This window comes from Zingiber officinale, chromosome 3A, assembly GCF_018446385.1.
Source record: "Zingiber officinale cultivar Zhangliang chromosome 3A, Zo_v1.1, whole genome shotgun sequence".
Lineage (NCBI taxonomy): Eukaryota > Viridiplantae > Streptophyta > Magnoliopsida > Zingiberales > Zingiberaceae > Zingiber > Zingiber officinale.
This window is the reverse complement of record NC_055990.1, coordinates 94,923,675-94,995,763: the sequence shown is the minus strand read 5'-3', so window position 1 is coordinate 94,995,763 and position 72,089 is coordinate 94,923,675. Positions and strand designations below refer to the sequence as shown.

At 40.9% G+C, this 72,089-nt stretch overlaps 3 protein-coding genes and 1 non-coding gene across 4 annotated transcripts; 2 read left to right on the top strand and 2 right to left on the bottom strand.

The window, feature by feature from the left end:
• The first annotated feature begins 34,630 nt into the window (after positions 1-34,630).
• On the top strand, positions 34,631-35,362 carry LOC122052079 (rubredoxin-like). The gene has a single exon (XM_042613468.1). The coding sequence runs from the start codon at positions 34,700-34,702 to the stop codon at positions 35,285-35,287; it is 588 nt and encodes a 195-aa protein (XP_042469402.1). The 5' UTR covers positions 34,631-34,699; the 3' UTR covers positions 35,288-35,362.
• Positions 35,363-35,521: 159 nt separating this feature from the next.
• TRNAS-UGA lies at positions 35,522-35,603 on the bottom strand. Its single transcript has one exon. It is a non-coding gene; the product is annotated as a tRNA-Ser (tRNA).
• Positions 35,604-35,634: 31 nt separating this feature from the next.
• Positions 35,635-38,449, bottom strand: LOC122052078 (WEB family protein At2g38370-like). The gene is made up of 2 exons (XM_042613467.1): positions 37,817-38,449; positions 35,635-37,293 (listed from the first exon to the last, which is right to left on the bottom strand). Exons 1-2 carry the CDS (start codon positions 38,240-38,242, stop codon positions 35,770-35,772), a joined length of 1,950 nt encoding a protein of 649 aa, XP_042469401.1. The 5' UTR covers positions 38,243-38,449; the 3' UTR covers positions 35,635-35,769.
• A 5,941-nt stretch (positions 38,450-44,390) lies between these two features.
• On the top strand, positions 44,391-46,277 carry LOC122052077. The gene is made up of 2 exons (XM_042613466.1): positions 44,391-44,657; positions 44,744-46,277. The coding sequence occupies exon 2, from the start codon at positions 44,750-44,752 to the stop codon at positions 46,184-46,186; it is 1,437 nt and encodes a 478-aa protein (XP_042469400.1). The 5' UTR covers positions 44,391-44,657; positions 44,744-44,749; the 3' UTR covers positions 46,187-46,277.
• The last annotated feature ends 25,812 nt before the right edge of the window (positions 46,278-72,089 follow it).

The window sequence follows — 72,089 nt, the reverse complement described above, 5'->3', positions numbered from 1 at the left end:
CGAAGTAAAAAATAAAATCATATGGAGGGGTAAAATTTGTTTTAAATTCTCAATTAATTAAAATAAATAAATATATTAATTGATATAAACGTACGAAATAATAACAATTTTCTATTTAGACACATATATTCAGATAATCATAAAATCAAGTCTTAACTGACCACAATAGAAAATCATAATAACTAATACGAAAATAGAAGCAACACCTACCATTCAAAATTTTCAATTCTATCTTCTCTAACAATAAAACTAGCTTGCAAAAATACAAAGATATAATAATAATAATACTTTAGTCAATATAATATAATTAGTAAGATAAAAAATAGATATAAAAATTATTATTTACTAATTTATTTATTATGTTTATCCATTTTATATTGTACTCTATGTTTTTTCATAATTTTAAATTCATCACTAATTAATTCAATACTAAAAGTTTGAGCAATCTATTTATCAATCTAAGTCACTAATGAACTAGCTAAAAAAGCAATTTTCTATTTTGTTCTACAATCGCATCTTCATAATCTTCATAGATGAAAAATGCACATTTCATGGTTGTAGTTGAAATTGAAAGAGTCGAAATAAGTTTAATCAATCGATCTACAATATAATAATTCTCTTTCTTTCATCTCCTCAATAATAAATGATACAATTTTGAAAATATTTGCATATTCTAAAAATATAGATTGTGCTAAATATTGATCTCAACAAACTTCAACTGATACATTATATGCAATTGTTATTGACTTGTAAAATCATCGGGATAAAACTTTTCAACAAGTTTGTAAGTGTAATTAATATTGAATGATTTATATCCATCTCTTAGATCCAAAACTAAGTTAAGCTAAAGTAATTTTATTGTATTTTCATCAAATCGATAATTCATTTAATATTGAATCTATGAAGCTAGTGAATATATTAATTCGATAATGATGTTCTAAGATAACATTTCCTTTTACTCAGTCGCTCTCTACTTGATTGACAAGGAGCTTGCATGTCTGGTACATCTATCTTATGTTTATCACAAAAACTCGTCACCTTGTATTCTCTAACTTTTTGAATAAGTTGTTTTGTATTATCCACTATATCCATAGCATTTATAATATATTGAGACTTATATAGCATAATTTGGCAAAGATCGTCGATCATTTCTAACAACTCAAGAACAAATGCAATATAAATAAAAATTCAAATGATAATCATAAGTTATTGCTCTACTATATAAACTATTTTTGCCATTGGTAATATCACTTAAAACATGTAGAACAAGATCAAATAAAACAAGTAAACTATGAAGTGCCCTCAAGTTATAGCTCCATCATGTATCTTGAAAATTGTAATGCCCCAATTTGATTTTTTTTTTCCTCTTCCAAATTCAAAACTCATTAGTAGATATCAATTCTGCAATTTGTAACATGAGCAATTCGCAATTGATCGTGACGTTTGAAAGAAGAATCCACTAAATTTACTATAATAGCCAAAGTGTGAAAAAAAAGTGTTCAATATGAATAACACTTTGGGTAATTGTTACCAATGTCAATTGTAGACGATGTATAAAACAATGAACATAATATGTATATAAGCATTCATTCAAAAAGAGAGATTGCAAATCAATTCCATTCTCCCCGCATAGTACTAGCACTGTCGTAACCTTTTCCTTGAATATTTTGTATGAGAAGATTATTGCGAGATAAATACAACAAATTTTCCTTTTTAAAGTAGATGATTGTATATTTCCACTTGGACAATGTCAAAAAATCTTCCTCTAATAAAGCCCTTTTTATCAACAAATCTTAAACAATAGTCATTTGCTCAATTTTTTACTCATCTTGATATTCACTCACAATAAGATAATACATGGCATTACCAATTTTTTCCGTGATAAACGTTTGAATTCTACTCGCATGGAGTGATAAAATCTCCTAAATTTGAGAACTATAAGAAGTATTTTTAGTACATTTTCCAAAACAATGGATCTCACATTATCATTATAACAAGCTGTATGTTTAATGATTTCTATAAAATTACAACAATTATGTGAGCCTCAGGATTCATCTCAAGCTAAATCTTGGAAAACACATAACTTTGAAGCATCAATTGAAATTTTACATGGTAAATGATTTTTACAACTAACTCTAAAGATTATTTGTCCATGATGTTATGGATATATTGTAATGAGTTAATCAAATTGTTGAAACTTTTTATAGTATTTTTGTGTACATAATTAGTACCAATCCCTTCATGAATTGAAAATGAATAATGTTTACCACTATTCACTTTTTTCAAGATTAAAACCCACCAATAATAAATGCATTTGACCCAAATATAGAAGACATTAAGTTGCATTTTTGGCGGAGAATATTCTAATCAATCATAAAATAACTTATATCAAGCAAGTAAAAATTGTTGGGACACTTCGGAGCTAAAGGGGGGAAGGGGGTGAATAGCTCATCTCGCTCACTCGCTCGCTTTGTAGATGTTGTTGTGGTGGATAAACTTGAAGCAAAGCTCCCCAATACTAACAAGATGAATTTACTTGGTATCCACCTCAAACAAGATGACTAATCCAAAAATCCGGCCCTCTCTCACACATCCACTATAAAAGAGCTCCTTCTCGAAAATAATCCGAAGGCGGAGGTCTCGTACAAGCTCACACACAAAGAAGATACAAGAAGAGAAAGATACAATGATACAAATGAAATTTTACAAGATTTACAATGATGAAACCCTGGCTTGCTCTCTTCTTGCTTGTAGACACCTCTTGATTAACTTGAAAGTTCAGCAATACTTCTTTCTAAGTCTCCAAGAACTGGTGTGTAGTTGTCGAGAATCTGTATCGAGCATTATTTTGAAATAGTGCACGCTAAAACCCTTGTATAGGGCTTTTCAGGCACTTTAATCGCTTAACATCACTCTTAAGTGATTACCGTGATTACCACGTCAGCAACCTACTTCAAATGGCTATATTTTGCATCTTAATTAACTAACCCAGCCGATTACGCGTACCTAATCAACTAGCCTAATCGATTAGGCATGCTTATTTTTATGCTAGAATGGCTTGTAAGCGATTAAGCTTCGCTGCTTAATCGCTTACCGTAGCTACTATTTCCTACAAAAACAACCTTAATCGATTAGCATAATCAATTAAGGCTTGCTAAATCAATTACCCTAATCGATTCAACTTCATTTTATTTCTCGCGACAATGAGTTTAAGCGATTAGGGTAATCACTTAAGCTATGGTAATTGATTAGCCTAATCGATTACCAAACCCTTGTTGGAATGTATACTAAAAGCCTAGTTTTTTGTATAAACATTTACTTAGAAATAAAAATCATACTGGTCAAATATCTACATTTATAAGTTAAGTACAGTTGTTCGATTAATTTATATTGTAGATAACATGGTGTGTGGTGTCACACACAGAAGATCATGTTATCAATTCCTTATAAATTATAAACAGTAGCTCACGACTGAGATAGAAAGGAACAAATCATTGGAATAGTCGTAGTATAATTAGGTATTACTTTATCTTGACTGATAAATTACACTAGTACACTCTCAGTGTATTGAGCATGACCATTTAAGGTAAGTTTCTTTTTATACTGACTTAATAAAAGAACAAGACCTTAGTTATTATGGAAGTGTGTGCTCTTAATCATAATATAATAACAAGCACATATATTTAGTATTTATTTCTTTGACTTATCAAAGGGTGAGATTTAGCTCGATAAATCAATAGGTCTGATAAGTTGGGAAATGATATTACTTATAGTGTGTGTTGTTGATTATAGAAGGAAACTGTGTCCTAGTAATCTAGGTTGATAATGTCCTCAAAAGGAGCTTATAAGGATTGTCATGTTAAACTCTGCATGTGGACTTAGTCCGACATGACAATAAGGTTGAGTGATACTATTCTTGGACTGAGATATTAATTAAAATAAGTTGTCAGTAACTCAATTAATTAGCGGGCATCCGACATCTTAAACACATGGTGACTAACACACTCATAATAAGAAGGAGCCCAAAATGTAATTTGGGATTGGTGCGGTAGTTCAATAATAATTCTTTAGTGGTATGAATTATTATTGATGAAATTAAGTTGGGTGTTCGGGGCGAACACGGGAAGCTTAATTTCATCAGGAGACCAAAACCAAATCCTCCACTCGGTCCCTATCGTAGCCTCTTATATAGAGAGAATTATACCCATCTATACCCACCTTTCTACCCACCTTAAGGTGGCCGGCCAAGCTAGCTTGGAGCCCAAGCTAGGGCCAGCCAAAGCTAATGGTGGAGCCAATTTTAGGTGGTCGGCCAAAGCTTGGGTCCCAAGCTTAGGTGGTCGGCCACTAGAAAATAAAAAGGGATTTTTATTTAAAATTATTTCTTATGTGGATATCATGATTTTAAAAGAGAGTTTAAAATTTAATTTTTTTCCTTTTATAGCTTTCTACAAAAGATTAAGAAAAGATTTGATATCTTTCCCTTATTTGTAGATTGAAAGGAAGATTTTAATTTTGATAAAATTTTTCTTTTTTGTAACCATGTTTATGATTTAAAAGAAAGTTTTAAAATTAAATATTTCCTTTTATAAGTTTCTATAAAAGATTAAGAGAAGATTTGATATCTTTCCTTATTTATAGATTGAAAGGAGATTTTAATTTTAGAGAAAACTTTCCTTTTTGGAAATCATCCACATGTTTAAAAGAAAGATTTTAATTTATAAAATTTTCTTTTATAACCCACCATGAAGGGATAAAGTGTTAGAGAAAATTTATTTTTAAATTTCTGGAAACAAATAAGGAAGTTTTAATTTGTGTTTAAAACTTTTCTTACTTGGAGATTTGGTTATGGACGACCATGTTGTTTAAGAAAAGGGAAATTGATTTTAAATCAATTAAATTTTTATTTTTCATGGAAAATGAATTAAGAAAGTTTTTATTTAAATTTCCTTATTTGTCAAGACCAAGGATTATAAAAGAGGGGGTAGAGGTGCCTTCATGGAAACAACTCTATTCTATTTCTTCCTCTCTTTTCTTCCTTGGTTGTGGCCGGCCCTAGAGGCTCTCCCTCTCCTCTTCTATTCTTCTTTAGTGGCCGGTTTCATCCTTATCTTGGAGCTTTTGATGGTGGTCGGTTCTAGCTAGGAGAAGAAGGAGAGAAAGAAGACTTTGTTTCTTGCATCCCTTGAAGCTTGGTGGTGGTGGCCGAAATTCTACATCCTTGGAGGAGTCTTGGTTTGGCTGAAACTTACAAGGAGGAAGAAGAAGGGCTTGGGTGGTTCTCATCTCGGTAGATCATTGCCCACACAACGTCTGGGATAAGAAGAGGAATACGGTAGAAGATCAAGAGGTCGTTGTATACAAAGGAGATATAACTAATAATTATTTTCCGCATCATGCTAGTTATTTTTTTTGTATGAATTCTAAACACAAGAGGCATTAGATTCTAGATTTTCGAATTTGTTATTCGAGTTTGTATTTTTTTTATTTATCGAATTTGTGATTCAATTGTTCCTTTTGGTTAAACATAGAGTTATATAAGGAAATTAAATATTAGCTTTCCTTAAAAGACTTTGTCTAGGAAGTGGTGGTTGCTCCCATATTTAAGAAGGCCTAGTGTCTCGCCATGTTTAACCTGGAAGCCAATTTTAGAAATTAATATTTAATTGAATTTATAACATAGGTGGATTTGGATCAATAGTGTTAAATTCCGCTTGCGATCCAAGTCTAAACCATTAAGAACAGATAAGTTAAATTTGAAATCGATAATGTTAAGTTCCGTTTGCGATTCCTAATTTAACTTCTAAAGAACACAATAGATTGTTTAGGAAAGGTTCGACACTTGTACAAAATTTTTGTATAGTGGAACCGGTACGATCTTCCTAGGACCAACCAACAACCCTAACTTCCAAACTTAAGTCTAGGGTTCCTTTACCCAATATCCGGTCAATAGTGACATGTTGGAACTCCTCCTTGCCTAGCATCCGGTCAATCTTGACCTGCTGGGACTTCTTCACCAAGTGTCTGGTTAGTCTTTTGACCCACTTGGACTTTTTTGCTCGTGCCAAGTGTCCTTTGACCCACTTGGACTTTCCGTCTCATGCTAAGTGTCCAATTATCCATGACCCACTTGGACTTTCACTCACCAGATGTTCGATCAACCTTAACCCACCTGAATTTCAACTGTCTAGCTTCACTCACTAGGACTTTTTCATTGTCTAGCTTCACTCACTAAAACTTTTCCACCTGCTTAACTTCACTACTAGGAGTTTTCAACTGTCTAACCTCATTCACCAAGACTTTCTAATTTACCTGACTTCAATCACTAGGATTTTCACCTAGTTTCACTCACCAGGATTTTCCAATCTACCTGGCTTCACTCACTAGGACTTTTCATACCTGCCTAACTTCACTCACCAGGACTTTCTAATTTGCTTGACTTCACTCACTAGGGTTTTTCACCTAGTTTCACTCACCAGGAGTTTCCAATCTACCTAGCTTCACTCATTAGGACTTTTCATATCTGCCTAGCTTCACTCACCAGGACTTTCTAATTTACCTTACTTCACTCACTAGAGTTTTTCACCTAGTTTTACTCACCAGGATTTTCCAATCTACCTAGCTTCACTCACTAGGACTTTTCATATCTGTCTAGCTTCACTCATTAGGATTTTTCAATCTGTCTGGCTTTACTCATTAGGACTTTCCACACCAAGTGTCCAGTTAACACTGAACCACTTGGATTTTCTTCTTCTGCCAACCTTCTCGTTGGACTTGCCCTTACCTAAACTTCAGTTAGGACTTTCCAGTTAAATATCTAGTCAACACTGACCTACTTGACTCTTCTACACATCAAACTGGTCAACTCTTGACTAGAAGGAATTGCACCAACAATCTCTTCAAAGGGACAATTGCACCAGTAATTTCTGAAACACATATTCATCAAATATCAGTCAACCGTGACCTATTTGACTCCTTCCTCTCATATTGTCAAACATCAAAACCCTAGCTCAGTCAATTCAAGCTTAGTCTACTTGGTCAATATTGACCTAGAAAATTGCACCAACAAGAATTTCCTTTGATTTTTTTTCAAAAAATTTAGGATATTTATCTATGATTACGTGATAAAGATGGGCAATCAAATAAGCACGCCTAATTTCATCTCTTTTCTCAAGAGGATAATTTCATATGGATTATTTACACAAATCAAGATCCCGTTCAACAACAATATCATCATCTTTATCAATCTTTCAAAACTTAGTCGGAGAAGGTTCTATTGGAGTTTTATCTCTGAACAGATTGAGAAGCTCAGATTGAATATTATCATGAATAATATTAGTAGAAGAACTATCTTTCGATCACCTTTTCTTAAAGTAGGAATCAATTTTTTACTTACTCATAATTAACATATATGAAAAAATATTAGTAAGTAATCAATTCATATAGAAAATATCACATATATGATAAACAATTACATAGATAAAATATGAAAACTTACTAAGAGAATCCAAGATGGAAGATTGTATTGAAATTGCAACTCCGAGATTAAAAAATAAAGATCAAAGTTTTGATTTAGGATTCCGACTTCTCTATGTTCTTCAATTACTAATTGTATCCATCGGACTTAGCGTTCAACAACTTCTCATAGTCTCAATGTCTTTAATTATTTTTTATTTAAAACTTTTAAAAAAAATATTCGAAAGATGAAAAATTATTTAAAATTTACATTAAAAACTTAAGAGGGGTGGTGGGGAATTTGATACCTTGGTATCTTTTAAATTATTATTTTATTCTTAATTTCATTTGAAGATGATTCTGCCTGGGAATGTCATAAAATGAACCACTGGTGAGTTGGTGTGGATGTCAACTTGTTGCCAATAGCCTAGCAACAACGAAGATCGATGAGGAGATCTGTTGAAGCTTGGATAGAAGAAAATCAAAGAAAACAATTAGAATGATGATCGAGGGGTTCCTGACACAACAATTCTAACTCTCAAGTTAGTTTTCAACAAAATAATCTCGAATTAATTTTAATCAATTGAGATTTATTATATTTGACATCACAATCAAAATCAAGATAGATATGAATTAAATAGCAAGAATAATACTTCTAAATTTATTATATTCATTACTATACTTATAATTGTATGTCATATTTAATCTTTCAATTATTGTTTGGACAACTTGTATAAATAAGCATATTGACTTTAGTAAATAATACATCAAAAAATTAATTCTCTATTTTTTTTATCTATTAGTTTCAACATACTATCAAAGTCATCTTCTCTTTCCCTTTTCATATAGTTCTTTCTTGTTTCGTTAAACTTGACTATGATAACTATTTACTATGAAAATTACAATTCCTTCCGTTACTTTGTGTTCATAACTTACTTGATCATATTGATGGTACTTCATCCCCACCTCGAAAAGATGATTCATCTTATGCTATTTGGTTTAAGAAGGATCGATTAGTTTTCACTTAGTTAATCTCATCAATTACTGAGCCTATACTTCCCATGCTCGTTGGCCTCAACAACTCTCGTCAGGTTTGGGAAACTCTTGATCATTCTTTTGCATCCCACTCTCAAGCACGGGTTCTCCGACTTCGTCTATAATTGTAGTATGTGCAACGAGAAGATGCCTCTATCAATGACTATATGCAAGCAGTCAAGACCATTGCCAACAACCTAATTGCAATTAAACATCTAGTCTCTGATCTAGAATTATTAATGCATGTTCTTGCAGGTTTGGGTCCTCAATATGATAGCTTTGTTCCTAGTGTGACGACTTGAAACTCGCATCTTCTCATGAAAGGCTTCTACAAATACAATCTCAAAAGATGTCAAATTCTCTATTTTTATAGACACATTTCATTAGTAAAGCCCCACAACCTGATCAACATAATCAGCCTTCTCCCCAACATGGTCATCAAAATCAAATTGGAGGTTTTATAGGCCGAGGTCAAGGTTAAGGTCGAGAATGCTGTTAGATCTGTTTCAACTATGGTCATTATGCTCAAAATTGTTATAAAAAATATGATTCAAAATTTCAAGGAGGATTTATATCATCAAATTGACCCCCTCCCTCATCTTGGCAATCAAGTACTCAATCATCTCATTCTGGAACATTCTCACTCTCCATCCCTCTTAATGCAATGTCGTCGATTTCTAAAACCCTAGGATGACATCCAGATTCTAGAGCGACTCATCATATTACACCAGAGTATGATATTCTTACAGAAACTTTGCCTTATTATGGACCCAACATGGTACAAATAGGTAATGACTCAGGTTTTACAAATTGCTCACATTTGAAACACATCCTTTCATTCATGTGGTCATACTTTTTGCATGCGCAACACGCTTCATGTTCCTTCTATCACTAAAAATTTATTTTCCATACGTCAATTTACTCTTGATAATAATGTATTTTTTGAATTTCATTCTCATCATTGTCTTGTGAAGGATCCCATGACAAGAACTATTCTACTCTAAGGGGACACTAAAAATGGCTTTTATCATCTTCAACTTACCTCTCTTAAAACTTTTATTGGAGAACACACGGATAAATTATCTTGGCATACACGTCATGGTCATCCGTCTCTACATCTTATTCAGGATATTATTAATCATTTTGGTTTACTAACTACTTTAGCGTTATCATCTCATTTATGTGAAGCTTGTATGAAAGTAAAATCTCATAAACTACCTTTTACATTCTTTACTCGTAACTCTAGTTTTTTTTAGAAATTATTCACTCTGATATATGGAGTCCTGCTTCTATTATTTCCAATCAGGGTTTTCTTTACTATGTTATTTTTATTGATAACTTTAACAAGTCCACTTGGATTTTTCTATGAAAAGAAAATTTGATCTCTTCAATATTTTTTATCATTTTCAAAAGCATGTTGAGCGTTATTTTGATCGTAAAATACTCTCCCTTCATTTTAATTGAGGTATAGAGTACCAAGCACTTCATCATCATCTTACTTAGCTTCCTCTAGCATCCTCCATTGAGTTTCTTGTCCCCATACTCCTGAACAAAATATATCCGTCGAGAGAAAACATTGTCATATAGTTGAAACTGTCTTAGCTCTTCTTAATCATGACTCAGTTCCACTTAAATTTTGGGATAACGTCATCCAAATTACAGTCTACCTTATTAATCATTTACCCACTCTACTACTTCAAAAATATGTGTCCCTTGGAGGGACTTTATAATCATCCTCCAGATTACTCTTTCTTTCATATCTTTGATTGCACAAGTTATCCTTGGCTACGACCTTACTCTAAGCATAAGTTAAACCTTCTCTCTCAACAATGTGTTTTTCTTGGTTGTAGTAATTTGTATCACGAGTATCGTTTCCTCCATATTTCAACTGGGCAGATATATATTTCTCGACATATTACTTTTGATGAATCTCTTTTCCCATTTACAGTTGCTACCTCAAATCCTCCTTCATATAATCAAAGAACCTATCTAATATCACCAAGTAATATACTAGAATCCTCACAGATTGCTTCATCAGGATATATTGAAAATACAAGGGGAATGGTATCTTGGGTGTTGCTCCATCTCCACATATTCCAATAGACTCAGCGGTTAGCAGTGATCCACTCTCTAGTTCTAATTCCAATCCGTCTAATCACTCATCTCCAAATAGCTCTGATAATGATACTCCTCAGCGAATGTTTCCTCTAAGTGATATTTATGCACGATATCAACTAGCTTCCACTCATTATCCTCTTCCACGCACTCTTATTGTTTCTTCAAATTTTGTTAAACCTTCTAGCTTTACACAGGTAGTCAAAGATCCAAATTAACGTGCTGCAATAACTATAAAGTTTGATACTCTTCTTCACAATGCAACCTAGAGCTTAGTTTCTCGTACTCCATCTATGAATATTATGGATTCTAAATGAGTTTATCAAATTAAGTATCATGCAAATGGATCTATTGAATGTTATATACCTCACCTTGTTACTAAAGGCTTTAATCAACTACTAGATATTGACTTCAATGATACTTTTAGTCCAATCATTAAAATTGCAATTATCAGATTGCTACTATCTATAGCTGTTAACCTCAATTGGCTGATATGATAATTAGATGTTTCCAATACTTTCCTTCATGGACACCTTAAAGAAACATTTTTTATGGAGCAACCACCTGGATTCATCCACCAACAACTTCCAACATATGTGAGTTAACTTCAGAAATCTATATATAATCTTCAACAAGTACCTCATGTATGGTTTCATCATCTATCTACCTGGCTTCATACTCAGGAATTTTCTGGCTCAAAATTAACTCTTCCTTATTCTACAAATGTAATAAGAAATTTTTAATATTTATTCAAATTTATGTTGATGATATCTTAATAACTTGTAATGATCGACATTATTACTTTACTTCATCTTCTTTGTCAAGAGTTTCCTATTCGGGATCTTGGCAATACTCATTTTTTTCTTGGTATAGAGTTTCTCTTACATTCTGAATGTTGTCTTCTCTCTCAAAGTAAATATATTACTGAACTTCTATAATGAGCTAAAATGGATGATGCATGTCCTATCTCCACACCAATTATTAAAGGTAGTTTCACTTCACCTTTATCCTCCTCTTCATTAGCTTACCCCCAGATTTATCGAAGTATTATTGGTGTCCTACAATATGTCACCATTATACGACCCGATATTACTTTCATCGTGAATCATGCCTGATGTGAGCCAAGAAGAGGCATTGAAGGGAATTGGGGGACCCATGACAAGGTCCAAGACTAAGAGAATGAAGCAAGCTTTGGAAGGTTTAATAATGAGGCTCAAGGAAAAGGAGGATCAATGCACAATGGAGGCAACAACTAAGTGGATCACATTCCTTCAATTTGAAAGTGAAATTGGACCAACATGAGGACCATTTTCGTGTGCATGCATGGGGGGGTTTTTCTAAAGTGACTTTTGATGTCCTTTGTGGGTTTTTAATATATTTTTGAGAGTTCCTAAGCTAGTATAACAAATACCATGCATGCATGGTTGCATTAAGCTAGCATTAGGGATTAGTGGTTGCATTAGTGGATAATAAAACTCATGCATGCAAGCATGATATTTATTGCATAATTAGTGCATAGTGGATCTTAAGGGATGTTAAATAGGAGAACTCTTGTATGACAAATCATGTAAGTTTGAATGAAAATTTGAGTTTCTCTTTTGTGAGAGCTTCCTTCTTGTTCTTAGGCAAAGAACTAATTTCGATCTTATCAAGGCAACTTGTGGCGATCAAAACTCCATGACTTATCACTCACCTTCTCATCTTGCTTGAGTGTGGCGTCAATACCCTTCCCCAATCTGAATTTCAAGGCGATCCATTTACAAGGTTTCTTTATCATTTGGTATCAGAGCCTTGGCTCCTTGTTTTCAGGTTTGTGTTTTGTTTTCATCTTTGTTCTTGTCCATCTTTGTTGATCTCTCCATCCCTATCTGTCGCAAATTTCTATTCACTATTTGGGTCCTCAACTTTAGAAAAAAAAGGAAAATTCGGGGAAAAAAAAGAGAAATCATTAGTCATTGGTTTCTGATTGAAAAAAAATAATATATAAAAAAGAGGAGGATTTGTGAATTGAAAGGACTCAATATTCTTTCTTTGTGAAATCTGAATTCAAAAGATATTCCTTTCATTGCTCTTGATCGTTGCTGAATTTCTCGTTTTATCCGTTTATTTCTCTTTTTCTACTCATATTTCTCTTGTTGGTTTCTTGTTCACTTGATTGTCTACTTGCTATCTTGAGAAAGACATTGATAAGGTTCTTTCCTTAAGTCCTTATAAAGGAAGTTGAGTGGATAAATCTGAGTGCAACCACGTGAGTAGAGTGGTGAGGTCCGTTTAACATTTCTTTTGTAATTTTCCTTGTCATCTTCTTTTGTTGCAAGCATGAGTGGGGAAAAATCACCTAATTCCCCTAGGCGAGATCTTAATAGGCTTCAAATGGAGGCACTCACTCAACAATTTGAGATAATACTTCAAAGACAACTTGAAGAAATACACGAAAGGATGGACCGAGTTGAAGGAGAAAAAGTTTCCAACCGTGGGGGCAATTCTAATCATGAAGAATTTCGTCAAAGTGAATCATTATATGATTCACCAAGAGAAAGAAAGAGGCATGAAGGGGGAAAAAGACGTGAAAGAGGAGGTAGAGACCATAGACGAGAAGATGATCTAGGAGGTGTGAAAGTTCAGATACCTTCCTTCTAAGGGAGGAATGATCCTGAAACATATCTTACATGAGAGATGAAAATAGAACAAATTTTCTCATGCCACAATTACAATGATGCAAAGAAAGTAAAGGTGGCTGCCCTTGAGTTCACCGATTATGCCTTAATTTGGTGGGATCAATTGCAAAAGGAGAGAAGAAGGTATGGAGAGCATCCTATCAACACTTGGGATGAAATGAAGACTTTGATGAGAAGGAGATTTGTGCCTTCCCACTACCATAGGGAATTGCACAACAAATTGCAAAGACTCACCCAAGGGAGTAGGAGTGTGGATGATTACTACAAGGAGATGGAGGTGGCTTTGATTAGGGCCAATATTGTGGAGGATAGGGAAGCTACCATGGCTCGGTTTCTCCATGGCCTAAACCGAGACATTGGAGACATTGTGGAGTTACAACATTATGTGGAGCTTGACGACTTAGTGCATCAAGCAATGAAAATAGAGCAACAATTAAAGAGAAAGGGCGTTATGAAGAAATCATCTTCTCCAAACTACTCTTCAAGTTAGAAGGACAAGCCAAAGAAGGAGGGTTCTTCTTTAAATTCTAAGGAGGAAGCAAGCATTAAGAAGCCTATTCCTACTACCTCTTCTTCCACTTCTAAGAGTAGGGATATCAAATGTTTTAGGTGTTTGGGAAAAGATCATATTGCATCCGAATGCCCGAATAAGAAGACTATGGTGGTGAGGGATAATGGGAGTATCTCTAGTGAAGAAATTTCTTCTCATTCCTCTTCCTCAAGCGATGAAGAAAATGATGGAGCAGCTTATGCGCAAGATGGAGATCTCTTGGTGGTTAGGAGATTATTGGGAAGCCAAGCCAAGGAGCATAAGGAGGGCCAAAGAGAAAATATTTTTCATACTCGCTGCCTTATTCAAGGAAAGACATGCTCTATGATCATTGATGGTGGAAGTTGCACCAATGTGGCAAGCACTAGGTTGGTCACCAAACTCAACCTCAAGACTACACCACATGCAAGACCATATAAACTCCAATGGCTAAGTAATAGTGGTGAATTGGTAGTGAACCAGCAAGTGTTGATTAATTTCTCCATTGGCAAATATGAAGATCAAGTTCTATGTGATATTGTGCCTATGGAGGTAAGCCACATTCTTCTTGGAAGACCTTGGCAGTTTGATAGACGAGCTCACCATGATGGATTCTCCAACAAGTTCTCTTTTGTCCACAATTCTCACAAAGTTACACTTGTACCATTATCACCTAGGGAGGTTTGTGAGGATCAAATAAAAATGAGAGAGAAAGGAGAAAAAGAAGAGCGAGAGCATAAGAAAAAGAAAGAGTGTGTGCAAAAGAAAATACTTGATTTTGAGGACAAAATTCAAAAGAAAAGAAAGAATGAGGAAAAGAAAGAGAGAACAATAGAAAATTTGTTTACAAGAGTAAGTGAGGTGAAGAAAGCTTATTTGACAAGGCAACCAATATTTCTTCTTTTGTGCAAGGAAACTTGCTTGGAATCTAATACTAACTCTTTGCCTAGTGAAGTTGTTGTTATTTTGCAGGATTTTGAAGATGTGTTTCCCAAGGAAGTACCTCACGGATTGCCATCAATGAGGGGAATTGAACACCAAATAGACCTTATTCCTGTCACTTCTCTGCCCAATAGGCCAGCTTATAGGAGCAACCCTCAAGAAACAAAGGAGATACAAAATCAAGTGGAGGAGTTATTGCAAAAAGGATAGGTTAGAGAAAGTTTAAGTCCTTGTGTTGTACCCGTAATTTTGGTACCTAAAAAGGATGGAACATGGAGGATGTGCACTGACTGTAGAGCCATCAACAATATCACAATTCGATATAGACATCCAATCCCTAGACTTGATGATTTGCTTGATGAATTGCATGGTGCTTGCTTCTTTTATAAAATTGATTTAAAAAGTGAGTACCATCAAATTAGGATAAGGGAAGGGGATGAATGGAAAACAGCTTTCAAAACCAAATATTGATTGTATGAATGGTTGGTAATACCTTTTGGGTTAACTAATGCACCAAACACTTTTATGAGGCTTATGAACCATGTTTTACGAGAATTTCTTGGAAAATTTGTGGTAGTATACTTCGATGATATTTTGGTATATTCCAAGAGTTTTGTTGAGCATATTGCACATCTCCAATCTGTCTTGCATGTCCTTAGAAAGGAAAAACTATATGTTAACTTGGAAAAGTGTTCTTTTTGCACTAATCATGTGATTTTTCTTGGTTTTGTCATAAGTTATAAAGGAGTGCAGGTTGATGAAGGGAAAGTTAAGACCATTAGAGATTGGCCAACTCCTAAAACTGTGAGTGAGGTTAAGAGCTTCCATGGGTAGGCAAGTTTCTATAGGAGGTTTGTGAAGGATTTCAGCACAGTGGCAACACCCCTAAATGAAATTGTTAAGAAAAATATGGGTTTTAAATGGAGAGAGAATCAAGAAAATGTATTTCAAACACTTAAGAATAAACTCACACATGCACCCATTCTTGCTTTACCTGATTTTTCCAAATCATTTGAAATTGAATGTGATGCATCTCATGTGGGTATTGGGGCTGTTTTACTACAAGATGGTCATCCCATTGCATATTTTAGTGAGAAATTAAGTGGTGCCACCCTCAACTATTCCACTTATGACATAGAATTGTATGCCCTTGTTAGAGCATTGCAAACATGGCAGTATTATCTTTTGCCTAAAGAATTTATCATTCATAGTGATCATGAATCTTTGAAGTATTTGAAAGGACAAGGGAAGCTCAACAAAGGCATGCCAAATGGGTCAAATTTCTTGAACAATTTCCTTATGTGATTAAGCATAAGCAAGGAAAGGTAAATGTTGTAGCAGATGCACTTTCAAGAAGGTATAATTTGTTAGCTACACTTGAAACTAAATTGCTTGGCTTTGAACATATTAAGGAATTGTATGTACATGATAATGAGTTTTCCCAATTATATGCTGCATGTGAAAAGAAATCACAAAATGGGTTTGTTAGGCATGACAACTACTTGTTTAAGAATAACAGACTTTGTGTGCCTAGAGGATCGATGCGTAAATTGCTAGTTAAGGAAGCACATGAGGGGGGTTTAATGGGACACTTTAGGGTTCAAAAGGCCTTAGAAATGCTGCTTGAACATTTTTATTGGCCACACATGAAACACGATGTGCAGAAATTTTGTGTACGGTGCATTGTGTGTAGAAAAGCAAAATCTAAGACATTACCTCATGGACTTTACACGCCTTTGCCTATTCCTAATTTTCTTTGGACTGACTTGTCTATGGATTTTGTTTTAGGGCTACCACGTACTCAAAAAGGTAAGGACTCCATTTTTGTGGTAGTTGATAGATTCTCCAAGATGGCACACTTCATACCTTGCCACAAGGTGGATGATGCAACTCATGTGGCAGATTTGTTTTCCAAAGAGGTGGTAAGACTTCATGGCATGCCTAGGAGCATTGTTTCAGATCGTGACATCAAATTTTTAAGCCATTTTTGGAGGACCTTATGGAACAAGCTGGGAACAAAGCTTCTTTTCTCCACCACATGCCACCCACAAACTGACGGCCAGACTGAGGTGGTAAATAGGACACTTTCTACTCTTCTTAGAGCAATTATTAAGAAGAACATTAAGTCTTGGGAAGAATATTTACCTCATGTTAAATTTGTTTATAATAGGGCGGTCCATTATACTACTCAATTTTCTCCTTTTGAGATTGTTTATGGGTTCAATCCACTAACACCTCTTGATTTGCTTCCTTTACCTAACATTTCTTCTTTAGTTCACAAGGATGGCAAAACAAAAGCAGAATATGTGAAGAAGCTTCATGAGCAAGTTAAAGCTTAAATTGAGAAGAAAATGGAGCAATATGCAAATCAAGCCAATAAAGGGAGAAAAAGAGTGGTCCTTGAACCCGGTGATTGGGTGTGGGTTCATATGAGGAAGGAACGGTTTCCTACCCAAAGGAAATCAAAGCTTCAACCAAGAGGAGATGGACCATTCCAAGTGTTGGAAAGAATTAATGACAATGCTTACAAAATTGATTTGCCCGATGAGTATGGTGTTAGTGCAACATTTAATGTGGCTGATTTGAGTCCTTTTGATGTAGGAGATGAAGACCTAAATGTTGGTGCAACATCCCTCAGGTCAAGGTTGACCTGGGTGACCAAGCTGAGTCTTGGTTTGAGTTTAGATGTTTGACAATAAGAAATTGATTGAAGAAGAGTCAAGTAGGTCAAGGTTGACCGGATACTTGACAGGGAAGTCCTGGTGAGTGAAATCAGGCAGAAGGAAAACCCTAGTGAGTGAAGCTAGGTGAAAGTCCTAGTGAGTGAAGCTAGGTGAAAGTCCTGGTGAGTGAAGCCAGGTGAAAGCCCTAGTGAGTGAAGCTAGGCAGAAGGAAAACCCTAGTGAGTGAAGCTAGGTGAAAGTCCTGGTGAGTGAAGCCAGGTGAAAGCCCTAGTGAGTGAAGCTAGGCAGATGGAAAACCCTAGTGAGTGAAGCTAGGTGAAAGTCCTAGTGAGTGAAGCCAGGCAAGGGAAAATCCAGATGGATCAAGGATGATCGGACATCTGGTGTTGGGAAGTCCAAGTAGGTCAAAGGATTGACTGGATACTTGGCACGAGGAAATACAGATAGGTCAAAGGGATTGACCAGACATCTGATGGAAGTCCAAGTAGGTCAAGGGAGTGACCAGATACTTGGCATGAATAGAAAAGTCTAAGTGGGTCAAAGGGATTGACCAGACACTTGGTGGGAAGTCCTAGCAGGTCAAAGGAGTGACCAGATGCTAGGCATGATGAACCAACAGGTCAAGGTTGACCGGATGTTGGTTTGAGAGGCTTGGAACTTGATTTTGGGCAAAAACCAAGTGTTGGATCGATCAGTGGATCGATCCAGGAGCTGGATCGATCAGTGGATCGATTCAGGCTTCTCCTAAGCGAACAGAGAGCCTCTGGATCGATCCAGATGTTCCAATCGATCGGTGGATCGATTGGGCTTCGCCAGCGATCAGAGAGCCTCTGGATCGATCCGTGGATCGATTGGGACGCGGCTGCATCGCGCGATAAGCGCTGGATCGATCCGTGGATCGATCCAAAGCCTCCCCGATCGATTGGGAACATTCGAATCGATCGGGATCCGACCGTTGGCGTCGATAAAGGCCGCAGGCGTTCATTTCCTTCGGCATCTCTTCTCCGATTCACTCCAGATTTCTCGCCAGCTCCTCCACAGCACTCACAAAGCTCAGATCGCCAGTTCTTGAAGGATCTTGGAAGTTTTCCAAGTCAAGAGGCGGATCAAAGCCAAGAAGAGAAGCTAGGGCTAGGGTTTATACTCATTGTAAGCTTGTAAGCTTGTATTTCTTGTATCCTTTCCCTCTCTTCTTGTATTGAGTCTTGTAGGGCTTCTCCGCCCTTGGTAGTTACCATAAAGGAGAGTTTTATTTAGTGGAGGGTGTGTGTGTTGGTGTGGATCCTTGGATTAGTCACCTCTTGTGAGGTGGATACCAAGTAAACCAACCGTGTTAGCGTTGTGTGATTGTTTCTTTGTATTTCCGCTGCACATCTTTGAAGGAACGAGCAACGAGCGAACGCGACGAGCTATTCACCCCCCCCTCTAGCTACTTTTGGTCCTAACAAGTGGTATCAGAGCCGATTCAATCGATTGGAACCCAACTCCAATCGATCCAAGTTGCTGATTTTAGCTGGGAAGGCTTGATTTCAGCATCTTTGAACCTCTTTGAGTCTAGGTAACAATTCCAAACTCCTAAAATACATTTGTATACATACAAAGGGTGTTTTCATGTTGAAAACAAGGATAGATTGGTTAACGAAGACTAAGTAGAAGTTTAGGTTGAGGTTGTTTCAAATTTTGAATATTTGAACCTCAAAACTTCTAAATTTGGGTTTCCTAAAGGTTTAGGAATTCCAAGTCATTGTTGGTGCAATGACAGAAGTTACCACCATGTCTTTAGGGGGAGGGACTCTTTAAAGACATGAAAAATTACTTTTCATGAACCTTGGAAGGTGGTTAACCTTCTTTAAAGAAAATGCTCATGTATGAGCTTTTGAACTTGAAATGGGGAGTGGATATCCTCATTATTTCAAGTGGGATCTCAAGTGGTTAGATAATGCTCAAGGTTGGGTATTTGTCTACATTGAGGGAGAAGTTAAGGATAAATGAAGGGTATGGGACCTTCATTATCGTGTTGATCACAACGAGTGATGTTGTGAACAATGATGAGTAACTCTTCAGGGGGAGAGTCGTCAACAAATGGATTTGTTGATGTGTACCCAAAATTGGGGCATGGGTTGATGTGTGTCCAAAGATGGGTTGATGTGTGCCAATAGGGGGAGAATGAAAGGACCTATGAATTGGTGTAAGTTAGGCTTTCATTACCTAGAGGGAGTGTGCCCTCGTAGGGGGAGAATGAAGAACTTAATTTATATGTTCATTACCTAGTGGCATGAAGATTGAGGCTATTGTAACACCCCTAGAAAGCCTAGAAGGGTAATGGGAGTACGAATGAAAAGAGGATGTAAATACTCTATGTTAAATATTAAGATGGATTTAGATGATTAAAACTTTATGAAAGAAAAATAAAGTTGAGAATATAATCATCTATACATGATTTAAAATGTATGGAATTAATGTGGACAAAAGAAAGAAATAAGAGATAATATGTACATGTATGAAATATTTATGCATAATGCATAATATATATGAATTATTATGTGTAAAAGAAAATAAAATGTTAGAAGAGAGATTGAACCTTGGATCTCTTGTAGGGAACATGTATAGGATACCAAAGGGGATAGGAGAATTATTAGTAAAGAGAGGAAGGATTAAGTAGTTAAGAATAAGAAAGGATTCTTTCTACTTAAAAAGAAAAAGAAGTAAAAATATGCATAACCAAGTTTTGAACCTTGGTTCTCTTGTGGATGCATGCATGTGTTAACCAATTGGGATAAGAGAGGATATTGTAAGAGGAGAGATAGAAAATTTTATTAAAGGAGAGAAAAGAGAGAGATTAAGAGAGAACTCACAAGGCATATCTCTAGAATATTCCTATCATAAAGAAGAGGAATAAATGGTCAGGGTGAATCATGTCAAATTTCCTCCACTCATTTTAGTATAAATAGGCATGGATGGGAGACTTCAATTTCATCCTCTACTCTTCTCTCTCTCCTCCTCCTTCTTGTGCCGAGACCCCTCTCTTCTTCTTCTTGTTGCCAAGCAACACAAGAGGAAGGAAGCTCCTCTTCCTCCTCACTCCCTCCCTCTTCTTTCTTCCTTGTTGTTGCCGAGCAACACAAGAGGGAGAAGCTTCTTCTTCCTCCCCTCTCCACCAAAAGACCTAACCACTCCTTTCCCTCCATTGGTGCCGAACCTAGCAAGCAAGAAGAAAGGTCCAAGCAAGTTCTCAATTCTAGGAAACTTAAGCGAAGAAGGTAAGCTTCCCCTCACCTGTGGTACAAGGCTTTTTATATGTTTTTATGATTTTTTGAGAATTTTAAAACCTAGAAACAAGTATGAGAAAATTCGGTTAAGAAGAACTTTCGAAATCTAGTGATGTTTAACTAGTCTTCACTAAATGATAGATTTTCTATGCCATGGAAAAGGATTCTTCTTCATGTTTTTATACCTATATGATGCTTGATAAGAGGAGCACTTAACTCTAGAATTTCGGCAAAAAAAAAAAAAAAGGGAAAGAAAGAAACCTAGGAAATGTTATGCAATGAAATTTATGTTATGCCATGATATGTGATAGCATATGAAAGGCTATACATAATGAGAAGAATGAAATTTATGTAAATGCCATGATATGTGATAGCATATGAAATGCTATACATAATAAGAAGAATGAGATTTATGTAAATGCCATGATATGTGATAGCATATGAAATGCTATACATAATGAGAAGAATGAAATATATGTAAATGCCATGATATGTGATAGCATATGAAATGCTATACATAATGAGAAGAATGAAATTATGTGAATGTCATGATATGTAATAGCATATGAAATGCTATACATAATGAGAAGAATGAAAAATGAAATGCATGAAAGATTGTTAAGGATACGATATGATAGTTATGCATGATAAATTACTTTGTATGGTTTGTACCAAGGGTGGGCTCCGTAAACGCCCCGGGGTCGATGGAATAAGACTCGGGCCTCGTCAGTAATGGGCTTCTGATGCCCTAGGTCGATGGAGTAAGACTCGGGCCTAGTATGTATGTATGGTAGGGTTCAAGACTTGCTACCTTGGACCTACATATGATGTATGTGGTACAAACCGGGATCCCCAATGATGATGATATTAATTTCAAGTACTTACAAGTATAAGTTTTCAAATTCATGATGCATTGCCTGCATATGTGCTTGAATTAGCTAATGATTTGATATGATGCCATGATGATATGAATATGATACCTTTGTATGTTATATGCTTATGATATTACGCATGATATTAATATACGATGACTTTCGGTTTTAGTGAGTAGGAAAGGAACTTACTGAGCCATGAGTGCTCACAGCTTACTTTCCTTGTACCGCAGATCAAAGAACTGGATGAACTAGAGGAGCAACAGGAGGAGCGGATAAGGATGTGTGTGGTGGTGGCTCGGCAAAGAACGATTCGGACAGATTAATATGATTAGTTATAGAATCAATATATGCATATTTCATCTGTGATATCATGCTTAATAAATTAAATTCTTTAAAGTTTTTATTCTTCCGCTGTTATAGTAAAACATGTACGTAAGTAGTATAAGAACGTAGCGCCGCCTTTGGTTGGGTAAGAAGGGCGGGCGTTACAGTTGGTATCAGAGCGAAGTGTTGCCAGCTCACTACACACACATCAAGCTCCTTCCTGCCGCTCCAAGTAAGTACAGTTGCTTAATTTATTTATATGCAAATATTTGTATGATACTCTAGGATGCATGAATGGTAGCCTAGGAAGGATACCTTAAACTATACCCTAGAGAATGGTGCATAATGATAAGTAGGTGATATGCTAAGATGCATGAATGGTAGCCTAGATACAAGAACCTTAGGCTATAACATAAGAGGAATAATGAATCTTTAAAATCTTGTAGAAATGGACTATATCCCGTTCGAATACGATTCCGAGGATGTGGAATATTCTGGCGAATACCTCGAGTTCGTGGATGAACCTGAGATGCTGGAATACTTCGCCGCGGGATCTCCGGAACACGGCGAGTTCGGAGAAGAAGATCTCGAGGAAATCGAGGAAGGAAATTTGAACGATTATGAAGATGAAAATGAAGAAATTATGGAATACTATGAAGAAGAGAACGAGCTTCCTGAGATGGTCGAGGATGAGGTTAACCTTGCTGAATACATGGAAATGGGTTTCAACCCCAACGATATAATAGACTTCGAGTGGGGACTGAACAACCTCGAGGAGGAACTAGACGAAGACCCGATGGAACTGGACGAACCTGTTGAAGAAGACGAGGGAATGGATGAAGAGACAATAATCGACCCGGAAGAGGCACCGGAGATTCAACCTCCGATAATGCCTGATCCACCCCAGGATGGTCTGGGCAAGTCGATACAGGTTGGGTTGATAATGACTACTGCTCTCATGTCCTTTATGGCAGGAGTAGTCGCAACCTACCTGGCTGTTTAAGAGAAGAAGTTATGTAATAAAAGCTTTTTGATGAATACAAAGAGTAGAAATGGTATCAATTTAAGTATAAGGATGATAATACCATCGGCTAGATCTTGACGTGTAAGAAAGATAAGGTAATCTAAAGGTGATATGACAACCTAAGAAAGAATACCTCAATGATGACCCAAAATGGCATGAAACCTAGACATGATGTGTTAAGATATTCATGCATGAATGATAACTTAGGCTAATCTTGTTATCATTTAGGAAATCAGGTATGGCTAGAAGACGAAATGCCAGAACGGAGGAGACAGTACCTCCACCTGATTGGGCACAAGTAGTTACTGAGCTACAACGACAGCTTACGGAACAGCAACAAATGATTGCTGCCATGATAAATCAACAAGGGAATCCCGCCACCCCAAATCAGAATAATACGCCAAACATACCAGTAGTGGAACCGGAGCCAGTGGCAGCACCGGTACCACCAGTGAATCTGGCACCGGTAGTTCGTCCGGAAGCGTATATAATCCAGTGGCAAAGACTGAGGCCGGAGAAATTCTCTGGAAATTGTGAAGCATGGGACGCACAAGCTTGGTTTAAGACAATGGAGAGCATGGTAGAACTATTGGACTGGCCTGAGCATGAAAAGGTCAAATGTGTATCCTTCTGTCTCACAGGAGATGCCGGAATGTGGTGGGACAGAGTGAAAGTGAAAAGGCCAGTGAATCAAATGAGTTGGCCAGATTTTGAGACGGAATTCTTCGAAGAATTCTTCCACACTCGGGTGACAAGTAGGCACTATGATGAATTCACTGAATTTCGGCAAGGTAACCTAACGGTGGAAGAAGCGATAAAAAGATTCAACCGCCTGGCGCGACTGTGCCCGGAATTAGTTAGGACGGAAGGAGAAAGGGTCAGGCTTATGTTAAAGATGCTCAGACCCGAGATAGCACTTAATGTGGCCAGCGGAGTTAACAGACCACGGACCACAGAAGAGTTAGTTAGCAGTGCCCTGAATACTGAACACTACCTGAAGGCACTAGACAAGGACAAGAAGCAAGCTCAGAAGGAAGAACTGGAAAATGTTAAAGCCAACTGGAAAGGGAACCATGGCGGAAAGGGAAAACGACGGAATGACACTGAGATTGGTCCGTCCAACAAGCAGCTCAAGTTTTCTCTGTGCAATACATGTGGGAAGAAACATCCAGGGACATGTCGTACGGGCACTAATAGGTGCTACAACTGTGGGATAGAGGGTCATAAAGCAAAAGACTGTCGTAAGGGCAAAATTAAATGCTACGACTGTGGACTAGAAGGACATCTATCTAGAGACTGCCCTACTAAAGCACCACAGTATGTTTCGAATCAAGGCGGTCCCGCAAGGTTACACCAACTGCAGACTTCCATTGAGGGACCCTCAATAAGTCAAGGGAGATTAGAAGCTCCACCAACATCTAAGAGAATCTGAGCAGAAATTGTCATTCTAAGTTCGGGGACGAACTTTCAATAAGTAGGGGAGATTGTAACACCCCTAGAAAGCCTAGAAGGGTAATGGGAGTACGAATGAAAAGAGGATGTAAATACTCTATGTTAAATATTAAGATGGATTTATATGATTAAAACTTTATGAAAGAAAAATAAAGTTGAGAATATAATCATCTATACATGATTTAAAATGTATGGAATTAATGTGGACAAAAGAAAGAAATAAGAGATAATATGTACATGTATGAAATATTTATGCATAATGCATAATATATATGAATTATTATGTGTAAAAGAAAATAAAATGTTAGAAGAGAGATTGAACCTTGGATCTCTTGTAGGGAACATGTATAGGATACCAAAGGGGATAGGAGAATTATTAGTAAAGAGAGGAAGGATTAAGTAGTTAAGAATAAGAAAGGATTCTTTCTACTTAAAAAGAAAAAGAAGTAAAAATATGCATAACCAAGTTTTGAACCTTGGTTCTCTTGTGGATGCATGCATGTGTTAACCAATTGGGATAAGAGAGGATATTGTAAGAGGAGAGATAGAAAATTTTATTAAAGGAGAGAAAAGAGAGAGATTAAGAGAGAACTCACAAGGCATATCTCTAGAATATTCCTATCATAAAGAAGAGGAATAAATGGGGAGGATGAATCAAGTCAAATTTCCTCCCCTCATTTTAGTATAAATAGGCATGGAGGGGTGACTTCAAATTCATCCTCCACTCCTCTCCCTCTCCTCCTCCCTCTTGTGCCGAGACCCCCTCTCTTCTTCTTCTTGTTGCCAAGCAACACAAGAGGAAGGAAGCTCCTCTTCCTCCTCACTCCCTCCCTCTTCTTTCTTCCTTGTTGTTGCCGAGCAACACAAGAGGGAGAAGCTTCTTCTTCCTCCCCTCTCCACCAAAAGACCTAACCACTCCTTTCCCTCCATTGGTGCCGAACCTAGCAAGCAAGAAGAAAGGTCCAAGCAAGTTCTCAATTCTAGGAAACTTAAGCGAAGAAGGTAAGCTTCCCCTCACCTGTGGTACAAGGCTTTTTATATGTTTTTATGATTTTTTGAGAATTTTAAAACCTAGAAACAAGTATGAGAAAATTCGGTTAAGAAGAACTTTCGAAATCTAGTGATGTTTAACTAGTCTTCACTAAATGATAGATTTTCTATGCCATGGAAAAGGATTCTTCTTCATGTTTTTATACCTATATGATGCTTGATAAGAGGAGCACTTAACTCTAGAATTTCGGCCAAAAAAAAAAAAAAGGGAAAGAAAGAAACCTAGGAAATGTTATGCAATGAAATTTATGTTATGCCATGATATGTGATAGCATATGAAAGGCTATACATAATGAGAAGAATGAAATTTATGTAAATGCCATGATATGTGATAGCATATGAAATGCTATACATAATAAGAAGAATGAGATTTATGTAAATGCCATGATATGTGATAGCATATGAAATGCTATACATAATGAGAAGAATGAAATATATGTAAATGCCATGATATGTGATAGCATATGAAATGCTATACATAATGAGAAGAATGAAATTATGTGAATGTCATGATATGTAATAGCATATGAAATGCTATACATAATGAGAAGAATGAAAAATGAAATGCATGAAAGATTGTTAAGGATACGATATGATAGTTATGCATGATAAATTACTTTGTATGGTTTGTACCAAGGGTGGGCTCCGTAAACGCCCCGAGGTCGATGGAATAAGACTCGGGCCTCGTCAGTAATGGGCTTCTGATGCCCTAGGTCGATGGAGTAAGACTCGGGCCTAGTATGTATGTATGGTAGGGTTCAAGACTTGCTACCTTGGACCTACGTATGATGTATGTGGTACAAACCGGGATCCCCAATGATGATGATATTAATTTCAAGTACTTACAAGTATAAGTTTTCAAATTCATGATGCATTGCCTGCATATGTGCTTGAATTAGCTAATGATTTGATATGATGCCATGATGATATGAATATGATACCTTTGTATGTTATATGCTTATGATATTACGCATGATATTAATATACGATGACTTTCGGTTTTAGTGAGTAGGAAAGGAACTTACTGAGCCATGAGTGCTCACAGCTTACTTTCCTTGTACCGCAGATCAAAGAACTGGATGAACTAGAGGAGCAACAGGAGGAGCGGATAAGGATGTGTGTGGTGGTGGCTCGGCAAAGAACGATTCGGACAGATTAATATGATTAGTTATAGAATCAATATATGCATATTTCATCTGTGATATCATGCTTAATAAATTAAATTCTTTAAAGTTTTTATTCTTCCGCTGTTATAGTAAAACATGTACGTAAGTAGTATAAGAACGTAGCGCCGCCTTTGGTTGGGTAAGAAGGGCGGGCGTTACAGCTATAGGATTAGCCTAACTTACATGTGGTATTGTAAGTGTTATTGTGGTATTATCAAACATCAAAAAGGGGGAGATTGTTGGTGCAACATCCCTCAGGTCAAGGTTGACCTGGGTGACCAAGCTGAGTCTTGGTTTGAGTTTAGATGTTTGACAATAAGAAATTGATTGAAGAAGAGTCAAGTAGGTCAAGGTTGACCGGATACTTGACAGGGAAGTCCTGGTGAGTGAAGCCAGGCAGAAGGAAAACCCTAGTGAGTGAAGCTAGGTGAAAGTCCTAGTGAGTGAAGCTAGGTGAAAGTCCTGGTGAGTGAAGCCAGGTGAAAGCCCTAGTGAGTGAAGCTAGGCAGAAGGAAAACCCTAGTGAGTGAAGCTAGGTGAAAGTCCTGGTGAGTGAAGCCAGGTGAAAGCCCTAGTGAGTGAAGCTAGGCAGATGGAAAACCCTAGTGAGTGAAGCTAGGTGAAAGTCCTAGTGAGTGAAGCCAGGCAAGGGAAAATCCAGATGGATCAAGGATGATCGGACATCTGGTGTTGGGAAGTCCAAGTAGGTCAAAGGATTGACTGGATACTTGGCACGAGGAAATACAGATAGGTCAAAGGAGTTGACCAGACATCTGATGGAAGTCCAAGTAGGTCAAAGGAGTGACCAGATACTTGGCATGAATAGAAAAGTCTAAGTGGGTCAAAGGGATTGACCAGACACTTGGTGGGAAGTCCTAGCAGGTCAAAGGAGTGACCAGATGCTAGGCATGATGTACCAACAGGTCAAGGTTGACCGGATGTTGGTTTGAGAGGCTTGGAACTTGGTTTTGGGCAAAAACCAAGTGTTGGATCGATCAGTGGATCGATCCAGGAGCTGGATCGATCAGTGGATCGATCCAGGCCTTCTCTAGCGAGCAGAGAGCCTGCGGATCGATCCGTGGATCGATCCAGATGTTCAATCGATCGGTGGATCGATTGGGACGCGGCTGCTACGCGCGATAAGCGCTGGATCGATCCGAGAGCACAGAGGCGCTCTGGATCGATCCGTGGATCGATCCAAATCCTCCCCGATCGATTGGGAATATTCGAATCGATCGGGATCCGACCGTTGGCGTCGATAAAGGCCGCAGGCGTTCATTTCCTTCGGTATCTCTTCACCGTTTCATCTCAGATCTTCGCCAGCTCCTCCACAGCAGTCTCAAAGCTCGTGATCGCCAGTTCTTGAAGGTTCTTGGAAGCTCTCCGAGTCAAGAGGCGGATCAAAGGCAAGAAGAGAAGCTAGGGTTAGGGTTTTCTGCATTCATTGTAAGCTTTGTGCTTGTATTTTGTTTCCCTTTCCTTCTTCTTGTACCGAGAGTCTTGTAGGGCTTCTCCGCCCTCGGTAGTTACCGAAAAGGAGTGTTTCATAGTGGAGGGTGCGTGCGTGGTGTGGATCCTTGGATTAGTCACCTCCTTTGGAGGTGGATACCAAGTAAAATCAACCGTGTTAGCGTTGTGTGTTTGTTTCTTTGTATTTTCCGCTGCATATTCTTGAAGAAACAATCAACGCCAAGCAACGCCGAGCAACACCAAGCGCCGAGCGAACGCGACGAGCTATTCACCCCCCCTCTAACTACTTTTGGTCCTAACACTAAATTCGAGGATGAATTCACCTAAAGAAGGAGGGAATGATGTGAGCCAAGAAGAGGCATTGAAGGGAATTGGGGGACCCATGACAAGGTCCAAGACTAAGAGAATGAAGCAAGCTTTGGAAGGCTTAATAATGAGGCTCAAGGAAAAGGAGGATCAATGCACAATGGAGGCAACAACTAAGTGGATCACATTCCTTCAATTTGAAAGTGAAATTGGACCAACATGAGGACCATTTTCGTGTGCATGCATGGGGGGTTTTTCTAAAGTGACTTTTGATGTCCTTTGTGGGTTTTTAATGCATTTTTTAGAGTTCCTAAGCTAGTATAACAAATACCATGCATGCATGGTTGCATTAAGCTAGTATTAGGGATTAGTGGTTGCATTAGTGGATAATAAAACCCATGCATGCAAGCATGATATTTATTGCATAATTAGTGCATAGTGGATCTTAAGGGATGTTAAATAGGAGAACTCTTGTATGACAAATCATGTAAGTTTGAATGAAAATTTGAGTTTCTCTTTTGTGAGAGCTTCCTTCTTGTTCTTAGGCAAAGAACTAATTTCGATTTTATCAAAGCAACTTGTGGCGATCAAAACTCCATGACTTATCACTCACCTTCTCATCTTGCTTGAGTGTGGCGTCAATACTCTTCCCCAAGCTGAATTTCAAGGCGATCCATTTACAAGGTTTCTTTATCAATGCCTGTCAATTTATGCATGCTCCTATTGAATACCATTGGGAAGGTGTTAAGAGAATTCTTCAATATCTCAAATGCACTATTTTATATGGTCTTCTTTGTAGGTATCCCGTGATAGTTTTGGTGTGATCAACTAAATTAAGTTAGGTCCTATGTTTATTTGATGTCTTGTGTCTAAGTGTGTAGAAACTTAGGAGCATAAGAAGTCGAACGAAAGACGCAGCTAGCGAGAAGGACGGCACAGGAGAGAGTCAATGAGCTCGGTGCATCTGAGGGATGAGATGCTACGGAAGAGTATGCTGGCGGATGAGAAGGAAACGCGCGGTATTTTTCGAGGTACAAGATTGCCGGAGCGGAAGCTTGCTCGAGGTGAAGGTCGAAAAATTGGTTCAGGTAAGCCCTATTCTGGATGGTCGAAATCATCCAAGCGAATGGAGCTAAAACGAAGGAGAACCAGACAATCAACCAGATGTTGACTGTCCAAGCACCTGGACCAAGTCCAGGGCCCTGGATGGACTAGGCGCTCGGACCCCCTGGGCACAGCCCAGGGCGCCTTCTCAATGTGCCCTGTTTGGCAACTGGTCAACACAGTCTGGGGGCCCGAAGTTGTTCCGGGTGCCCGGACCACTTAAGTTTTATATATTGCACATTGTTGCGTAGTGGATAAAGTTTTATCTATGTCAGGCGCCCGAACCCATTCTAGGAGCCCGGAGATGCCATATCAGCAAATGATTAAATTCGACTAGCAGACTATAAATGGAGCTCTGGTCTCAGTAGTTCAGTATAAAACTTGAAAACGATCTTCTTTCTGTTTGATTTTGTATTCTAGTGCTTAAACTGCTATAAAATGTTTCTCTGCTAGAAGGAGATTTGATAGTGAACTTTCAACACCTTATACTAGCAATCTCCTTATTGCAAACCAAGTAAAAAGATCTGCCTCTTCTTTCTTTCTTGTTAATTAGTTTCATATTATTAAACAAGTGTTTCTTAACTAAGTTTGAAAAGTCGAGAAAGAGTTTATTTTCATTTTCAGGGCAATTCACCCCCTCTTGTCGGTCGATAAGGGACCAACATTTTTATATTGTCAGTCCTTATGAGAGTTGATTATCTACAGTGATGTAAATTGGGTTGGATCTCCCAAAGATAGATGTTCTATTAGTGGAGATGTCATATTTCCTAGGAAAAATTTTATTTCTTGACTTTAAAAGATGGATTATAGTCTCTCACTCAAGTACTAAAGCTGAGTATAAAGTTATAGCTAACGTGACATCAGAAATTATTTGGCTATAATATTTTTTTTTTTGGAATTACACTTTTCCCCAATTGCTACGCCTAAAATCTGGTATGAAAATATTAGAGTAACTTATCTTACGCCAAATCCTATTTTTCATAATCATACGAAGCATGTAGAGATTGACTTTCATTTTGTTCGTGAGCGTATGACGACTCAACAACTTTCAATTTCTTACATCTCTATTGAAGATCAAATTACTGATATATTTATCAAGTCATTATCCAGACAACGTTTAACAAGTTAGCATTCAAACTTAATGTTCAGGCACTCCTGTTAAGTTTGTCGAGGGTAATGACAATAATAGAAAATAATCTCGAATTGATTTTAATCAATTGAGATTTATTATATTTGACATCACAATCAAAATCAAGATCGGCATGAATCAAATAACAAGATTAGTACTTTCAAATCTATTATATTCATTATTATATTATTATACTTATCATTGTATGTCATATTTAATCTTTCCATTATTGTTTGGACAATTTGTATAAATAAACATATTGACTTTAGTAAATAATACATCAAAGAATTAATTCTCTATTCTATTTTTTCTTTATCTATTAGTTTTAACTGACGATAAAAAAGAAAAAGAACAAAGGAGAGTACTAGGATTTTTGATGCATATATGCATGTACCTATAACAGTCAAAGAGGACTATCTTTTATAATGGCAAGGGCTAATCCCTATGTCCTCCACGCGTCATCTTCTCCTGCAAGATTGTTATTTGCTTCTTGAAATATTATGAAATCCCAAAATTTATATGAGCATTATCTTCTCCATGAAATAATCATGAATCTTGAAATTCATGCAAGTGTTATCTTCTTTTGAAATAGTCCTAAATCCCAAAATTCATGTGAGCATTATCTTTTTCTGAAATAGTCCTGAATTCCGAAATCCATATGAGTGTTATCTTCTTCCTAAAATAGTCCTGGATTCCGTGTCAAGTTGCCAAGAAGACAGGGCGTCAAGGACACTGGGCTTGGAGACAGGGCGCAAATGAGACAAAGCGTCAAGGAGATGGGCTGCTAAGGAGATGGGGGTTAATGGGACAAAGACACTTCATAGTCGAGGTGTCACAGAATCGGGAGCGCTAAGAAGATGGGCACCTCGAAGTCAGGATGCCATGGAGGGGGGTTAAGAAGATGAGGCGCCAAGGAGACGAGTACCTTAGAGTCGGTGTGCCATGAAGTTGAGGCGCCAAGGAGATAAGGGCACCAAAGAGTCAAGGTGTCAAGGATGCCCCAAGAATGGGGTAGATTTAGCCATTTGTCTGACCACTTCAACCAGATTAATTTAATCTTTTTTATCCACGTGACACTCTTATATTACCTCTTAGATTAGAATGATCGTATTAATCTAGCCTGAGATCAAGGGATAAGTTGACTCCTTAAAATATCCACAGCCGAGCTCTTTTGGTAGATTGGATGCGCATTAGATTGACTTTTATTGAGTCAACTCTTGTATGATTGATTCTTATCTGGTCAGCTCTTGCCAGATTGAATCCTGTCGGATCTTATGGGTACCTAGTCGGTAGTTGTCGAATTGAGCCACGTAAGGTTTAGTGAAGGTTTTTAGTGACGGCGATTGAAAGGACTGCAAAAGGATGAGAAGGCAGACTAAAACAGACCTCGAAAAAATCCCTCTGACATTCAAGTCAAAGGAAACAAAAAATAGTAATGCTCAATGTTGCTCTGTACCTCTTAATGCAGCTATCATTACCTTATATAGAAAGTAAAGAGATGGCCAAAATCTCGAAGTGATGTACGTCCTTCCTCTTCCTCAAATGGCGCACGCCCTTTTTGAAACTAGTGCTTTATGACTGTAATGTCATGTCCAAGCTGGAGAGTGATCAGTTAATCAAACTTAAGCTCGAGAGTATGCCACTTCAAAGAGTTGATCTAACTTGACTTAGGGCTTACTTGAGCTAGGTTGACTTGACAGCTCCATCCAGGGTCGGCCCTGAGGCATGTCACCGGAGGCGACGACCTAGGGCCCCTGATTTTTAAGGGCCCCCAAATTTGACATGCATATACAATATATATTATATATAATTAGATTATTTTAATAAAAAATCCAAAAAATATATTTTATTGGATTATTTTAATAAAGGTCCAGAAATATATATATATATATTGTTGCATTGTTTTAATAAAGGTCTCAAAAATATATATATTCCATTAAAATTTAAGAAAAAAATTTAAAAAAAAAAAGAAAAAAAGGAGTGTAAACTATCCTTTTTCCCCTTTCTAAGACTTTATTTATGGTACAACTCTTTCTTCATTAATTCGTTTACAGAAGTCAGAAGACTCTGAAGAATAAAGTCTTAATCTTGGATGCTAATTTTCTCCCTTCTCCTTTGAATATCTTCTAATTAAATTAGAAAAGTCAATTCTTCAATTGAAAGTTTAGTTTCATCAATATAATCATTCATCAATATATAAACTTACAACATAAGTTGCACACTTATCTATATTTTTTCTTATTGCCAATATTCAATATTGATTTTTAATATTATATTAGAGTTCAATATTTTATGATTTTTCTTGCAGATTTAAAAGTGTTTGAATAAATCATCCCAATTTTAATCATCATAAAATAGATTATATCGATTAGTTCAAGCACAAATAAGACTTTATTACTCTTTCACTATTATTTTCACTGCTTATGTTTATTTCATTGCTAGCTTTGTTGCTAGTTTTGGTGTTTTATTTTTACAATTAAAATTTGTAGTATAAACATGTTTCTAAAGAAATATCATTCTGGGAGTCAAAAAAGAAAAAAAAAGAATGGAACAAATTATTAAAACTTACAACGGTGTTCTTCATAAGTTTTTTAAAGTCAGCTCTTCAATTGAATGTTCAGTTGATGAATTACAAGAAGAAAGTGAAGAATAACTAAATGATCATGCAACAAATAAACAACAATCAAGTAATCAAGAAGAACTAAATGATCATGCAATCAATGAGCGGGAAGAATTGAGATAAAGTGGTGATCATAATCATGCAATGAATGAGCAAGAAAAATTAAGCGAAAATGATAATAATGATTTGAATGTAAATAACTTGATAATTTTATACATTGAAAATGAAGTGTTAGAAAAACTTGATTTTGAAGACCTTATAAATGATTTAACTTCTCAAAATACTAGAAGATCTAGATTTTTTTCAATAATTATTTTATACTTTTTTTTTTATTTGTAGGTATCACACGTTTTTGAAGAAACTTGAGAAACATATTTTGTATGATGTTACAATTTTTAAAGTCTTGAGAAATATATTTTGTATGGAATTTATCATATTTTAAATAAAATATATTAATTTCTAAATTTTTCTATTAAATTTTATTTAAATTGTAGGTTAGTAAAAAAAAAATCTTATAGAAGTTGTTTTTCTCTTTTCACCAAAGGCCCCAAAGAGGTCCCTTTTCTCTTTTCGCCAAGGGCCCCCTAAAGTCAGGGACGGCCCTGGCTCCATCTTGAATTAACTTGATCGGGTCATTGTTCTAGTTATCAGCTTGCTACGTGGTCCTTATAATGTGGTCTCTATGATATTCGCTAATAGAAATGAGCAAAAATTTAATTAAATTGAATAAATCTATAAAATTTTAAAATTTAGTTCAATTTATTGAAAATTCAAATTTTTTTTTTAAAAAAAGATTAACTCGGTTAATTCAATTTAAGTTTAATTTTCAAATTTCTTATTACAAATTTTTAGACCTTAGGTTTTTAAAAATAGAAACTGAATTTTATTTTAAAAACTGAATTTTATTTAAAAAACTAAATTATTAAACAATTTTGATTAATTTAGTTAAAAACTGAATTAATAGTATTTTATCTTTGTTCGATTTTTTTTTTAATTCGATGGGTTCGATTTATTAAAAAAAACTGCAATTTAATTAATTCAATTCGGTTCTAATGGAATAATCACCCTCACAACATCAATGTAATTAGTAGTTAAAATGATTTACTCATTATATGTTACCATTATCATGAAACCCTCTTCATGTTCAGTATCATTCCTTACTCGAGAATATTCCGTTTTTTCTAGCTGACTATTAATAATTAATTAATAACAAAATATAATATCAACGATCTAGATTTAAATCCGGCCGGATCGAACGACTGAGAACGGACCACTCCATTCGAATCCCGGCGAGAATATTCTAGCGTATTATACTGTATCAAATACGTATATACACGTACTCCCTCGGCGGCCAGTTTTAATTCTTATCCCGCACCGGTGGCTGTGGTGTTTACTTCGCTGCCTTATCCACCCGTCTCGCGCTCTGTTCTCGTCTCTTCTCTTCTCCCCCAAATCGATCGATCGATCGAGAGATGATGGCTTCGAGCATAGCGAAGCTGCCGTTCCCCTTCCACCATTGCCGCAGCTGCTTCTCCTCGAAGGCGCCCAGATCCGTCCCCAATTTCCACCACTGCCCCAGCTCCTTCTCCTCGATCCGCCGTTCGCCGCTGCTGCTCCAGACGGCCGCCTCGTCGGTCGACGTCTCGAAGGAGGACAAGCCGGTGCTGTCTACGGAGCCAGGCCCGGAGGGGGAGGCCGACGGCGGCGGTGGTCCGAAGCTGGATCCCCGGCGGCTGGAGGAGAAGTTCGCGGTGCTGAACACGGGGATCTACGAGTGCCGCTCCTGCGGGTACCGGTACAACGAAGCGGCGGGGGATCCTGCGTACCCGATCCCGCCGGGGTTCCAATTCGAGAAGCTGCCGGACGACTGGCGCTGCCCCACCTGCGGCGCCGCCCGGTCGTTCTTCGAGAGCAAGAGCGTGGAGATCGCGGGGTTTGCGCAGAACCAGCAGTTTGGCTTCGGAGGCAACTCGCTCACCTCAGGACAGAAGACCTTGCTCATCTATGGCGGCCTCCTTCTAGGTTTTGTCTTCTTCATCTCGGGCTACTTCTTGCAGTGAAATGTGTCAAGCAAATCCCCCATCTTTATTCTCTCATACACTATATAAAAAATATAGATATTTTCTTTAGTTTAATTTTAGATTGGAAATTGAATAAATAAATTAATTTACCGGATAATATTTTTTAAAAAAAAATGAATAAAATAAAGTTTTTTTATCAGAATATTGAGAAATTGTTAGTTATATTTTTCATAACTTTTTGGATTAAAAATTATGTTTAAGCACAAAATAGTCCGTCGACAGCAGGGTTCGAATCTGCGCGGGCAAAGCCCAACAGATTTCAAGTCTGTCTCCTTAACCACTCGGACATATCGACAGTTTGGTAGAACAACCTGGCATCAGAAATATATTAAAACAACCTTGACAATAAACTACGCTCAACAAATAATATATGTTAAGTACATAAAAAGTGGATTACAATTCATAGACACTGAAGCTAAGTAATATCACACTGGTTCACACTAATCTTCAACAAGTAACTATCACTCGATGCTCGAGGAATGCCTCTTCCTCGTGTTCTTTCCTTGCTTCCCTAAGAGATGAGGCAACCCTACAAAACCGAGCTTGGTCCTTTTAATGGACAAATGTCTATTCTCCTCGAGCCTCTGCGACATCAAGCAGGCCCCATGTCTCTTATTCAGCATCTGACCCAGTGAAACAGTAGGCTTTTCATTTTCCTTCTCCCATGATCCTCCTATCTCATGCTGTTCGAGAGATTCTGGGTCTGCCAACTTCATGCTCAATATCTGACCGATCGATAGCTGGCCACTACTGCTTGAGCTCTTCAGGTCAAGCATCAGGGAATCCTTCCTGAATTTGGTAGAGTTGTAAGCATTGTGACTCTGGTGGCCATGTTCTGATCTACATCTGCGGAGGGCATCCTCAATTTCAAGTTTCGCTCTATTTGCAACCTCTGCCCTCTTCAACGCATCTTCAAGTGCCTTCTTGCATTTTTTTGCCTCTGTCATTGCTTCTTCCACCTTTGTCAGTAGCTGCGATTTAGACATGTTCACTTGGTCCACTTCAAGCATTACAGTTTCAAGTTTCTTTCTTGAGTATAGGTCTGCTTCCTGAGCTTTGCTTGCCAAGGCCATATACTCTTCCATGGAAAGGGTTACACCACACGTATTCTGAAGATCAAAGATTGCTTTGTTGCTGCAAATTAGTGCTTTGATGTCAGCAAGAGCCATAGCTTCAGCTGCTTTGGCTGCTTCTTCCATCTTCCTAGCAGCAAGCCCCCGGAGTTCAACAGTCTTGATGCTTGCCTTTGTGTGCTCAATCTCAGATGCTAGCTCAGAAGCTTCAGCCTTCGAAGCTTCATTCGTCTTCTTTGACTGTTCAACTTCAGAGTTTAATTCCTTGATTTCCTGCAATATATTCGAGGAATCTTCACAATTTTCACTTTCTAAATCTTCAGCCCTCTCCAATTCAGTTGCTGTCTGATTAAGATCTTCCTCCAGGGATGAAATCAAAGTGGCATTGGCGGTTAGCTTCTCCTGTGATTTATCTAACAAGAGTTTTTCCTCTTGTATTTTCATGTTCAGCACCCCAATGGAAGTTCGAATATCAGCTAAATCACTTGCTGTCTTGGTTATATTTTCCTTCACTTGCTTCAGTTCCACTGGTATCCTCCTCGAAGATTGGTTCACCCCAATGCTAGAGTCATCAATACCTACATCTTTCTCAAAATCACTAGTAATCATGCTTAAATTTTCCTTCGACTGGTTCGCCCCTCCATCTTCCTCGAGATCACTGGGGCAATGTTCTTCTGTTTCAGGAACAGACTGTATCATCATATTATCAAAGTTCCCGACAGGCATTTTAATGGCCTCAGGGACTTCTTTTTGCAATCTCAATTTCAGAGCATCCACAATCTTTTTTGTCATTTCAAGCTCTTGTAAAACATTGAGTGTCTCCTTTTCTTTCAGAATAAGATCCATCTCTAGTTGTGCTGCTTGTTCCTCCATGCTGATAACCTCGTTAACATCCTCTGGGTAATTGAGTTTCTGATGGAAAAGATGGCATGTCACTCACTGAAATTCTACTGATAATTAATCTACATAAGTCTCTCCTAGTTTATTTCCAAGTATAATCCTCAAGAAACATAGGCCTTATCGATTCAATGCCACAAATACAAAATTCATTTTCTTTTAGTTGAGCCCAAATGACTTGTTCAATTCTCTCATCTAGGTGGATTGAGACACTATGGCACTAAAAGTGCACACACATAAGGCAAAGAAAAACAAGTTAATAAGGATTTATTTAAAAGAAGCTTTTTTTTTAAATCTGAGAATCACAGCAGGCATTCTCAATGAATAATTAGTATCAATTAAGGACTGGAATCAAAATGCGCACATAACATAGAGAAGAATAAGTTAACTCAATCACTAGTTCAAAGAAAACAAGGAATGCCATAAAAAAAAAATTGCACATAATAACATAGAAAAGAAAAGGGGGAAAATGTATGCAATTTTGACAAGGATAACAAAAATGCAGAAAACAACAAGGGGAAACAAATAGGGATCTTACTTCGGGATGAAATAGCTCTCTAAGCTGCGACTTCCAGACGGCGATGCCGCCAAACCGGTCAACCGCTTCCCTCACAGACAGGAACGGTGCCGACGTGTCGATTTCCGCCTTCCCGGATGTCGCCGTCTCCACAGTCTGGTGGCTGTCCTCCATCGGTGCCGTGGTCTCCAGGTCGATCTCCGCCGTCCCGGCAGTCGCCGCCTCCACAGTCTGGTGGTTCTCCTCCATCGGCAACGTGGTTTCCAGCTCGATCTCCGCCGTCCCGGCTGTCGCCGCCTCCACAGTCTGGTGGTTCTCCTCCATCGGCAACGTGGTTTCCAGGTCGATCTCCGCCGTCCTGGCTGTCGCCGCCTCCACAGTCTGGTAGTTCTCCTCCATCGGCGCCGTGGTTTCCAGATCCAGCGCGACCGCTGCCTCTTCCATCATCTCCTCCTCCAATATCCCTCCAGTATTTGGGCTTTTACGAATATCGAAACTCTACAAACGAGCGTACTGGAAACTGCGAGAGAGACAAGGCGGTGGAAGACCGAGATAGTAGCACTAAGGAGAGAGAGGAGGTGCGGTGCATTCCACCAGTTCGCTTTAATCAGCCGAAGAAGGTGATAAAGTCACGTCACATTTCGCATCCCGGCTTCCAAATAAACAAGAGAAAGAGCGAGTAGATTATCACAAAATGAGGTGTGTTTATACACACGGTACGTTGGCATTTCGGCATCTCGAGGCGGAGAAGACCGTTGGGCTTCGGGAAGTATCTTAGAAGATTAAAATGACCCTTATCTTATATGCTAAATTACCCTTGTGATTATACTCATTTTACGATATTGCCATAGAGAGGTTAAGCCGAACCGGCCTAGATGGACCGTTATACCATAACGGCTATATCAACGGCCTTTGGCCTTTTTCTTTTATAGATTTACAGTTGATTGTAAAAAATATATATTTATCAAATATTATCTATATTTAAATTCAAATGATAGTTAAAATAAATAAATATTTTTAATATTAATTTATCCTGAAAAGAAAAATTATCTTTAACTCTCTATTTTCCATCAAGTGATAATTAATTTTTAGATATTGTACATATAGAATGAGTATCATCCAATAGTATCTATCAATGGAAAGTCAATTTTTCGTTGTTATTAGCGACGGAATTTAAAAATAAATTATTGCTAATAGCAACAGAAACACATAAAATCCGTCGCAACAGAAAGTTGTTGCTAATTTATTGTTCATCTTTCTAGATTCTTTTTTTCCCATTTTTCCTTGTTTATATATGAATACAAATCATTACAACCATCACAAATGATTATTTTCACAATAAACTCATAATACTTAACAACAAAACTCACAATACATCAAAAATAACAATATAACAAACTCACAACACATACCAAATTAAATACACAACACATCACAAATAGCATAGTAATCTAGCTGAATTAAACTGAACTAGATACATAATAGCAAAATCTAACAAAAAATTCACAAACTCTTCAACCCAGTAAAATATTCTTGACTAATAAATTCACTGTATAACCTATTATACATCCAAGCCTTGTTCATATACATTGTATCATAAATCAAATAAAATTTTAAACATGGTTAATCATGTCAAACTAAGCATAATTATATTTTCAAACATGATTAATCATGCAAGTAATATCAATATGGTTAATCATGCAGATAATATCAATCTGATAATTATCTAAATAAGCAATATAGTATCTAAATAAACAGTATGCACATACATATAAAATATACCAATAGAGTATTTATACGATTGTGTAAGAGAAAAATAATTAGCAAGAGTATAAAAATTAGGCTTCTAAACTTGATATAAAACTAGACCTACTTCTTGATGATTTAAGTGATGAATTAATTGAGGGATTTTAAAGACCTATATGAGTTCACCACCATTAATATAGATCAAAATTCTAGAAACACAATGTGTTGTACTAAAGATAAGCAAAGTCATTTAAATTCTAAAACTACTTGGTAGGGGATGTTGGCCGCGCCCGCAGCTTGGCAGTGGTTGCCGAACACGCCTGTGGCTTGGCATTGGCTGCCAGACGAGCCCACGACCTGGCAGTGACTACCGATCGTGCTCGCAACCTAACAATGACTGCAGGCAGCGCCTGCAGCCTGGCAGAGGTTGAATGCTAGAGGCTACCGACTGCGGCCTAGCAGAGGCCGCATGCCAGAGGCTGTCGACCGCGGCCTGGCGTAGGCCGTTGGCCGCAGCTTGCCGGAGGTCGTCAGGCACGACCTGACAAAGGTCGCCTGCTGCAGCCAAGCCGAGGTTGTCACCCTCCACCAGGTCGTGGCCGACAGCCTCTCGCAGGCGGCCTCCACGTAGCCAGGTAGTGCCTGGCATGGGTAAGGAAGAGAAGTCGGAGGAGTACCTTAAGCTGGAGGAAGAGAAGCCAAGGAGGAAATCGACGAAGGAGGAAATCACGGGAAGAGGAAATTGCCGAAGCAGCCGCGCTGTAAAGAGAAAACACGCAAGGAAGATCGACAGCGGTGTTGTGCCCTAATATCCCAAATATTATGAAAAAAAACTTAATTCGTCGCTAATAGCGACAGATTAAATTATCTGGTTTAAAAGAAGGAAACATATGCAGATAACACTAAACGGCGGATAATTAATTATCTATCACTATTAGCGACGGATAATTAATTATCCATTGCTAATAGTGAGGATAATTAATTATCCGTCGCTATTAGTGAGAAATTAAATAATTTAACTAGTTTAAAGGCGAAAAATATATGCATATACCACTAATAGTGACACATAATTATTATCCGTCGCTAATAGAGATGGATAATTAATTATCTATCGCTATTAGCAACGGATTAATTATCCGTCTCTATTAGTGACGGATTTTAAATGTCTATCCCTATTAGTGATGGATTAAATAAATTATCGTATATATTTAGAGGTAAAAAACATAAGCATGTAACACAAAGCAACCGATATTTAAATATCTATCGTTAATAGAGATAGATTAAATTTAATATTTTAAGTTGTCACTATTAGTGATGGTAATTAATTTGGCCAGCGCTATATAAAGATAGAATTTAAGTGTCCGTAGTTAATTCTGTTGCTAATGTTTTTTTTTTAATGGCATGACAGAATATCGAGTTCACCAAACTGTTGGTCCGATTATTTAAGCCTAAAGACTGTTAGCATCCTCCTCTATATATGCATCTCTTATCGCACGTCTACCATTTTGCACGTGTCTCTTCTTTTAAATAGAGAAGATGCATCTTGATAGTTTTGCTTATCTCATATGGTAAAAGATAATTTATTTGCTTTCAACATCCTTATTAATTCGTCTCTAAATTAAAATAAAAAAAATAAAATAAATCATAGATAACTACTAGTCATTAGTGTAGATGACTAAGATAAAAAAAAAAACATATTTAAACATATTAAATTTTGATCTCAAAATTTTATGTGACAATATTATCTCAACAACTACAGTCCTATTCTAAGGGGTGGTACTCCTGCCTATAAGTAGAGGTCGACTTATTATGCGTGCTCTTATTTTATCCGTTGGTGAATTAGAAGATAGGTCATCTACGTACCAGATTCGATGGGCTAAATTTGGAAAAAAAATCTAATATTATATTAACATTACGGTAATATAGAGTCATTTTCATTTCTTCATCAACACTTAAAATATTTAGAGAATTTCGAACAGCTTTAAAATATAAGAAGTAGTTTGAAAATTTTTTAAAAACTTTGGTGGGAAGAATAAAATTTCCCTGCTGCACGTGTGCGACTTCGGAGTCTTCGTCCATGCAAAACACGCGTATTAAGTTACTTAGCGATTAATCCATATGATTAAAGGGCGAAGTTGAATTCATAAAGTCTCAAAAAGAAAAAGAAATTCAAACTTTGGGGCTAAAAAACAAAAGCAACCACTGCGTAAGAATATTCTCTAGGAAATAATAGTATTTTCAAGTTGGGGAAAGTTCAAACAGTCATTTTCAAAATTTAGAATTGCAAGCGGGCCAAATTGAAATGATGGGAATTTACTACGCAGATTTGAGAAATCATGCACCGTACCGTACGAATGATGAAAAAGGTAACTAATTTAGATGACTTTCTCATTCTACCTCCTCCCATCAAAATTAATTTTCTACATGTCAATTTTCAGTGCATCCAAATTACATTTGAAATATTTTAAATTTTAAAATAATTTTGAGAGTTTAGATGCATACAACTTCGACATCTCTCTTCCTCATCTCTCCATTCGTGAAAAGTCAATTTTTCTCTCACTTCCTCTCATATGTTGATTTATACTATCCGAATTAATTTTTTTAATTTAACTATAAAATTAAAACAAAGATTTATCAAATTTACCTTCTCCAAACTCTACTTTTTCATATGATTATCAATTCATAGAAAATCCAAATAGTATAAGTCTATCAATAAATTTCGATCAAAATCTACTAATCAACCTAATCAACCTTGAAAGTTTCGAATGCATTCATTCTAAGTCTCTATGAGTTTCTGAAGTGTCAATGAGTTCAAATCTACTCTCTTTTACTTTTCAAGCTTCCATAGTAATATGGAGGAAAAAAAATATTCAGCTAGAACGTATGAGCTTGATCAGGAGACCAAGATCATGTTTGATTTGATCTAAAAGCAGGCCAAGACTAAGTTGGTTTGGTGTAGGGAGATCCAGTCCAACTTGGTACTAGTCTACTTTTATGTTAGGTCCAACGTGATATCTAGGAGACTAGATAGACCCAAGCGTTTTAGCTAAAAGTTAGCATAATGCTAAAATATCTCTGGGAAGCCTGAATTAGTAATGGAAGACATTTTTAGATTCTTTACCACCTTAGAAATTCACAGAACTTGAAATACATGTAATCTAAGCTCTCTTGGTTGGGTTTTGATCGGAACCTATGATGGACTTAGACTATTTAGATTTCTGCAAACTTGGTCCTGATCTACTCTCATTTTAATCCCAACATGGCCCTATTTTACTCCACACTAGTTGGGCTTGGTCTCGTCACACTAGGCCTACGGTGTTCATTGATAAAATTCAAGGTTTACCACCATATTTACCTTTTTCTAACTGAACTCTACCAGATTAGTGTAAGTTTGTAAAAATCTAAATAGACTAAATCTATAAGTGGATTTCAGTCAAAATTCATTGATCGACTTAGAGAGTTAAAATTGTATTTATTTCAAGTCTTGTGAATTTTTGAGATAGTAAAAAGTCCATATTTCAGGTTTTCTAGAGATGTTATAATTTTATGTTAATTTTCAGCTAAAAAGTTTAACCTGATTTCCTAGAGACTAGGTTCAGGCATTTTAACTAAAGAATTTTTCTTCTTGTGACTAATAGGATTGCCCGAAAACAATAAATGACAGCATATTTAGATTTTTTGTCATTTTAGAAATTTATAGGACTTGGAATGAGTACAATTCAAATTTTCTATGTCAATCATTATATTTTGACTGAAATCCACTGATCTTAAATATTGATTTTGACTTTAGTATTTAACTTAAAAAAATAAATTTGAGTTATATAAATCAATACGCGAGAGAAAAGGAAAGAGATTTGCTTTACTCAATTGGAGAAAGAGGAAGAAAGATATTTAGATTGCATGCATTAAAACACACAAATAATTTTTATATTTAATCTTTTAAATATGACCCAGATAATTTACAAGTACCAATTAAAATCTATGGTTTGTAGAAGGGGTAGGACAGGAATGTCATCCAAATCAATGTGCCTTTTGATCATTCAAAGCATGGTACGTTAAACATTTTCTAAATTTACGTGCTCCTTTGGTGTATTACCTTTCAAATACGGTTCTATCTAGGGCTTTAAATGAATTCGAGTGGGCTCAAGCTCGACTCAACTTCATTTATACTAGTTTGAGCTCGTGCTCGCTCAAGCTCGTAGAGCTGAGCTTATTTAATTATGGGCTCGAGCTCAAATTTCTTTATTATTTATTAATAAATAAATTAATATATTATATCTTATAAAAATATATATTATTGTTGACTCATTTGACTCATTTTACTTGACAAGTCATCGAGCTAATAATAATTAATTAGGTTTGAGATCAGCTCAATTTCTAATTAAATTGGCTTGAGCTCGACTCGAGCTCAATCAAATTTGAATTCGAGTTAAGTTGTAATTGAGCCGCTCACAATCAACTATATATATATATATATATATATATATATATATATATATATATATATATATTTTAATAAATTATTTAAATTTATTCATTTAATTAATTTTATGTATATTAAAATAAATATAAATAAATTCTTACCGAGCTAATTGCATATTAATATAAATATAAAATATACTTATGAATATTTAATTTATTTATAACCCTATCAAAATTATATATAGAATAATTGTATTTTTCTAAAGTTTAAGGATGAAATGATAAAAGTAAATATTTTGGATGATTCTATTAAAATTATATATAAAATAATCATTTTTAAATAAGTAAAGGCTCTCCCAACCAATCGCTCGGAAAGTTGTCTTCTGTTTTGTTTTTTTTAACGAAAACACGAATTAGGAGAGAGTGAAATGAATATTTCCCTAAGAAGGAAGAATTCAAACGTTGAAGAAGTTTCTTTCTGGGTCAAACATGGAGACCAGCCAAGTGATTTTTACTTTTTAGAGCAGATCACCCGTTCCTCCACGACTCCGGCGTCCCCTTCCACGCGCACGCCATCTCTCCATTTCCACCCATTCGCCTTCTTGGCTTCTTCCGATTTCCTGCGCCTGACGATAACGTAAAGAACAACAAGAAGAGAAGAGAAGTTCCAATTTCCACTTCTTCTTCTTCGCAGGTTTGCTTTGAATCATATATATGTGCTTTTCTTTCTCTCTCGTTTGCAATCTTCCTTAGCCATGGCGATATGGTGCTGTTCATCAGTTTAAGATGATGAATCCGATGCGAAGTGGCGAAAGAAGAACAGAAATCAAGGAAGAAATGGGCGGCGCTCCAAATGATCAGTTTGTTCTTGACATCAGCACCTCCAGAAGAACACTTCTCGGCCTCGCGGATCCATCGCCTTCCCCGATCGATCCGAAATCGTCTCGCCAGTTTCGTGTTCCCTTCGCGAACAAGCTCGACTGGACCACTTCGTTCGAGGCCTTCAGGGCGTGGATCAAGGAGCCGATGAACATGGCCCTTTTCCTCTGGACGGCCTGCGTCGTCGTCTCCGGCGCTCTGCTGTTCTTGGTCATGACCGGAATGTTGAACGCCGCCTTGCCGAGGAAGTCCACGAGGGACGTCTGGTTCGAAGTGAACAACCAAATCCTCAACGCCCTGTTCACGCTCATGTGCCTCTACCAACACCCGAGACGCTTCCACCACCTCGCGCTCCTGATCCGGTGGGAGCCAGCGGACGCGGCGCGGCTGCGGAAGCTCTACTGCAGGAACGGAACGCAGAAGCCCAACGAGAGGATGCACATGCTGGCCGTGCTGCTGCTGCTCCACCTCAACTGCTTCGCTCAGTACGCGCTGTGCGCTCTCAACCTGGGCTATAGGAGATCGGCGCGCCCCGCGGTCGGAGTGGGCCTCTGCCTCTCCGCTGCGATCGGCGCGACGGCGGTCGCAGGGCTGTACAGCACGCTGAGTCCTCTCGGAAGGGAGTACGAAGGCGAAACAGAGGAATCCAAAGACGGCAGCAATGGCAACCAGAGGCAAACTTATCTCCCCCTGCGACCGCTGGAAGAACGGCGCTCCCCCTTGGCTACGGCGGACAGCAGCAGCCCGCAGTGGGCCGGAGGGCTGTTCGATTTCTGGGACGACATTTCGCTGGCGTACCTCTCGGTTTTCTGCAGCTGCTGCGTCTTCGGGTGGAACATGAACAGACTAGGATTCGGAAATATGTACGTTCACGTCGCCACCTTCCTCCTCTTCTGCTTTGCGCCGCTGTTCATCTTCAACATGGCGGCTGTCAACGTCAACGACGAGACGGCTCGCGAAGCGCTGGCGATCGCTGGCTGCTTGCTCTGCTTTCTCGGATTGCTGTACGGAGGATTTTGGAGGATCCAGATGAGGAAGAAGTTCAACCTCCCTCAGACTAAGCTCTACTGCTGCAAGCAGCCGGATGTTGCAGACTGTTTCGGGTGGCTCTGCTGCTGCTCTTGTTCTCTGGCGCAAGAAGTGAGGACTGCGGACTACTTGAAGGAAGCAATTGACACGAGAATTCAACCTTCTCTTTCGCCTTTGCGCCGTGAAAATGGAAACAACATGTCGAAAACAATCACAGAGAGTACGATGATGTACAGTTCAGAGGGAGCTTCTTCATCCGTTGCAGGGAAGGAAGATGCAATGAACGCCCCTGTTTTTTCTACTATAGAAAGATAGAGTATAAGGCGTAGGGTGTAGCTTAACAGACAAATTCTTTGGGACATATACTATGAATGTAATTTGTTGAAGAAGGTTTAGAATCATTTTATTCCATCAATCTACATGGAGGGTGGGTAAAATACCTAAATTTTTGGTATCCGTCTTATCGAAATATATCGAATCATATCAATTTAACTGTATATTAAAAAGTTTAGTTATTATATACCATATTAAAATTTTCGATATCGATATCAGTATAATATTTATCTTGAAATTTGTTCAGGTTGAGGTCGAGGGATGAGTTGACTCGTCGAGAGACTAAAGCAGGGTGTTCTGGCCAAATAATGTGGACGGTCAAATCACTAGTCAACGAGCGGTTCAACGTGCCCACTCTTCGAATGTCACCGATGAAGGAGGATGAGACTATCCTGAAGTTTGCTTGAGGTATGAAGCTAGAGCAGTAGGAAGAAAAAGGAAGGGTAGATGATGTTGGGTCCTGTGTGAAATTAAACATAAAATATGGTGGTAAAAAAATCAACCAGAGATCCATACAATTCAAATTAAATTGTTGGTGCGGAAAGTGTTAGATTATATAATTTATTAGAATTATTTATTTATAGTCTTGGGGGACAATTTAGTGTTTTACCATTTTAGTTTAGGGTTTAAATTTTTTCTTTAGACTTTTTCTTGTAATTAAGGTCTTGTACCTTTTATCTTTTGATTCACAAAAATAAAGACGACGACTCTTTTTCTTTGGCGTTAATTTCTACAGAAAGTTCTCTCTTTGATGTACAAAACTTTTGCGAATATGGAGAATCAAGCCGATTTAAGCACAATGAGAGTGTTCACGTTTCTATGGTATCCACACAACTTAAGTCTTAATGTGTTACCCTACTAAAGCATATGAAACCAACATTAAAGAAATAATTAGAAATTTAAACCCTAAACAAACTTGTTCGAATCCTTTCCATAAGATTTATTCTTTCTAGACTTAAGAGGAAATTAAAGCTCATGGTCTGAAATCCACTCAAGTGCCAGAGCCCCTGTCTACATCCTCCCCACCTACAACCAATCAGAAAAAAAAGAAAAAGAAAAAGAATGAGTCTTGGGACTCAGCACATCTAAATCAGCATTTCAAGCACGCAAACATTCCTAAACATTTATCATTCACAAAACATGCATATACATCCATTATTCAAGGTATTCATAATTGAAAAAAATAGCATTAACTCATAAACATCTACTCCTATACACTTACAATTTTTACTGTAAATCTAGTGATCTTAATTCAATGGTAGTCACGTTAATCTAAAACCTTTATAGTAATTTTATGCCTACGGGCATTCTTATCTCCACTATGCATAAGTTTCATCAAATCCCTCTGACCATGATCCCCATTATCGACATATTCCTTTTCCTCTTAGGTGTTCATCGCCCTCATTTTCAATGGATCTCATTCCTCTTGTGAGTTTACTGCCCCCATTTTCGACGAATCCCTCTCCTCTTGTGAGTTCCCCACCCTCGTTTTCAACCGATTCATCACCACCTCTTGTCACAACCCATACACCCCTCCTAAAGAAACAAAGTTCAGGTCCAATTTATCCTCTCGTCGAATCCAAATAAAACGCATCAAAAAATTCATAAAGTCCATAAAAGAATGCAGCAACTTAGAAGACAACATAGAAATCGTAGTAGGACCTCAGAAAGCCGAGCAAATCTTGAAAATCGTCGAGAAATCACAGCAAAAATCTAGAACCCTAGAAAATCCATCAATCCAGGAAAACACATCAAAGTTCACAGCAGAAAGCCAGAAACCCATAAATTTCCAATAATCTAGAAAATGCAGCAAAATTCACAGCATAAATCCAGAACCTTGGAAAATCCGGCAATCCAAAAAAATGCAACAAAGTTCACAGTAAAAAGCCAGAAACCCAAAAATTTTCAGCAATCTAGAAAATCTAGTAAAATTCATAGCAGAAATCTAGAACCCTAGAAAATGCAGCAAAGTTTACAGTAGAAAGCCAGAAATCTAGAAATTTCCAACAATCCAAAAAATGCAGCAAAATTCACAGCAAAAATCCAGAACCTCGAAAAATCTAGAAATCCAGAATAATGCAACAAAGTTCACAGAAGAAAGCCAGAAACCTAGAAATTTATATTAATCCAGAAAAATAGCAAAATTCACATCAGAAATTCAAAACCCAAAAAATTCAGCAATCCAGAGAAACGCAACGAAGTTCACAGCAAAAAGCTAGAAACCCAGAAATTTCCAGTAATCCAGAAAACACAGCAACATTCATAGCAAAAATCCAAGAAAAGAAAACTCACGCAAGAACGTTCAAGAACCCTGAGCTTTTGAAGAACTACCTTTATTTATCAAAACACAATTCCTCTTACAATACCTCCTACTATCATGCAATCATACTACTACCCATGTAATTGTAAATGCAGCGGTGTGAGAAAAAATAGTTTAGAATATGCCTTTTCGTAGAAAAATATCCCAAAAATCCAGCACCGGTAAAGAAGGGATGTAGAGCACAAACGGAGAATGACTCTCTTCGCCTTCCTCCCTCCGATCCGTGCCTTTCCCTCTCAGTTCGTGCAGCAAGGTCGCGATTGCTCCCCCCTCCCCTTCACCTTCCTCCCTCCGATCAACATCTTTTCCTCCCAGTTCGTGCAGCAAGGTCGTGACTGCGCAAATGAAATAACCATTGGTTTGCAAATGAATACAAGGTTTAGAATCATAATTAATTTACCTAAGTCATTTATTCAAATTACTTTAGCATATTTAATGCTATCAGGCATGTGATTTATGTAAATGTATTTTAGACACTACAGCTGCCGCCCGTCTCAGGAGCATAATTGGAGTCTTTCATGTTCGCGCCATAGGGCTAGCCACAATTTAAGGTGAGGTAAAAAATCCTAACTTTTAGGGTTGGCATGATCTTATCAGATAAAATTGTGTTTGTACTCAACCTCGAAGTGTTATCTAATAAGATATTTTTATTTTGTTGCATATCCAAAATAAAATGTGGGCATATAAGGTGAGCTTTATTTGGTTTGAGTTTGTTTGAAAAACCATAACAAATATTAGTGATCCGGTGGTAAGGACGAGGGACCCTCGTTGACGGAAGGTCAAGAGATTCAACTCTGAGACCCGACCGACTGGACTGGGAGGGCCGACCGGTCATCCGACCGACCGGAATGAGATGGCCGACCGGCCGGGAATCCCCCGAGCTGAATAAAAGACAACCCGACTAAGGGTCGGGTTTTCGAGGCTCAAGGTAAAAAGGTTTCAAGGCCGAGTGGGCTGTTCGTTCGGCCGGGGCACAAGGCAGCAAAGACAGGCAGGAGCAATCTCATCCGAGCATACGACCAAGGCAGAAGTGATATGCCCGCCGAGGGGCCGAACCGCTTGACCCTGAAACAGACAGGAAGCGTAAGAGGACAAAGGAGACAGGGGATAACATCATCCTCGAGACGTCTGCCGCCGACAGACAGCAGAGTTGGCGGTCGAGCCATACATAGGATCATACGATGGAAGCTTCCACCGTCACATCCGGGATATGCTCGGACGATTGCGGAATGACACCAAAGGTACTTTTCTGACAGGGGATCGTTAAGGTATGTTTGGGGAAGCGTGCACACATAGAGAAGCATGTCCGCGCCTCCCCGGGGTCCTATATAAGAACCCCCAGACGTCGACGAAGGTATGCGTAATTTTCACTGTAGCCACAGTTACGCTGCCTCTCTCATTTCTCATTGCTTGACTTGAGCGTCGGAGGGCCGTCGTCGGGAAACCCCTCTCGACTCGGCTTCTTTGCAGGTTCACCGGAGATCTACACCACCAGCCGGAGACAGCGGAGCGTGCCACGTCCCTAGCGTCCGTCGACTCAGCGCTCGGACAGGATCAAATTGGCACCGTCTGTGGGAACGCACCTGAATCTGAGCCAAGAAGATGGAAGAAGCTGGACGTCAACTTCTGGTAACACTCTCTCCTAAGGAGCTCGAAGTACTCATCCAGGCGCGAGCAACAAAAATCGTGGAGCAGTAGTAGAAAGCTCAGGCCGAGCGGGCAGCGCAGCAGGCGACATCAGCCTCGGGGGGCCTAGCGCCACCCGAAGACAGGCAGGAGCAGCTCTCAATATGGGGGCAAAATAAGAGACCGGCCGGCACCCAGATGGGGGTGCCGCCTGCCCCGATACCTTTTTATCGGGCTCTATTCCAGACGCCTTCGGAGGTCGCGCAAGCTAATCAGGACAAAGGATCTTCGTCGGACGAAGCACCCGTCCGGCACGTCAGAAAAGGAAAAGCACCCCGAATGGACGCGTCACTCGAGTGGATCAACCGACAGTTTTCAGATGCCATCCTGCGTGATCCGCTGTCAAAGCATTATGCACCCCCTGCTTTCGGGGAATATAACGGGACAACCGACCCAGACGACCACTTGGGTAAGTTCGGCAGCACTGCCACTCTGCATCAATACACAGATGGTGTGATGTGCCGAGTGTTCCTCACCACCCTCTCGGGATCGGCGCATCGGTGGTTCCGGAGGTTGCCGGATGGATCTATCACAAGTTTCAAAGAATTCTGAACGGCATTCCTCCATCATTTTGCGAGCAGCAGGTGCCACCAGAAAACCAACGTCAATCTGTTCGCCATCAAGCAAGGCGCGAGGGAGTCGCTCCGAGCTTACATCCAACGCTTCAACCAGGTGGCCATGGACATTCCAACGGTTACCTCAGAAACAATGATGAACACGTTCACGCAACGGCTAGTGGATGGTGATTTCTTCCGCTCGCTCATCAGGAAGTCGCCTCGGGACTACGACCACATGCTGCATAAGGCCAACGAGTACATCAATGTGGAGGAAGCCCAGGCGACGAGAAGAAAGGAAGCCCTGAATGACCAATCAGCTTCCGCCGAGCGGAAGCAACCCGTCAGCCACCAGCTCCCCAGAGGACCGCGAGCCGAAGCCGCCCATCCTCATCAGCACACTCGGCCGCACGCCGTCCAGCAAGTAGCGGCTGATCGGCCCAAGCCCAAGGGGAAGGTATGGACCCCAATGCCTTTTTCACTCCATCAGTCAGCTACTCACAAAACCCGTGATTGTCGGAGCCTCCCCCCCATCACTCATCCTGCTCCAAGGAGCTACCGCCGCCGATCACCTTCACCAGACCGGCGACATCGACAATGGAGCCCCGTTCAAATAATAGAAAGGAGATCACCCGAGCGGCAACATCGTCAGTAGCCCGGAGCACACCATCGGGCGTCGCATGAACGACCTCGACCATCCGTTCGAGAGGAGGAGAATAGGAGCAACGCGTCTCGAGGCGAGATCAATATCATCGTCGGAGGCCCGACCGGAGGAGACTCCAATAGAGTTAGAAAGGCACACGCAAGGCAACTGAGGATACACGCGGTCGGCTGCAGCCAGGAGAGGGCGAGCAGACCCGAGATCAGCTTCAGGCCCAGGGACCTCGAGGGAGTCGAAGTCCCGTACGATGATGCCCTGATCATTCGAGCGGTAATAGCTAACTACACTATTCACCATATTTTCATTGACACAGGCAGCTCGGTCAACATAATATTCAAGAAGGTCTTTGACCAACTGTAAATCGACCGAGCTGAACTACTGCCAATGACAACCCCTCTTTATGGGTTTACTAGGAATGAAGTCTTGTCGGTCGGCCAGGTCCGACTGGCTATCTCGTTGAGAGAGGAGCCGCTCAGAAGGACAAGGACCACCAGCTTCATCGTGGTTGATGCTCCTTCTGCGTACAACGTTATCTTGCGACGACTGGCTCTCAACGAGTTCCAGGCGGTCGTATCCATCTTCTGCCAGAAGATCAAGTTCCCGGTGGAAGATCAAGTAGGGGAGGTGCGGGGAGACCAGCTGGCAGCTCGAAGATGTTATGTGGAGATGGTCCGAGCTGAAGCCAAGTCTGCTCGGAAAGTGCCGCGAGTTGAGGTAAATGCTATAACCGAAAACCACGGGCAGGAAGAAAGTGAAGCCGGTCGGGGACGTAGGCAAGCTAGAAGCCCCGTGGGCAGGACCCCTTCAAAGTCGTCGAGAAGCTCCGATCGGGAGCCTACTACTTAGAGGACAAGGATGGGCGGCGGCTGGAGAGACCATGGAGTGCAAACCACCTCTAGCCCTATCGGGCCGGATGAAAGGTGTGCCGATGTAATACATTTCATGAATATTCCGTTCGGATGTATCCTTTTGCTGCAGGAATGAAAGTTATAAGAATAAATAAAAGGCATGAGTATTATGCGCCAAGCGGGTAGCTGCATGAAGGCGCAGAGAAGACCCCATGTCGTTCCACCGGGCGTATAATTATCCAAGTGTCGAAGACCCTGTGCCGTTCGGCCGGGCGTATATTATCCGAGCCACGGGCTCGATGACGAAGACCCCGTACCGTTCGGCCGGGCGTATATTATCCGAGCCACGGGCTCGATGTCAAAGACCCCGTGCCGTTCGGCCGGGCGTATATTATCCGAGCCACAGGCTCGATGTCGAAGACCCCGTGCCGTTCGGCTGGGCGTATATTATCTGAGCTACGGGCTCGATGTCGAAGACCCCGTGTCGTTCGGCCGGGCGTATATTATCCGAGCCACGGGCTCGATGTTGAAGACCGTCGAGTAGCGACGTTAAATCTTAGAGTCGAACCGGCGACTATAAACCCCCCGGCCGGAAGACCGTCTAACAGCGACGTTAAATCTTAGAGTCGGATCGGCGACTATAAAACCCCGGCTTGAAGACTGTCGAGCAGCGACGTTAAATCTTAGAGTCAGTCCGGCGACTATAAACCCTCCGGCTTGAACACCGTCGAGCAGCGACGTTAAATCTTAGAGTCGAACCGGCGACTATAAACCCTCCGGCCTGAAGACCGTCGAGCAGCGACGTTAAATCTTAGAGTCGGACCGGCGACTATAAACCCCCCGGCTTGAAGACCGTCGAGCAACGACGTAAAATCTTAAAGTCGAACCGGCGACTATAAACCCCCCAGCTTGAAGACCGTCGAGCAGCGACGTTAAATCATAAAGTCGGACCGGCGACTATAAACCCCCCGGCTTGAAGACCGTCGAGTAGCGATGTTAAATCTTAGAGTCGGATCGGCGACTATAAACCCCTCGGCTTGAAGACCGTCGAGCAGCGACGTTAAATCTTAGAGTCGAACCGGCGACTATAAACCCTCCGGCCGGAAGACCGTCGAGCAGCGACGTTAAATCTTAGAGTCGAACCGGCGACTATAAACCCTCCGGCCGGAAGACCGTCGAGCAGCGACGTTAAATCTTAGAGTCGAACCGGCGACTATAAACCCTCCGGCCGGAAGACCGTCGAGCAGCGACGTTAAATCTTAGAGTCGAACCAGCGACTATAAACTCTCCGGCCGGAAGACCTTCGAGTAGCGACGTTAAATCTTAGAGTCGAACCGGCGACTATAAACCCTCCAGTCGGAATATCGTTGAGCAGCGACATTAAATCTTAGAGTCGAACCGACGACTATAAACCCTCCGGCCTGAAGACCGTCGAGCAGCGATGTTAAATCTTAGAGTCAAACCAACGACTATAAACCCTCCGGCCGGAAGACCGTTGAGCAGCGACGTTAAATCTTAGAGTCGAACCGGCGACTATAAACCCTCCGGCCGGAAGATCGTCGAGCAGCGACGTTAAATCTTAGAGTCGAACCGGTGACTATAAACCCTCCAGCCGGAAGACCGTCGAGTAGCGACGTTAAATCTTAGAGTCGGACCGGCGACTATAAACCCCCCGGCTTGATGACCGTCGAGCAACGACGTTAAATCTTAGAGTCGAACCGGCGACTATAAACCCTCCGGCCGGAAGACCGTCGAGCAGCGACGTTAAATCTTAGAGTCGAACCGGCGACTATAAACCCTCCGGCCGGAAGACCGTCGAGCAGTGACGTTAAATCTTAGAGTCGAACCGGCGACTATAAACCCTCCGGCCGGAAGACCGTCTAGCGGCGACGTTAAACTCTAGAGTCGAACTGGCGACTATAACCCACCAGATGTGGCAGCGTCGCGTTGAGGCACTTCAGCGAGACACTAGAAGAAAGTCCACAAAAGATGGAAAGTCGTTTGATCGATCGACATGGTGAAGAAAAACACTAAGCGAAAAGCTCATAGAAATCCCAGGCAGAGTGGAAGGTCGTTTTACCGATCGACAAAATTTAAAAATTCCCTGCGGGAAAAAGGTCAAGCGACGGGTCGGCACAGTTAAAAGAAACGCTCGAAATGAAAGGTTAACACAGCAAGAGAGGGCATTCATTTGAAGATAACATTTAAAAGTTACAGATGCCACATGAAAATAAAAGTCTAGCTGATCGGTAAAATTACAGAAGATAATTCATTCTAGGTAGTCAAAAATATGCTTTGGGGTGGTGGTGAGAAGCGCCGCATGCTCTGTAGCGGGGATGACCACGGAGTCGGGGAGCTGGCCCTTGGACTTCAAATAGTCCACCGTGGTGGTGATGGCCAACTCGAAGGCGATCACTAGCCGGTCGCACACCTTCTCCACAAATTCCGCCGAGCGGATGTAGTTTTGCCTCAAGGCGGCAACGCGGCCCGGCTCCGCCTCTTGGTACTCCTTGAAGGCAACATGGGAAGCATCAAGAGCCCCCTGCAGGTCCTTCAAATCGTCCTTGAGCTTAGTCACCTCCTCCGAGCGGTCTTTCTGCTCGCCTTCTAGCAGCTCGGCTAGCTCATTCACACGCTGCTCCAGAGCTCGGGCTTCTACATTCTTTTTTTCCAGATTAGCGATGGCGGTGTTCTTCCGAGTGGTGGCCAGCTCAATCTTGCGGTCATAGGATTTGACCTTTTTGTCTAGCTGGTCCAACATGTAAGCCTGGTCAGCCGTCTTCTTCCTCTTGGCCTTTAACAGATCCTTGGTTTTGTCAAGCTCCTTCTGCAGCTCGGCATAAGAAGGGCCTCGAGAAGAAGACGGGCCGCCCAGACTCTTCAGCCTCTTCAGCTCGTCCTCCACCATTACCAAGCAGTTGGAGACAGCAATCTCTTCCACCCATCGCTGATGAACACGGAAAGGTTAAAAGGCCGATCGGGAAAACTACATAAAGAAGAAATAAACCTTACCCCTGTGGATTGCTGCATGTGGCTGTCAGCTAGCTTGTCGAGCAGTATCATGGCCACACGGGCCCGAGCGTCCGCCCACATCTCTGCAAGGGGCCCCTTCATAGTGATCATATGCTCGGGGGTCGTCGACCGATCGGACTCGGCCATGAACACCTCGGTAGGGAGTAGCCCTAACAGTGCAGCGCCGACCCGGAGTCGTCTGAGCGGACGCCAAAGGATCAGAGGCCGGGCTGGACATGGTTGATAGAATTCCCGAATGGAGGACTCGGCGGGGTACCGGAGGAAGGGAGCTGACCGGAACCGCTTCGATGGGGGCCGCAGGCGCCTCCAGTTGGGAGGGAGTCCGGTCGGAGGAGAGAGCCTCAACCGATGGTTCTTTGCCGCGTTGAGAGGCGGTGCCCGTCCGCTCGGATGCTTGCACTGCGGAGGTTGCTGAAAGGAGGGGCTTCTCAACTCGCTGTCTTTTCCTGTCGAGTGGGAGTTCGTCCTCCGGATCGGAGCTTTCCTCTCGAGCGGTCGGTTCTTTGCTAGAAGTTGCACCGCCGGCAGCATCCATAGGCGAAGCCTAAGCGGCCGACTCGCCTGCTTGCGCTTCACTCTCATCCTCGTGAGAGCCGACCGGAGCAATGCCCAGTTGCTCCATTTCCTTGGCCGCTGCCGCTTCGAGCGCGGCCGCTTTCTTCTTCAAAATTCTGAACAGCACGAACTCCATTACGATATTCGCTGCAAAGAAAAAAGAAGGAAATCAGTTAGAACTCAAGGCAAATGTACAAGTGAAGTTCTTACCAAAGCTGCTTGGAAGGGGGGCCCGGCTCGGACTCAAACCAAATATGTACATCACTCCTTCAGGTAGGAACTTGTTGATGTCGAGCTTCAGACCGGCTAGTAGATTCGCCGCTTGAAGATAGTCCGGTCGGGTCTTAAACTTCTTCAACTCGAGAGAGATGGACGGTCCGACCTGCCATTTTATACAGAAGGGGAGCCGCCCGGGAACACGAAGGTAGAAAAAATTCTCTTTCCAATGTTTGTCGGAAGAGGGCAGCTTATCGAAAAAGACTAAGCCGGGCCGAGCTTGAAACATATAAGTGTCCGACTCCGATTGCTTAGGATAATAAAAATAATAGAAGACCTCCGAGCGGAGGGGAATGTTGTGTATCTTAAATAAGACCACAACACCGCACAGGAGACGAAAAGTGTTGGGAACCAATTGGACGAGTGGAATGCCGAAAAAGTTGCAAACTTCAACAATGAAGGGGTGGAGGGGAAACCGCAAACCGGCTACGAATTGGTCGCGGAAAAGACAAAAGGCGACGCTCGGTGGTTTGTGCGGCCGAGCGGAAGGTGAAGGTAAAATCAGCTCAAAATCGGAAGGGATATCAAAAGCGTTAAACAGGCACTCGGCATCGCGTCGATCGAATCGCGACTCCATGGTGGTATACCATGGGCCGAGAGTCGGGTCCGCAGGCTGAGAGGAACTTGCCATCGCCAGAGCAATGGAGGAAGCAGAAATCGAGAGGAGCAAAGCAGTAACCAAAAGACGAAATGCGGCCAAGAGCGCGAAGAACACACAGGAATCAAAGGAAGAAAGGCGGGAGAACCTTACAAAGAAGCGGAGGATCGAAGGAAGGAGGCGGGGAATCATCGGAGCATGGGGACTCGGAATCGCCGGAACGCTGAAGCACCGAGGAAGGTTGCGGGACACGCGAAGGCAAAAGTGTGGCGGAGGAAGAAGGTGAAGGCTTTATAAGGTCGGGCCCGATCGTCCTCGACCGTCAGATGCAGGTCACAGGAATCGAGGCCACCATCGGGCCCTTCATTTCAAACCGCCGATGTCCCATCGAACACATCGCCGAGCCATACGATGACACCAGCGGAGGCACCACGTCATAGGGGCACATTTAATGAGTGCCATTACGGCGCACAGCGCGAGCGCTCGATCTTAATGGAGAGGATTTGCACGAATCCTGAGGAGATCCGAAGGGCGTCAGCGTTGACCGTTGACACGACAGCAAAGCCAGCGCTCGGAAGAGGCCGAGCGGCTGTGAGGAGGAACATTCCAGAGTGGCAGGGCGGTGTCACTCAGGCCGACCGGCAGTGCAGTCAGTCGGACTTAGCGCCTCCTTCGACTAGACTTGAGAGGGAGGCATGTGATCCGGTGGTAAGGATGGGGGACCCTCATTGGCGGAAGGTCAACTATACGTGGAGGTCAAAGGTCAAGAGATTCAACCTTGAGACCCGACCGACCGGACTGAGAGGGCCGACCAGTCACCCGACCGACCGGAATGAGATGGCCGATTGGCCGGGAATCCCTCGAGCCGAATAAAAGACAACCCGACTAGGGGTCGGGTTTCCGAGGCTCAAGGTAAAAAGGTTTCAGGGCCGAGCGGACTGTCCGTTCGGCCGAGGCACAAGGCAACAAAGACAGGTAGGAGCAATCTCATCCGAGCATACGACCGAGGCAGAAGTGATATGCCCGCCGAGCGGCCGAACCGCTCGGCCCTGGAACAGACAGGAAGCGCAAGAGGACAAAGGAGACAGGGGATAACATCATCCTCGAGACGTCTGCCGCCGGCAGACAGTAGTGTTGGCGGTCGAGCCGTACACAGGATCATACGGTGGAAGCTTCCACCGTCACATCCGGGATATGCTCGGACGATTGCGAAATGACACCAGAGGTACTTTTCTGACAGGGGCTCATTAAGATATGTTTGGGGAAGCGTGCACGTATAGAGAAGAGTGCCCGCGCCTCCTCGGGGTCCTATATAAGGACCCCCAGACGTCGACAAAGGTATGCGCAATTCTCACTGTAGCCACAGTTATGCTACCTCTCTCATTTCTCGTTGCTTGACTTGAGCGTCGGAGGGCCGTCGCCGGGAAACCCCTCCTGGCTCGGCTTCTTTGCAGGTTCGCCGGAGATCTACACCACCAGCCGGAGACAGCGGAGCGTGTCACGTCCCCAGCGTCCGTTGACTCAGCGCTCGGACAGGATCAAATTGGCGCCGTCTGTGGGAAGGGAGCTGACTGGAACCGCTTCGATGGGGGCTGCAGGCGGCTCTAGTTGGGAGGGAGTCCGGTCGGAGGAGAGAGCCTCAACCGATGGATCTTTGCCGCGTTGAGAGGCGGTGCCCGTCTGCTCGGACGCTTGCACTGCGGAGGTTGCCGAACGGAGGGGCTTCTCAACTCGCCGTCTTTTCCTGTCGAGTGGGAGTTCGTCCTCCGGGTCGGAGCTTTCCTCTCGAGCGGCCGGTTCTTTTCTAGAAGTTGCACCGCCGGCAGCATCCATAGGCGAAGCCTGAGCGGTCGACTCGCCTGCTTGCGCTTCACTCTCATCCTCGTGAGAGCCGACTGGAGCAATGCCCAGTTGCTCCATTTCCTTGGCCGCTGCCACTTCGAGCGCGGCCGCTTTCTTCTTTAAAATTCCGAACAGCACGGACTCCATTACGATATCTGCTGCAAAGAAAAAAAAAAGGAAATCAGTTAGAACTCAAGGCAAATGTACAAGTGAAGTTCTTACCAAAGCTGCTCGGAAGGGGGATCCGGCTCGGACTCAAACCAAATATGTACATCACTCCTTCAGGTAGGAGCTTGTTGATGTCGAGCTTTAGACCGGCTAGCAGATTCGCTACTTGAAGATATTCCGGTCGGGTCTTAAACTTCTTCAACTCGGGAGAGATGGGCGGTCCAACCTGCCATTTCGTACGGAAGGGGAGCTGCCCGGGAACACGAAGGTAGAAAAAATTCTCTTTCCAATGTTTGTTGGAAGAGGGCAGCTTATGAAAAAAGACTAAGCCGGGCCGAGCTTGAAACAGATAAGTGTCTGGCTCGGATTGCTTAGGATAATAAAAATAATAGAAGACCTCCGGGCGGAGGGGAATGTTGTGTATCTTAAATAAGACCACAACTCCGCACAGGAGGCGAAAAGTGTTGGGAACCAATTGGGCGAGCGGAATGCCGAAAAAGTTGCAAACTTCAACAATGAAGGGGTGGAGGGGAAACCGCAGACCTGCTACGAATTGATCGCAGAAAAGACAAAAGGTGTCACTCGGTGGTTTATGCGGCCGAGCGGAAGGTGAAGGTAAAATCAGTTCAAAATCGGAAGGGATATCAAAAGCGTTAAACAGGCTCTCGGCATCGCGCCGATCGAACCGCGACTCCATGGTGGTATACCATGGGCCGAGAGCCGGGTCCGCAGGCTGGGAGGAACTTGCCATCGTCAGAGCAATGGAGGAAGCAGAAATCGAAAGGGAAAGCAAATGAGCAAGCGAGGAGAGGAGCAAAGCAGTAACCAAAAGACGAAATGTGGCCAAGAGTGCGAAGAACACACAGGAATCAAAGGAAGAAAGGCGCGAGAACCTTACAAAGAAGCGGAGGATCGAAGGAAGGAGGCGGGGAATCGTCGGAGCACGGGGACTCGGAATCGCCGGAACGCTGAAGCACCGAGCAAGGTTGCGGGACACGCGAAGGCAAAAGTGCGGCGGAGGAAGAAGGTGAAGGCTTTATAAGGTCGGGCCCGATCGGCCTCGACCGTCGGATGCAAGTCACAGGAATCGAGGCCCCCATCGGGCCGTTCATTTCAAACCGCCGATGTCCCATCGGACACATCGCCGAGCCGTACGATGACGCCAGCGGAGGCGCCACATGGCACCATGTCATAGGGGTGCATTTAATGAGCGTCATTACGGCACACAGCGCGCGTGCTCAGTCTTAATGGAGAGGATTTGCACGAATCCCGAGGAGATCCGAAGGGCGTCAGCGTTGACCATGTACACGACAGCAAAGCCAGCGCTCGGAAGAGGCCGAGCGGCCGTGAGGAGGAACATTCCAGAGTGGCAGGGCGGTGTCACTCAGGCCGACCGATAGTCCAGTCAGTCGGACTTAGCGCCTCCTTCGACTAGACTTGAGGGGGAGACATGTGATCTGGTGGTAAGGACGGGGGACCCTCGTTGGCGAAGGTCAACGACACGTGGAGGTCAAAGGTCAAGAGATTCAACCCTGAGACCCGACCGACCGGACTGAGAGGGCCGACCGGTCACCCGACCGACTGGAATGACATGGCCGACCGGTCGGGAATCCCCCGAGCCGAATAAAAGACAACCCGACTAGGGGTCGGATTTCCGAGGCTCAAGGTAAAAAGGTTTCAGGGCCGAGCGGGCTGTCCGTTCGACCGAGGCACAAGGCAACAAAGACAGGCAGGAGTAATCTCATTCGAGCATACGACCGAGGCAGAAGTGATATGCCCGCCGAGCGGCCGAACCGCTCGGCCCTAGAACAGACAGGAAGCGCAAGAGGACAAAGGAGACAGGGGATAACATCATCCTCGAGACGTCTTCCGCCGACAGGCAGCAGAGTTGGCGGTCGAGCCGTACACAGGATCATACGGTGGAAGCTTCCACCGTCACATCCGGGATATGCTTGGACGATTGCGGAATGACACCAGAGGTATTTTTCTGACAGGGGCTCGTTAAGGTATGTTTGGGGAAGCGTGCACGCATAGAGAAGCATGCCCGCGCCTCCCCGGGGTCATATATAAGGACCCCCAGACGTCGACGAAGGTATGCGCAATTCTCACTGTAGCCACAGTTACGCTGCCTCTCTCATTTCTCATTGTTTGACTTGAGCGTCGGAGGGCCGTCGCCGGGAAACCCCTCCCGGCTCGGCTTCTTTACAGGTTCGTCGGAGATCTACACCACCAGCCGGAGACAGCGGAGCGTGCCACATCCCCAGCGTCCGTCGACTCAGCGCTCGGGCAGGATCAATTAGATTAATCATTAATCTAACAAGTTTAAGATCTAATTAGATTAACCCAATAATCTAATAAGATTCAATTAGATTAACTCATTAATCTAACAAATTTAAGATTCAATTAGATTATTTCAGTAATCCAATAAGATCCAATTAGATTAACCCATTAATCTAATAAGTTTAATATCTGAAATAAATTTCAGACTTAAAACTCAGACTCACTTTATTTTAGTATGACTTAAATAAAACAAACTCTAAAATTGATGTACTCTCTGTGTGTGACCCAATAAGTTCTCGTAACATTAGCAATGACTCTAAAATCTCATTTTAAAGATACAAGTAATGAGTGACATCTAGCAATGCATCATGACTACTCAAGTGATGAGAATATTCTAGATTTGATTTAACCTGTCTATGACTATTTATTGTATAATCTAGTCCTCCATGACCCACTTGGACTTCCAAATATCAGGTATTTAGTCGACCTTTAATCCGCTTGAATTTTTCAGTGTTTGGCTTCACTCACCAAGACTTTTTATCACGTAACTTCACTCACTAGAATTTTTTCACTATCTAGCTTCACTCACTTGGACTTTCCAGCTAGGTGGCTTCACTCACAAGGACTTTCTAATTGTCCGACTTCACTCACCATGACTTTCTCACACCAAGTGTCCAGTTCTCCATAATCCGCTTGGTTTTTCTTCTTCTACCAACCATCCCGTTGGTTTTACCCTTGCTTAACCTTTAGTTAGAGCTTTTCCAATCAAGTATCCATCAACCTTGACTTACTTAACTACTATCAAACTAATCAACCTTTGACCAGTGGAGAATTACACCAACAATCTCCCAAACGGACAATTGCATATATAATCTCCATATATTGTCAAACATCAAAACTCAAGCTTGAGTCAAACTAGTCAACTTTAACCCAAGGATAATCGCACTAACAATCTCTCTCTTTTTGATGCTTGCCCTAATCGATTAGGATGTGGTAATCGATTGATCTAATCAATTGTCATAACTGAATTTATGATTTTGATTTTAGACCGAATTTCAGAAAACACATAAATAATTCTATAAAATTTCAAAAGTTATGAAAGTTTGGGTAGACATTACTATGCCATATACTATCAAGAAAAATATTTTTTTATAAAAATAACTCCCATTTTTAAATATTGACACATAATTGGAAACCATTGAAAACTTTAATGTTTCTTTCAAGTTTATGTCTAACTATTCAATGGCCATTCCTATCAACAAATAGTCTTCACCAAGGTTTTAAAAAATATTTTTGAAATCATTTTTCAGAATCAATTTCCAACAATGATCTTTGGACTAAATGCACATGATTTGTACACTTGCTTTCCCCATGATTGGATAATTCTATGTTTTGATGAAACTAAAACTCAAATAGATGCACTAAATCAATATTTTGAGTTTATCTATATGCATCAAAACACATGCAAGCCAACATTGTCCTTGTGAGATGTAGATATTGGTTTTCCTTAATATAAGGGATCATGATGAAATTAAAACTCAAATAGATGCACTAAATTGACATTTTGAGTTTTGTTCATTCTTCTAATATTTCACTTATATCTATATGCATCAAACACATATAAGCCAACATTGTCCTTGTAAGATGTAGATATTGATTTTTCTTAATCTAAGGGATCATGCATTTCTAACTAGACATTTTAAATTTTGATCATCCACATAGGATAACATTTGATAATTAATGTCATTGTCCTTAATCACAATAAATTAAAATAAGGTATGAAAGTGATCAATGGCATATATCATATGCATACTTTCCCAAAATACACTCTAAATACATCATAAATGAAATGATGCATGTATGAAATATATCAAAAATATCATGCCATTTTTCATAATGAAATATGAATATCAAATATGATGTCATGATAGCAGGGAATGTGATAGGGCAAGTAAAGTATAGCAATTTAGCATAAATAAAAATACCTAGATTTTTATCTAAGTTTTGTCCTTAATCTATTTTTGCTAAGTTAAGCCTAATTTAACCTAAAAGCCCCCTTTTTCATTAAATGTGCTAAAATTCCAACTTAGCACATTTTGCCTTCTATTCTAGTCGTGTCAATTTAATTAAACTAAATTCCTCAAATATTTTAATTGACACATTTACTCTTCAAGAGTAAAAATCAAATTTTCATTTTCAAAATGTCACAACACCTTGAAAAAGCCCTAAGATGCAAACTTTTTCATGGTTATGTTAACTATCTTTCCAATTAGGGTTGGCATCCTTTAAACGCATCTAGGGTGTAGAGAACACACTCTTAAGAATCCAAAACTTATTGGTGCTCCTTGAATGTGCTAGATACTCATTAAGGATAACTTTTCTAGAAACCTTCCTAATGACTTTCCTAGGGTTCTTTAAAACCTTAATCCCACTAGTCTTCTCAAAGTCAATTCTAGGGATAACTTCCCTTGTAACTTTGACTTGACTCCTAAACCTAGGATAAGTTTTATAGCTATATGGAACTCTATGGTATAAGGACATATCATTCTTGAATTTTGGTTTGTATCCCAAACCCCTCCTACCATTTGATGGTTCTTGCCTATTTTGATCTAAGTTTTTATTCTTGAACCCTTTTTCCTCCTTTGTTATTTTCTAAGGGTTCTCTCTAATTTTTCAAGTCTTGACCTCAATACTTAATTTTCCTTTCATAAATCTTCAAACATAGATTTTTCATTTATCTTTTGAGATTTTTTCTCTTTTACACACACACACACACACACACACATATATATACATAGATTTTTCATTTATCTTTTGAGATTTTTTCTCTTTTACACACACACACACACACACATATATATATGATCCTGTCCGAACGCTGAATCAACGGACGCTGGGCACGTGGCGCTCTCCTCGTTGCTGACGTAGATCCCCGACCGATCACACGGAGCTCCGGCGAACTTGCAAAGAAGTCAGGCCGGGAAGGGGTTCCCGGCGACGACCCTCCGACGCTCAAGTCAGGCAAGTGGACAACAAAGAGGTGGCTTCGAATATCAAAGAACGCATACCTCCGGCGAAGGGTGAGGACCCTTTATATAGAGCTGTGAAGAGGCTCGGACACACATACCGAGATACATACGTGTCCTCTGTCCATACCTCGGTATGAGCTTGTCAGAAGGGCTTACCTAACACCATACTGCTATAGTCCGATCACATCTATGATGGGACAACGGGATCCTCTGTTGTAAGATCTTGCGTATGGCCTGGTCGTTGAACCTACCCGCTGTCAGGAGATGTTCCCCCGATGTTTCCTTTGTCCTTTTGTCTATTCTGTTCCCGCGCCGAGCGGTCAGCCACTCGACAGGCATAGGTCCGACCAGGCGTAGGTATCGGTCCGAGCGAGTGCTCGGCTGAGAGTGTTCCACAGCAACGATGCTTTATGCTTCGGCCGAGCGGAGACCGTCGAGCTCCGACATTAAAAATCGAGAGACGAGCCGGCGTCTATAAATCTTCCGAGCGGAAGGCCGTCGAGCTCCGACGTTAAAAATCGAGAGACGAGCCGGCGTCTATAAACCCTTCGAGCGGAAGACCGTCGAGCTCTGACGTTAAAAATCGAGAGACGAGCCGGCGTCTATAAACCCTTCGAGCGGAAGATTGTCGAGCTCCGACGTTAAAAATCGAGAGACGAGCCGGCGTCTATAAACCCTCTGAGCGGAAGACTGTCGAGCTCCGACGTTAAAAATCGAGAGACGAGCCGGCGTCTATAAACCCTCCGAGTGGAAGACCGTCAAGCTCCGACATTAAAAATCGAGAGACGAGCCGGCGTCTATAAACCCTCTGAGCGGAAGACCGTCAAGCTCGGCGTTAAAATCGAGGCAGTGCGTCTATAAACCCTCGGCGGAAGACCGTCGAGCTCAGGCGTTAAAATCGAGGCAGGCGTCTATAAACCCTCCGGAAGACCGTCGAGCTCGACATTAAAAATCGAGTCGAGCCGGCGACTATAAATCATCCGAAGCGGAAGACCGTCGAGCTCCGGCGTTAAAATTGAGAGACGAACCGGTGTCTATAAACCCTCCGGGAAGACCGTCGAGCTCAAGCGTTAAAATCGAGAGTCGGTAGCGACTATAAATCATCCGGCGGAAGACCGTCGAGCCCCAACGTTAAAAATCGAGAGACGGCGACTATAAATCCTTCGGTAGGAAGACCGTCGAGCTCCGACGTTAAAATCGAGTCGAGTGGCGACTATAAACCCTCAGGAAGAACGTCGAGCTCGACGTTAAAATCGAGAGTCGAGCCGGCGACTATAAACACTCCGGCGGAAGACCGTCGAGCTCAGACGTTAAAATCGAGAGAGGCGACTATAAACACTCCGAGCGGAAGACCGTCGAGCTCCGACGTTAAAAATCGAGAGTCGAGCCAGCGACTATAAACACTCCGAGTGGAAGACCGTCGAGCTCCGACGTTAAAAATCGAGAGTCGAGCCGGCGACTATAAACACTCCGAGCGGAAGACCGTCGAACTCCGACGTTAAAAATCGAGAGATGAGCCGGCGTCTATAAACCCTCCGGCCGGAAGACCGTCGAGCTTCGACGTTAAAAATCGAGAGACGAACCGACGTCTATAAACCCTCCAAGCGGAAGACCGTCGAGCTCCGACGTTAAAAATCGAGAGACGAACCGGCGTCTATAAACCCTCCGAGCGGAAGACCGTCGAGCTTCGACGTTAAAAATCGAGAGTCGAGCCGGCGACTATAAACACTCCGAGCGGAAGACCGTCGAGCTCTGACATTAAAAATCGAGAGTCGCGTCGGTGACTATAAACCCTCCGGCCGGAAGACCGTCGAGCTCCGACTTTAAAAATCGAGAGTCGCGCCGGCGACTACAAACCCTTCGGTCGGAAGACCGTCGAGCTCCGACGTTAAATATCGAGAGTCAGACCGGCGACTATAAACCCTCCTGCCGGAAGTAATGCTGTTTAGCGGTAATTCCAGTTAAATCCATGCATGTATTCAACTAAGCGAGTCTGGCGGACCAAGTGTGCAAGCGGGCGGGTTACCAAGAGTACCCCGTAAACATCTGACGAAAATCCTATTTGCGAAACGAGATATATTCAGCCGAGTGGACTAGCTATACAAAATACTTCGTGAGAAATCCCTTGCAAAACGCAAGAGAGGTGGGATGAGAGGCGATTAACGAGGAGAAGCGGAGGATGATTTCTTGGATGCACCGCTCGGCACTACGGGCGTCCAGTCAGTCGGACTATGCGCCTCCTTCGATTAGACTTGAAGGGGAGGCATGTGATCCGGTGGTAAGGACGGGGGACCCTCATGGGCGGAGGGTCAAAGACACGTGGAGGTCAACCCCAAGTTCGCGCCGAACGGAAGGATGCCGGACCGAACGGAAGGATGCCGGGCCGAACGGAAGCATACCGCGCCGAACGGAAGCATGCCAGGCCGAACGGAAGCATGCCGCGCCGAACGGAAGCATGCCGGGCTGAACGGAAGGATGCCGGGCTGAACGGAAGGATGCTGGACCGAACTGACATTCGGCCAGGAGCTTCCCGGGCTGGACAGAAGACAACCCGACCATGGGCGGGTTTCCGACACTTATGTTGAACAGGGTCGTATGGCCGAGCGGGTGGCCCGCTCGGCCGAAGGCATAAAATAGCAATACTGCGAACAGACTCCATAGAGTACACTACCAGGAATCTCCTAAGTGGACCAACACATATGACCGGCCGGATGAAAGGGGACTACAATCGGCCGGACACTCGGCATGGAGTGAGGAGACAAAAGGACAAGGGAACATCTTCTGACAACGGGTATGTTCTACGATTGGGCCATACGCAGGATCTTATGACAGAGGGTTCCCTTGTCACATCATAGACGTGCTCGGACTGTAGCAGTATGGTGTCAGGTAAGTTTGTCAGACAAGCACATACCGAGGTATGGGCTGAGGACACGTATTCACCTCGGTATGTGTGTGTGAGCTCCTTCATAGCTCTATATAAGGAGCCTTATACTTCGCCGGAGGTACGCGTTCTTTGATATTCGGAGCCACCTTTTGCTGTCCACTTGCCTGACTTGAGCGTCGGAGGATCGTCGCCGGGAACCCCTTCTCGGCCCGATTTCTTTGCAGGTTCGCCGAAGGCCCGTACGTCTAGTCGGGGATCTACGTCAACAATGCGGAGAGCGCCACGTGCCCAGCGTCCGTTGATTCAGCGTTCGGACATGATCAATCTGTTATAAGACAACTGATTTGATCTGCACATTTGAAACATCTTCTGCTAATGTTTCCAATTGCATGATGTAACTAACTTGTTTAAGTCCGTATCAATTAAGCGTACAGAAAATTTTACTTCCTCTGGCTATATGAGTTAATATAGTATGAAGAATTAGAGGTTTAGCATTCATATACTTGAATTATTCACAAAACAAACAATAAGTATAATTTCTATTGGAACTTACCCTATCAGCAAATGGAACCATACATACTTCAATCCCCTGTACAATAACAACTGGAGTTACCAAAAATAAAGTGCTATCTCTCAGATTGTCATCTATTATTAACAACATATAGAAAATGTAAAAAATGCATGAAAACAAAGTCACTAGATTATCCCATTTATGAGAATGAGCTATGGTAATTTCAAACAGAAAAAAGCCATCAGTGAAGGTTAAGAAAGGATTAGTAATGCAAGCAGTAAGTTAAGAGTAAACTCTGGAAGAAGTAAATGGAAGAGAAAAATATGGTGTATGTGGTAAAGCATTTTACAGAAGAAAAATTCAGTAAAAAGAATAAAATATCTAAGAAACTGCAACTTTTTTTTTCATAAACAACAAATTTACATGACCGATCAGCAACTAGAAACCAATAATAACAACATTTAAAAAAAATAACCAAGGCAGATCTCAAAATTTTTGGAGGTAGATTCTATGAATCATTTCTTCCACTATAATTTTATCTTGGATATATCTTCCGCAAACACAACTTTAGTTCTGGTTAATATGAGTGCCTACCATTGTAACGGAAGCAAAAAATTGGGAAAAATATGAGGAAGCAAAGAAGTTAAGCAGGAAAACCATTGCGGTTAAATGGTAGAGTTCATAAAGCTTCAATTGCAGAAAGTGAAGCCTCTGTAAGCCTGATTCCTCCTACAATCAAGACAGTTACGATGTGCAGCAACTACTAGTCAAATGCAACTATTACTGCAGCACATCTAGCTGTTGCATTTGAGATTTCTCATTGTAAAGATCGTAGTCTCTACTACAAATATGATTGTAAACTAGTCTCTGCAGCAACTTGTTAAGGAAATATGATGTGGTGATTACCTGAGCTTTTCTAGTAGTTTCCGGTTGAATGTTTGGCTCCGGTGGCTGATATGGGGTTCCTGGAGTTCTTCGATTTTCAGCTATCAACTTGAAGATACCAGTGTACTTCTCACCGGACGCCGGATCATTCTCATCCCACTCAGCAAAAGGTGGCACTGCTACATCATCATGAGAAGGCTGCCATCCAGATAAGCACCATTAGCATAATTGTTTTTTCACTTCCAAATTGGAAATAATGCCATTTTACCCTCATGTCATTTGCAAGCCTTGCACAATCTTTGAACATGACTTATCGATGAAGAGGTAGACAGTAAAATCTTACAAGTTTAGGGTATTTCAGTTGGCAGGCAACAACTGAAATCAACTCGATCAAACATGCAACTGCATAATAAAGTTCTAAAGAATATCTTTCTGTTGTATTGGCCTTTGATCTAATTCTTCCAAGAGTACCTTCCGATGCCAACCTCCTATCTGATGTAGGATTTCTCGCAGCTCTTTCAGCAGGTTTACTCTCACGGTTGCTGTCGTTGGATCTTGTCGATCTTTGCTTGCCGTCATTATATTTCTCTGGATCTTCATTTCTTTGACGACGTGGATCTTCATTGCTTGTCGTCATTCACTCGTTCTAATCAAAGATATCAAGAAACAAATGCCCAAATCATGCCTCGATCATAAAACAAAATAGGTTTTTGCACAAGAAAACATAAAGCATAGCAACCGATTGGAAGCTTTGGAACCTTAGCTATTTACCAATAAACATCACAGATACACATTCGAACGACGATCTGATGATAAATTAGGTACCTCTATAGTCCCCCTTCCTTGAGACGATCCACCGACCATCAAAAGGTTCATCAAACGACTCATAGAACAGCTGAATTAGATTCCATAAACAATTAGTTAAGGCTAAAAAAACATATTTAGCAGATTAGGGTTATAAATACAACGAGCCTACCACATCCGACGCCCAAATCTGTAGAAAACAAGACGCGATCAGCAAGAAGAGGAGGAAGGGTTGGCCATCTTGCGCTTAGCTGAAGGAGCGGATCACAGGAACTCTAACAAAAGAGGGAGAGTGAAGAGCGGAGGGGTGCGGGTTGGACAATGAGAGCGCGGAAGTAGGGTGGAGCGAAAAGACGACATCCGGCGCTGTGGAGCGCGTTGTAGATTACATCCCCTGAAAGGAATCCGATTCCAATTAGGGCAAAAAAAAAAGAACGACAATAACTCAAACAGGGGGGTCTTCAATTATTCTCATATTTGATGTAGTCAAGGCAGAAGGGGATTGAGAGAGTTAAGCGGTCGGAGTATCGAGCGTTCTTGGATCCGGACCATACCAGCTCAACCTACATCAAAAACATCACCGTGAGATCGAGAGAAAATGAGGCACATGGAGAGGATTGAAAGGTTTGGGGAGAATACCTTGTTGGAGAGGGGAGAGTATGTGAGAAGATGGTTGAGCACATTTGAGTGCAATGTGAGAAGATGGTCACCTCAACCTTCTTATTGTGTTGCTGCTCTGATACTCCCTAAATCACCATAGACCGCGACAGCGCCGACGACCGCCGCCATCCACATCGCCGTCAAGAGATCCATTGCTCGTCTTCAAATGGTAACTCCTAAAAGGAGGATGCGGAGGATTAGGGTTTCGATTTATGGTGGGCGAGGAGAAGCCCAAAAGAAAGTGCACTAAGAAAGTCCGCCAGAATTTTGGTTCATAGACATCGGGTTTTAAAAATCACAGTTAAAATCGGTGTCTATTAATGAAAAAAAGGCTCTCATAGACATCGACTAAAAAAACCGATGTCTATGAGCGAAAATCTGCGCTCATAGACATCGGTTTTTGAAAAAACCGGTGTAAAATACTCAAAGACATCGGTTTTTGCTTAAAACCGTTGTTGTTCCACCGATGTCTATGAGGATTTTTCTTGTAGTGGTCTGGAGGGTACAGTAGTCAGGGGACTAGAGATGTGAGTAATCAGGGATCCTGATGCTATGTAGTTAGATAACTATTTAGTGAATTGTCCGCTTCGACCACTCTATAGTGGTTGTACTGGAGGCTAGTACAATTATCATGAACTCAAGCCTCTCGGCCATACAAGGGTCGTGATATCTGGAGAGGTGGTGGGGATGACCATCTGGCATGCATGTACATTTGCATATGATGTGCGATGCATCTTGTGGAGATATCTTTGCATAACATGTTTAGTAGACACTAGCTACATGTGATTGTGACATGTTACACTTATTTGAGTTATGATTGTTGCATATGGTTGCCATGTTGCATACATGTCATTTATTATACATGTTTATGCTGTCAGTTATATTGCTCAGATGTTACGAGCAGATCTATTGTTGATCCCCAATGAGTTTACTGATCTTTATACCATATGCGTCGATTCCAAATTGAGTATGTGCATTTATTATGTTATTTTCAATCTTGACCTTATGTGTTAGATCCAGATTAAGTATGCATGTTTATTATGCTATGAGTGATCATGATTTTATGTCTTAGATCCAGATTGAGTATGTGTATTCATTATGTCAGTTATGTTTGGATGCATTGATTACGTCAGTATGACCATGTTCTTATTTCTCTACTGAGACTGTATACTTTGATCTCCATATTTTATTTAGACAATACACTATCTTATCGTTGAGTGATCCACACTCACTATCGCATTTCTGTGTTGTCTGTTTTCTCAGGTAGCAGGTAGTGATTATGGAGTTGCTTGGAGTATCCTGTCTATTAATCCCACTTCATATCAGAAGGTCGTCTTTATTTCGCTCTTGTTTTCTTACATATTTTCTTTATGGTATTGGTACTGTATTGGTTTTTAGCCATGTGGCTTCTTTACTGTTTTTAGTATTTTGTTGTGTTTAAGTTGTGCCGACACGCATTGTATCTTTTTGGTTTGTATGAGCTTTCCTTTTGTTTTTTCACAACATTTAGGCCTGTTCAACTGGTCGGTTATCCGGTTTATCGATTCCGGTTAATTCCGATTTATCATGGTTTATTTAAAATTGGTTAACCGGTTCTGGTCGGTTAACCGGTTCCAACCGAGAATCGGTAAAGATTATTGGGCTTGGGTAAGTGTACTTAGTTAAAAATTTGGCATTCGAGGTGAGAAGATAGCTCTAGGATTGGGAAACTATTATATGCGAGAATAACACAAAACGGATGAAACATTGAATTAATTTCGCATTCTTTTATTCCCTTTTGCCGTGTTTTTGTGGCAAACACAAGTTTGACAACATACTTCAACCTGCCTCTGCAGTGATTGAACATAGTTAATAATCTCATCGAGCATCACTGTATTTCCAGTGACCTAAAGCCAGATGTTTAAGCAGTAGGATAACTTTCAAGGGTATGTTCATAAGTGTCAACATGGAGGTGTATAAGTAACCTACTTTGCTGCAGCCAGAAACACTAGGGTATATTCCTAATTTTACCAGTTTGCCAGTTAAATCAGTAAAAAAAAGTCCAAAATCGAGTATCAACCGATAAACCGGTAAAAACTGATTAACCGGTTAACCAGAACCGGTAAGCTACCAGCTCCGGTCCAATTTTCAGTTTGCCGATTTTTTTGCACAGCCCTAACTATATTTTTAGTACAGCCATGTAGGATGTTTATTATACAGCTGCGTGGTTATGATCATTTTGTTCTAGCTGAGTGGGCTATATATATAACCGTGTGGTTGTGTATATTCCAGCTATGTGCACTGATGATTAT

Excerpts from the sequence above, each read along its gene's own strand:
- LOC122052079 (XM_042613468.1), top strand. The coding sequence starts at position 34,700 with ATGATGGCTTCGAGCATAGCGAAGCTGCCGTTCCCCTTCCACCATTGC.
- LOC122052078 (XM_042613467.1), bottom strand. The coding sequence starts at position 38,242 with ATGATGGAAGAGGCAGCGGTCGCGCTGGATCTGGAAACCACGGCGCCG. Across the intron at positions 37,294-37,816 it reads GAGAGCTATTTCATCCCGAA|AAACTCAATTACCCAGAGGA; the intron begins GTAAGATCCCTA and ends CTTTTCCATCAG.
- LOC122052077 (XM_042613466.1), top strand. The coding sequence starts at position 44,750 with ATGATGAATCCGATGCGAAGTGGCGAAAGAAGAACAGAAATCAAGGAA.